Here is a 60,948-nt window from a genome sequence, read left to right as displayed (position 1 = left end):
CTTCCTTATAAAGTGGGGCTCACAGTACAGCCATAACCCCTAATGCATTGCAGTCCCCAGCAGCCCGTTGTGTATAATGTATGTATAGCAGCACTGCACTGATCACAGTACCCACCCAAGCAGCCCTGAAGGAATCAGTTGCACTGCTGCCATTGCTCTGTGCAATACGGAGCAGCTGCAACTCATTCTGTGCATGTTTCTGGCACATAGAACTCAGCCCCAACAGTCCCCCTGCTCTGGGATGAGCTGCCAGTAACTGGGCTGGCAGTTATAGCAAGCTAGACACTCCCCCTAGATGACATCACATTCTCCCTCCCAAATCTTGGTCACATGGCTGTGACATCACTACTTCCTTCTAGCCACTGAGAACTTGCAACTGGCAAAGTGTGACAGCAGCACGGTGTGTGTGTATAGGAACATGCTGGAACCATGGGAAACACCAAGCTGTGTGCCTTTGCCAATGTGAAGCGGCTCTTCAAACACCATTGTTTGCCTTCCCTCGTCTATGTGGTTAGTGTCCCCTTTGTATAAATGTATTATATATATTCACTTCCAGGGTCCCATCCAGAAATGACCTTTTGGCAAAGGAGTTGCTAATGCCAGAGCTATGCCAAGGGTAAATATGACTAGAATTCAGTGTATGTTGTGTACATGCTGTATCCTTTCCTTATATTTGCTAAACAGAGAAGGAATCAGTGATTGTTACCTATTATCCCAGCCCTGCTCCTTTACTACTACTTTACTGCACAGTATAGAAATCTTCCGAAAAGTTCTTTACTGCACATAAGCCAAATCCAAACTCGTGCAATAGATGCCTGGGATCCCGGTGCAACATGGCAGCGACTGTGCCCAGGGCTCCTCTGTGCATCCCTTTGTGCCTTAGTACTTGCACCCCAGGGATAAGCAAATAGCCTCTATTCTGTAGTGCACATATTTAGGAATATAATTGACTTATATTTTTTCTTTTTTGCTTTCAAACACAGAACTCTCTTGACGTGATCCTTAGAACAGGGCTCGGAGCTCAGAAGCAGAACCGCACCTGCAGAACTCTCTGTACAGATACACGGGTATGTGACTTGCTCACGCAACCAGAAACGTTGCTTCCATGCAGATTGTTGTTTGACATGATATAACTGTAAGTCCAGCTGTTTCTCTATAAACATCAGTCCGGGGTTGGGGGGTGGGATTCATATTCAATTTTTAATGTAACCCATAGCTACAAAACAGGTGGTAAAAGTGATGGAGAACTAAAGAAGTAGGGCAGAAATGCTAAACATTTTGGGGTTCTGTACCAGCCCAAGGCACCCACAGCCCTTTAGCAGGGAAGATCTGTGCCCCCAAAGATGCCCCAGTAGCCCCCCATCTTCTTTTCTGCTGATTCCCTGCTGGCACTTACCTGAGCTTAGGGGCCCACTCACTATATACTGTATATATAGAATATAAATGTCACATTATACTGTATATATACAATATAAATGTCACACTATACTGTATATATACAATATAAATGGCACATTATACTGTGTATATACAATATACATGTCACACTATACTGTATATATACAATATACATGTCACACTATACTGTATATATACAATATAAATGTCACACTATACTGTATATATACAATATAAATGCACACTATACTGTATATATACAATATAAATGGCACACTATACTGTATATATACAATATAAATGGCACATTATACTGTATATATACAATATACATGTCACACTATACTGTATATATACAATATAAATGGCACATTATACTGTGTATATACAATATAAATGTCACACTATACTGTGTATATACAATATAAATGTCACACTATACTGTATATATACAATATAAATGTCACACTATACTGTATATATACAATATAAATGTCACACTATACTGTATATATACAATATAAATGTCACACTATACTGTATATATACAATATACATGTCACACTATACTGTATATATACAATATAAATGTCACACTATACTGTATATATACAATATACATGTCACACTATACTGTATATATACAATATAAATGGCACATTATACTGTGTATATACAATATAAATGGCACACTATACTGTATATATACAATATAAATGGCACACTATACTGTATATATACAATATAAATGTCACACTATACTGTATATATACAATATAAATGGCACATTATACTGTATATACAATATACATGTCACACTATACTGTATATATACAATATACATGTCACACTATACTGTATATATACAATATAAATGTCACACTATACTGTATATATAGAATATAAATGGCACACTATACTGTATATATACAATATAAACGGCACACTATACTCTATATATAGAATATAAATGGCACACTATACTGTATATATACAATATAAAGGTCACACTATACTGTATATATAGAATATAAATGGCACACTATACTGTATATACAGAATATAAATGTCACACTATACTGTATATATAGAATATAAATGGCACACTATACTGTATATACAGAATATAAATGTCACACTATACTGTATATATAGAATATAAATGTCACACTATACTGTATATATAGAATATAAATGGCACACTATACTGTATATATACAATATAAATGTCACACTATACTGTATATATACAATATAAATGTCACACTATACTGTATATATACAATATAAATGGCACACTATACTGTATATATACAATATACATGTCACACTATACTGTATATATACAATATACATGGCACACTATACTGTATATATACAATATAAATGGCACACTATACTGTATATATACAATATAAATGGCACACTATACTGTATATATACAATATAAATGGCACACTATACTGTATATATAGAATATAAATGGCACACTATACTGTATATATAGAATATAAATGGCACACTATACTGTATATATACAATATAAATGTAACAATATAAGTCTGATTAATAATTAATACAGATTATTAGTACATGGGCAATCAGAAACCAGTGCAGTTAGCATAAAAATATAATCCGCTCTTTAGCGTCAGTTTATATGACAGGCAAACCTGTTAATTTGCAACAACTAAGCTTAGCTTCTCAACAGCTTTTTTATTATAAAGCAGAGCCACCATCATTGCCCTCAGTCTCCCAAGTATCCACTGTTCCTTAGGCTTTCAGACTTAAATATTGCCAGGCCCAGATTGGGATTCAGAATAGGCCCTGGCATTTAAATGACACACCCAAACAGCCCCCACCAACCCACTAATCAAAATATTGATTATCGAGTCAAAATTGTATATAAATTCTTGTTCTTCTGACAGCCGAAGGCTTTGCCTGAATTTGTCAGTGAGAGACTGCACCTTTTTGAAAAGCTGAGAATCAACTATGAAGCAAGACTTGCAGAAAGAGTCCTGAGAGACAGTCGGAACATAAATGTTTCCCTAAGTGATGGCAGGGAAATATCAGGGCAGTCTTGGAAAACCACCCCATATGATATTGCTCTGCAAACCAGGTAATGACCCTCCACCCCCAGAACAAAGCAGCCATGTTAAATTCACATTCCCAGTGCAGTCCCATACACACGTATGCAGTAATGTGTTTCTGTCTCCACCTCATGTAAAGCCCAAGCTTGGCACGTAGCACTGTTGCTGCCAGAGTGAATGGAGCTCTATACGATTTGAATCGACCCCTGGAGGAAGACTGTGCAGTTGAATTCTTGACCTTTGATTCCCGTGAAGGACAAGCTGTGAGTATCCAAAATTCTTCTTTACGCCATTAACCAATTAAAGGAGACTGCTACTCTACTTTTGGATGAAGTTATGATGGGATTGCTGTTCAGTTTGATACTGTGTATTTTTTGATTCTTATTACCCAACGCACAGCCAGTCTGTGTGCCACCACTTGCCTTTTGGACAGTCTGTGCATCTGCCCAACAATTGTCTGCGAGGGCTGACATGGCCTTGCCCATTCATGTAATATGGCAGCTTTCCTTTGTGCCATAGCATTTAATGTTACTTTTCCTTTTAACAGAATATAAAGATCTTATCAGAAATGTTAAACACAGTGGTGCCATCTTTCCTGGCAAAGCTTACAAATAGAGAACATACCTATAACTTGTTTATTGCTATTTTCCTTACAACATAGATGTCTTTTGATCTTAATGATGATTGTTCCTGCATTATCTCTCACAGATCTTTTGGCACTCTAGTGCCCATATCTTGGGACTGGCTTTGGAACAGCACTACGAGGGCTGCTTATGCCATGGGCCCAGCACTGAGAATGGATATTTCTATGATATCTACCTACCTAACAGGTACCTGTTTTCTAAGTTTTTCTATTGCAGGTTGTTTTATAAATACTAGGTGCATTTGCAACCTAGCTCTGTGCTAGCCAGACTTGCTGTATTACAGTGTGCGATGGAGGACTTCACTACAAACATCTCAGTAACTCATTATTGGGTGAAAGAACGAAACTAAATTACTCTCCAGCTGCTGGAACACTGAGATTCCAGGGAGAAAGAGAGAGGGGCTGTAGTAAAATATATTTCTCCCCATGGACTGTTCAAAGGAAACATTAGAAGATTTATCTACATACCTAGAAGCAAAATATATTCCAACACTCCCTAACTAGGGTTGTGGTTAAACATAATTGTGTATTGCTCCCAACACAATCTTCTAAAAGTGAAAACAAGTGTTGGTATCTTTGCAAACAATGACTGTTAGTGAATCGCTGGTGGAAAGGCAAAAGCATCACTTAATTTGCCAAAGTCATGCAAAGTTTCCTCCAGCAGGCAACTTCGAGCGACCTCGGAAAATGAAGCAAAATATTGCAGACAGGATGTTATGTCCTAATGAGGTTAATGTAAATCACTGGTGGAGCCTTGCAAGGCAACGTCAGGCTACTGCACAAAGCATATGCCAGGTTGCCATTACCCTAAAAAAGCTGTCGCATTCGTATTCTTCCCCACTCCTTTGTCACATATAAATCATAATAACATGTATTCTTGTCTGTTACCCATTTTAGCACTGTGCTAGGCAGTCACCTACCAGATCTGGAAACTCTGTGTAAAGACGTTATTAAACAAAAGCTTCCCTTCCAGAGAATTGAAGTGGCCCGGGAAGACCTGCTGGAACTTTTCAAGGTAAATGCCGGCTTCTTATGTCTGGATTTCACATTGGTTTCCTTATGAGACCCTGTTGCACTGAGCTAAGAAAACAACACTGGGCTTAGTATTGGGTCCTGTTCTTACCCATTAATCATCTTGATAAAGGCAAGAGGAGGGCAGTTAAGTGTATTAGGGGCAATTGGAGCAGTTTTTATTGTGAGCTGAAGGAGTCTATGGCAAGGCAAAGCAGCAATGGCCATCCCTTTTCAACATATGTATATACAGTACTTTTTGGATTAATTTTTAGCTATTGATGGTGTACAAAGTCTAGAAACTTCTACCACTGAACACGCTGTTTTCCTTTATGGGATGATATTTGCCTTAATTTTTATTTTTTTTTCCTTCCACAGTATAACAAATTTAAGGTTCGGACCATTGAAGATAAGGTGGATACATGCACAACTGTGTACAGGTAATGAAACCTCACATCTGGATGGACAGAGGAGAATTACATATAGACAGAAACAGGAGAAAACATGAATTATCACATATTACCACAAAGATCAATATATGATATTATTCTAAAAGTCTGGAAACCACAGACCTAGTGGGTGTAGAGGTGAGCTGTGGCATTTGTACACTCCAATTTCAGAGACAGTCTATATGGGGTTAATCTAGAGTTCCTAGAGGCACCAACATCTACTACATCCTCTATCTTGGGGCAGACACCTTACCTGCCATACAAGTGAATGGCATCTGATGTTGAATGCTTTGTACTGAATACATTGGCATTGAGATGTCTGAAATGAGCCTTGATGTTCCCTCCTATGTTCCCTTCCAGGTGTGGCTCACTGGTTGACTTGTGCCGAGGCCCCCATGTTAGACATACAGGACAGATCCGTGCACTGAAACTCTTAAAGGTAACTTTGCTGAATTGCACTAATGCGTTCCATATGAATGCAGCTTGTACGTCATTTTATACTCTCAAACCCATGTCTTGGTCACTACAGAACTCCTCTTCCTTCTGGAGAAGTGACCCTTCACAAGAAGCTTTGCAGAGAGTCTATGGGATTTCATTTCCTGAAGGTAAACAGCTAAAAGAGTGGGAAAAAGCTCAGGAAGAAGCCATCAACCGGGACCACCGCAAAATAGGAAGGGTAAGAACACAGGAAAACCCTAGCAGGAATTTGTCCTTTCTCTCTGAGCAGCGCACTGTTATTGACAATATATTTGTTCCATTGTGTTTTAGGATCAGGGGCTGTATTTCTTCCATGACCTGAGCCCCGGAAGTTGTTTCTTTCTTCCCAGGGGTGCTCACATCTATAATATCTTGATAGACTTCATAAAGGTATGTATTCTCCTCTAGCGCAGCCCCATTGACATAAGCCAGTCACAGATGAAATGATTAAAGGGGAACATCACCCAAATGTGATGAAGTATTTCAAGAAACTTTTCAATATACATCAAATAAAAAATATGCAGCCTTTTCATGATTTTTAATGTAATAATATTGTTTGGAACAGTTCCCTAAGCCCGGCCCGTGTTCCCCTGCTGATCTGGCTGACTACTTTGAGAATCAAATAAAATGTAACAGTAGTCGCCTGTCCTCAGCCTGCCTTCAGCCTGCCTTCAGCCTGCATCCTCCCAATCCCACAATTCCCTGCACAAGTGATGTCAGTGAGGAAAGGAACATCCCAGTGCAATGCATTGTGGGTTATGTAGTTCCTGCATGCTGTCTGTAAGCTGTGGAGAAGTTGTTACAATTTGTAAAATGGATGTTTTAATCCCTCCTCCCCTGCCAGGATTTCAAATGATGGAGAAAGAAAAGAACTGTTTTGCAGCTGGATTTCAGCATATAAAAATAGTATTTTTTCATACTTTTTGAAGGAACAGATGACAGTAATAGGTATATTGGGGGTTTCTGTGTTGTGTGGGCCCTTTAATAAAGTTTGGTTAGGAGACATGTTTATTCTTACGTATTTTCCAAGAGAGATGTCTGTTTAGTTTCAGCTTTTGCTGAATAAACGTTAATCATAATTATAGTGATTTTCTGGGATACTAAGCTATCCCACCAGGGGGAGTAAGAGTGTCTGCATTAGTGTTTTCCAACCAGTTGCAGTTTAGATTAGACTGTTAACATGCCGGGACAGTAACTCCGTAATTTAATTCATTTGCTTTCATTGTTTTTGTAGTTATAAATATTCCATAAAAATGTAAGAGCTGTACAACCTACAAGCACTTTACATGGCTGGCTCAATACTGTAGGCTGTCTTGTATGACACTATGGGGGTGTGAGCCCCCAGTCCATCTGAGTGTAGAATGTTGGTGAGGTTATGGCTGAGTCTGAGCTTTCAGAAGGAGCCAGCGCTACACATTAGAACTGCTTTCAGCTAACCTATTGTTTCTCCTACTCCCATGAAACTGGAGGAGTCCCAAGCCGGACTTAGATTTCTTACTATTGAGTGCTATTCTGATACCTACTGGGAGATGGAGGGTGGGAACGATCTTTCGTGCAACCAATGGTCACACGAAAGATCGAAATTGCTAATTGTTAAGGAAATAACCAACACTGAATGGGTTTCTTCTTCGACTTACTGGTTTCGGTATACTAGCTGATACATACATTGGCTAATTTCAGTGCTTCCAGTTTTGCAGAACTAGCGATCCCAGTAGCCCTTAAGTAGGATATGCCTGGATTTAAATGCACTGGAGGGGCTGAAGGTTGTGTATTGGTTTGACAAACAGAAGTAACTGTCTTAAGCTGGCCATACACGCACCAATGATATCGTACAAAACCTCGTTTCATATGATATTCGGTAAGTGTATAGCGGCTCGACAAGGCGACCGATATCACAAAAGGCTGCAGATATTGGTATATTGGTCGATTAGTCGATTGACCAGGTTAAAAGATTTTGATCGGGCGCCATTGATTCAGCCCTGAACGTAAGTGGAGGGTGGGACCGATCTTTCGTGCAACCAATGGTCACACGAAAGATCGAAATTGCTAATTGTTAAGGTGGCCATACACGGCCGATTTTAGCTGCTGATATCGGTCCTTTAGACCAATTCGGCAGCTTATCTGCGCGTGTATGGCCACCACCAATGGGCCTCCCCGACCAGCATCTGGCCTGAAATTTGCCAGATCTCGATCAGGCATGTTTGGTTTTTCCATTGGATCGGGAACCATGCTGCCTCATTAAGGTGGTCCCCGATCTGAAGGCACCTATGGCCGCCGTTTTAAGGGCCAGATGATCAAATTAGCCTGATACCACCCACCTGTAGGTGAGCATATTAGGAGAGGATCTACTCACTTGGAGACCTCGCCAAACGAGCATATCTTACAGTATATGGCCACCTTTACACTGTTTGTAACTACCTGCCTCTCTTTCTCCCCACGCAGAGTGAGTACAGGAAACGAGGCTTCACAGAAGTGATCACACCAAACATGTACAACAATAAGTTATGGGAGACATCGGGCCACTGGGAACACTACGGAAAGAACATGTTTTCCTTCACAGTGGAAGAAGAGACCTTTTCACTGAAGCCCATGAACTGTCCAGGCCACTGGTGAGTCTGGATTTACTTTAACAGTGAGAAAAAGAGGAGAAGGTCGGGGGAGTGGGTGGGAAAGGAATGAGCACAGAAAAGATGGTTATGGGTAATGTTGGAAGGCAGACAGAGTAACTCGAAGAGCTGTACTAGGTTTGGATAGATGGTTGTTGGGTGGGTAGTATAAAGCTGCCCACTCACAGGAATATCTGCTTCTTTAGCCAGGCCTCAAAGCAGAACCACTGTCTGCAAACTGCATTAATGGCTCAACCATTATCTGAGAAAGCCCAATTGTGTATAGAGGCTGGGTCAGCAGCCAGCATTTACTTACAGAGTTAAGGGCAAGTAGTCACAGAGAGCAGTGAAGAAAGGAAAGAGCAGGACAGAAAAGATGCCTGAATATGGAAAACATATAACGCTCTTGTGGCCTTGCAGATGCTGTTGTACTACAATTCCCAGCATCCTACTGATGATGATGATGTGAGTTTAGTTGAACAACATCTAGGGCCATCATCGGTTTTTATGTAATTTCTCTGACTCAGCTTGATGTTTGACCACCGGCCTCGGTCGTGGAGGGAGCTGCCCCTGAGACTGGCAGACTTTGGTGTGTTGCACAGGAATGAGCTGTCAGGGACACTTTCTGGCCTAACACGTGTGCGGCGCTTCCAGCAGGACGATGCCCATATATTTTGCTCAATGGAGCAGGTAAGTATGGTGGTACTTGAAGCTTCATATAAGTCAGCACCTATGTGAAATGCACTCAGCAACATTCTGTTCCTGATCTACAGCTGGAAGGAGAAATTAACGGGTGCTTGGACTTCCTTCGCACTGTCTATTCTGTTTTTGGATTCACTTTCAAGCTGTTCCTCTCCACTCGGCCAGAACAGTTCATGGGAGAGGAGGAGGTTTGGCAGCAAGCGGAAGCGGTAGGTGACTGGCACATTTCAGAATTATGTTTTTTACCCTCCGCCACCTTACCTGACAGTGTGAATAACACTTTCTCTGTTTGTTTAAGGAACTTGAAAAGAGCCTAAATGGATTTGGGCTGCCGTGGGAGCTGAATCCAGGAGATGGGGCATTTTATGGGCCAAAGGTAGGATGAGACCTTACAGTAGCATTGGATAATAAAAGAACTTTTATACAGGTCGTGAAACTCATCAGGGGTCATTTGCAAAGCCGATTGGCCATCTAGCACACTGCGTTCTCTGTACTCTGTTTTGAGAGTACAGAGACCTGTGGTTTCCCCACCAGAACATCTCTGACTGCATTTAGTCAGCTCTGTATTGGAGAGGGACGAGAAGCACATAGGCAATCCCCCCCTCCTGTTCCTTACCCATCCTGCCTGTAACTTGTGCATTATTCAGACCTGCAAGTTAGGGAGCAGCAGATGGTGGAAGCTGCAACAAGGCACTGTCCTTATCACTTGCCCTATGGAAGGGCTTGCCTGTGTCTCCTAACACTGTGCCCTATGCAAAATTCATCACAAGGAGCAGAGTGCAGCTTTCCCCCGAGACACAAGTGCTTGTTAGATGAGCGCTAAGGGGCATTTAGGTCTGCAAAGTGCTTCTCATTATTGTCATTGAGGATTGTGCCGCTTGTGTCACACATGTGGAGGTGTTTGCTCTGCTTCCAGGCAATAATAACACCCATAGCCACACTGTTCTCATTGTAACAGGAATCCAATCTCTGCACTTCCCGACCTTCTCTATCTGGAGCCACTGTTGCTGCTCATCTTTGTTGCTTTCTGTTGTGTTTGTTCATAACTGAAGAAATGAAAACACTTCAATTACAAACAGATTGCAAATATTGAGCTTTTAATTAAAGTTGTGAAATCGAGCCATTTCTCCCAAACCAAGGCTGCTGGTAATTGTTTATTATTTTCTGGCAACGAGAAAGGGAGTAAGTCATTTTGCTGGTTACCGGCCGATTTCCTTCCAAACTTCACATACTTTCTATGTATCTTGCATCAGTTCCATGAGCGTGAGGAAACCATGAGCAACATTTTACTGGCTCTAATGTGTCTCTGTCACTCATGTGAACTCCCTGGGGCAGCAGAATGAATAGTGTTCCACACCCTTTGTGTGCAAGCATTGCCTAACTGACATGGGAAACAAGTGTGAAACCCTGCCAGCTTTCTTATTGCGCCCGCACACCGCTATTTCAGTTGGCTGGGCCCTCATGGTTGAAAACTATGTGTATCGCAAAGGTCAGCCAAGCTAAACAGGCACCCTAGGCCTCTTCCCCCGCCGTAGGATTGTGCTGCAGTTTGACCACACTACATATAGACTGCATGCATATCCGTTTCCAAGCAGCCTGTCATTCTGTGTCCAATAATCCTGGATCTCTTCTTCCTATATTTGCCTAGAATGATATAGATCTGAAGCTGACCACCAAGAAGGTGGCATTTAGTTACATGCATATAGCTGTTATACACTGATACTCATACAGTACCCCTGTCCAGACAGATATTGTATTATAAACAGAGCCTGTCACTTTATTAAATCTGTTCTAGATTGACATTCAAATACAAGATGCCATGGGGCGCTATCACCAGTGTGCCACAATCCAGCTAGACTTTCAGCTACCATTGCGATTCAACCTCAGCTATACAGGGTATGTATTTTTTATAGAGTGTTTCATGAAGGGGACTTTTATTCATGTATTCTAGGGACTTATACGGGATCATATAAAGGCACAAGGCTGCAGGCTGAGTTATACAGGGAACTCTGAGTATCACTCATGTATTATAAGGGATAATGTACCCCCTACTGTAAATGATAAGGATATTAGAAGTCGCTGAGGGGTTCTGTTCCCATATAAACGCACAAGGCTGCAGGCTGAGTTATACAGGGAACTCTGAGTATCACTCATGTATTATAAGAGATAATGTACCCCCTACTGTAAATGTTAAGGATATTAGAAGTCACTGAGGGGTTCTGTGCCCATATAAAGGCACAAGGCTGCAGGCTGAGTTATACAGGGAACTCTGAGTATCACTCGTGTATTATAAGAGATAATGTACCCCCTACTGTAAATGATAAGGATATTAGAAGTCACTGAGGGGTTCTGTGCCCATATAAAGGCACAAGGCTGCAGGCTGAGTTATACAGGGAACTCTGAGTATCACTCATGTATTATAAGAGATAATGTACCCCCTACTGTAAATCATAAGGATATTAGCAGTCACTGAGGGGTTCTGTGCCCATATAAAGGCACAAGGCTGCAGGCTGAGTTATACAGGGAACTCTGAGTATCACTCATGTATTGTAAGGGATAATGTACCCCCTCCTGTAAATAATAAGGATATTAGAATTAAATAAGGGGTTCTGTGACCATATAAAGGCACAGGCTGAGTTAGATAGCCCATGAAATTCTGATATGCTGTTTAATAAACTCAGTAAATTAGGTTAAAGGGGTTTTCACCTTGGAGTAAACTTTTAGTGTGATGAGACCAATATTCTGAGACAATTTGCAATTGGTATTTATTTTCTTTAGGTTTTTTAATTCTTTCACTTTTTGTTTAGCAGCTCTCCAGTTTGGAATTTCAGCAGCTACCTGTATGTGGTTGCTAGGGTCCGAATTACCTTAAAAACCAGGGAGTAGTTATAATGAGAGACTGGAATATGAATAGGAAAGAACCTGAACACAAAAAATAAGTGATAAAAAGTAACAACAACATTGTAACCTCACGGAGCCACAGTTTTTGGATGCTGGGGTCAGTGACCCCCATTTGAAAGCTGGAAAAAGGCAGAAGAGGAACACAAATAAGTAATAGTGTATGGAGTGTGTTGGCATCTCCCCTTGCAAGAATAATAAGAATGCAGAGCCAAGAAATGTATTGCTGTTTTATAATAATATATTGAATTAAGTGCCCCCTTTTTTTTAAAACTAAGGGATATTATAAGTGACTTCTAATATCCTTATATTAACAGGGGGTACTTTATTATAATATACAAGTTTTAGTGAGTCATGTGACAGAAATTCCATCACTAAGCTCCGATTATACTGATGACATCGCTAAGCAAAGTGTATAAGGATGTAATTTCTAGTTTTGTCCCATAGGGAAATAACCAAACTGTATATTATAATGGAATAAAGCAGTTGGTTGTATACAAATTTGTACTCTTTCTAACCCTGTTATCTGCAGGAAAGCTGATGGGGCAGTGGAAAGGCCAGTGATGATCCATCGCGCTGTGCTGGGCTCGGTGGAGCGCATGTTGGCTATCCTCGCTGAGAACTATGGAGGGAAGTGGTGAGTTTCTGCTGATTAATGCGCCAACCTCTGTCACTTTGTGCCAAACCACCGAGTGAGCCGAGGATGATTACACATCCAGCTGTGCGTCAGCCCCAGTCATGTTCATAAACTGGAAAAGAGCTTATTTATGTAACCAGGGCTACTGTATGTGCCTGTCTGTGGTGCACTCTATGATCCAGAGTTATCTGTATAGTGACAAACTGGCAATGAGCTTATTTATGTAACCAGGGGTTCTGTGTGTGCCTGTCTGTGTTGCACTCTATGATCCAGTGTTATCTGTATAGTGACAAACTGGCAATGAGCAGATGAGTAGCTACTTGCTGTACTTGTGCCAAAGGCAGAATAATAGTATGGGCCATGTTTATCTGTGGGTGGTGCAGGTAAAGTCATCATGTCTGTCACCTGTTAAAGGACACTTGGAGCTCAATTGATTAAGTTTTGAATTGTGCAGAGCCCTTTGCATATGGGGCAGAGATCAAACAGGCACAAAAGCTCACACAGAAATGTAAATGTATAAATAATGAATACTTCAAATTGCCTTTACCCATAAAATACTTGAAGTCACTTTCTGGATGTTTTGCAGGCCACTCTGGCTTTCGCCTTTCCAGGTTATGGTGATTCCTGTAGGTCCAAGCGTAGAGAGTTATGCTTATAAGGTAAGAGCATATAAATGCCAAACTCTGACCTGTGTATTTAAAGGAATTATGTGGGTGAAGACCCAGGCCCTCCTTTCAGTATTCACCCACTTGCTGTTTTGTTTAAGCTTTTCACAACAATCCGATTGAATTTATGGTTCTGGCGGGATGTCCCCAACGATTAAATCGTGTGACTCAAAGGTTCCCAAACTGTGGCCCTGGCTCTCTTTGTGGGGTCCAGAAGCAGCAGAAAGTGGGACCAGCCTGAAGCACAAGTCAAAGTGTATTTTAATGTAATTTTTGACAATGTACTACTTTTTAATGCTGTTTCCTGCTGATATTTGCGTAAGGTACAAAGGATGATCCATGATGCAGGATTTATGGTGGATCTGGACACTGACCACGGGACCACTTTGAACAAAAAAATCCGCAAGGCCCAAGTGGCCCAGTACAACTTCATTCTCGGTACGTAGTCATTTGTGCTATACATTGAGTTGTTGTAGTGCATGTCTGTCCCTTCATTATTGTGTGTTTTATTCAATATATTGTAACCCTAAAGCACACAGTATTGGTTTAGCTTTGTAGACCGTGGGCCAGACAACTGATTGCATGATGTTTGGTACACATAGCAGGTAAAGGGTTAAGCAACCAAATACCAGTCAAATGGTTTGCTTTAGCAGCCCCAGAAAAGACAGACCACCCATACATTGTTTGTGAAGGTAGTGGTCTACCAAATGGTGGATCTGTCAATTCACAAGGGTTGGGTGACTTTGGATTTGTTTACTTTGAAATGCCATAAGGTTCACATACATAGCTGTATTAATAATTAATTAAGAAAGGCTGTCCTACCTTTAGCCAATGGGTAGGTGCAAGAAACATTTGAAATATAGATATAGGCAATCATTATGGTTGGATCATTAGCCTGAGGCCAAACAGTCACTTTATCACAGCCTTGTAATGTGCCCAGTGTGCACCCAACCATGAAAATCTAGTCTTTTGTGTTATCATTCAAGGTGTGTAGGTATATATGCAGTTATATATACTATATATATAGTAAATTCCCATGTGGACTGCCAGTTTCATGGTTTGTTATAGAAGTCCTTTTGTTCTGCCTCAACCTAAATGGCCAAATTGCACATCTTGCCTTTGGAATGGTTTGGGCATGCTGATGACCCCCACACCTTCAACAGGCCTGTGGATTGCCAAATATAAAGGACCGGTTCTGTTCTGTAATCATTTAATCAGCCTATTTGGTACCCCTCCGGTGAGTCCGGTGGGTGCCTGAAGCTTCAGTAACCTATTACTTTCCTGCTCCACCAATGCATGCTATAATATCTGCTGGACTTTCCTATGAAAGCTGAATATTTCTCCCTGCTCATAAAAAGGGAAGATGACTAAGCAAGGATATACCCCCTTTAAATTCTTCATTTGTCACATCGGCCTGACAAAGATAATTTCTGTCAGAGCACCAAGCTAAATGTGCAGCATGATAATGTGCCATAAATAGCTTGTGGTTTGTGCCCTGCAGCTGGGGTATTACTGGCCTCAGCTGATGTCTCGCTCAACTGTGGCCTAAATTGTATCAGGAACAAGCATAGTAATATGAGGGAGAGTATTCCAGCTGTGTTTTACAGATGACTTAGGTTTAGCCTCCATGGCAAAGCAGGTAAGTGGACTGGCTGTTCTAGCAGATTTGTTGTGACCAAAAGCACACTCCTTTCTTATTATTGGAATTGTCCATTTAAGCCACAGCCTTACTACATGATACAGTGGCATTCTTGGCAAATTCCATGCCTCGTACTTTGTGGCAACATTTTAGGGAAGACTCTTATCCCCACTTACAAAGCGAGAGACCTGACCTCAACCCAACTGAGCCCCGGTGGAATTCACTAGAACTCCAATGTGAGCCAAGCCTGATTCCCACCATCACTGCCCAACCTCTTATATATGACTGGAAGTAACTCTAGCCAACATTGTTCCAACATCTAGTGGAAAGCTTTCCCTCTACTCTTCTGGAAAGGCTTCACCATAGATATTGGAATGTTGTTTGTGGGAGTTACATCCATCCATACAGAAGAGGTTTGGTACTGATGTTGGGAGATTTTACCAGCAGAGGACTGACTTCATATCCTTGCTCTTGGAATGAGATGCCAGGTAGGCAGGCATCCACGTACTTTTGGCCATATAGAGTATTTAAAATCGAGGTAAGTGATACAGTCTGTGGTTTACAATTGCAATGAGCCAAGGAGAAGCCTCCATGTGAGATGTGGGAGATGATGGGAAAAATAAATAGAATACAGCTGAAATAGTAAAGCAAGTCAGGTTATGTGTAATAAAGCTGGAATTGTCTCTACCAGCATAACTGTGGTGGGTTTCTATTGCCATAGACCTGTGTGAGCGGGGTTTCCACTCATATAATACACAGGGCACGTAACCATTTCTCTTAACCACTAGTGGTCGGGGACAAAGAGAAGCAGAACAGCACAGTAAATGTTCGGACCAGAGACAGCAAACAGCACGGCGAGCGAGAGCTGAAGGCGCTCCTTGTGAGACTGACTGAGCTGCGAGATACCCGTGCCAGCAATGCCGAGGAGATATTCTGAATCTGTAAGTTTAGATCAGTTCCTCAAGGGAAGGATTTTCACCAAATAAACTCATATGCCCTGGCATCAATAGAGCCGAATTCTAACCTTCCCATCTTATATCCAGTTTCACTCTGTACAGCAAAAGCTGCTGTGGCATTGGTAGAAGCCACATAAGGCACCATACAAAGGATTCTGGGAGAAAAGCTGTAAAATAAATTCTTTATTATTATGTTTGTTTGTTTTTTTCTACAGTAGATTGGTGGTCCATCATGGAGGCTGCTGAAACCTCTGCGGCTCAGAAGTGGCCGAAAGGGAATCAGGTGACGGCATGAGGAGGAGCGGTGCTTGGCTGAACATTAAATCAAATGTCCTTTCTTGCTGCACTGCGGCTACATTATGGCTGCACTGGATTTATTTATTATGGGGATAAAGTTATTTTTCTTACCAGTCAACCTTGGTCTTGGACGTGTGACTTATTTCCATACAGTTGTTTTTGGCCGGGGCGCTTACACATAAGACGGAGGCCTGATGTATCTCCTCTTATTCCTAAGCAAGTACCCAGAGAACCAGATGTTCACATTAGGCCTTAGGCATTCAGTCTCTTGCAAAACAAATCTCATGTTCTCAATTTTTGTTTGCAGAGCTGTTCTCCTTTATCAGTAGTCCCGTTGGACGGTGACACATTGTATCTTGGTAGAACAGCTATCTTTAACATCTCCGTATGCTAAGTCAGCGTCTGGGATGTCTACTTCTTTTTTTTTTTTTTTTGAAAGATCATTATCAATATGAAATCTGGGAAAGACCAGTTTTATGAAGGGAGGCCCCCCATAGGCCCAATAAAAAGTGACTGTCTATGGCATCTTACAGCAGCCCCTCTGGCATTTGCCTGAACCCCCAGATTGCCAGTCTGGGCCTGATTTTCAGTACACAGAGGCCCAAACAGCCCTCCATAGGCCCAATAAATAGTGAGTGTCTATGGCATCTTACAGCAGCCCCTCTGGCATTTGCCTGAACCCCCAGATTGCCAGTCTGGGCCTGATTTTCAGTACACAGAGGCCCAAACAGCCCCCCCATAGGCCCAATAAATAGTGACTGGCTATGCCATCTTACAGCAGCCCCTCTGGCATTTGCCAGAACCCACAGATTGCCAGTCCATGCCTGATTTTCAGTACACAGAGGCCCAAACAGCCCCCCCCATAGGCCCAATAAATAGTGACTGGCTACGCCATCTTACAGCAGCCCCTCTGGCATTTGCCAGAACCCACAGATTGCCAGTCCGGGCCTGATTTTCAGTACACAGAGGCCCAAACAGCCCCCATAGGCCCAATAAATAGTGACTGTCTATGGCATCTTACAGCAGCCCCTCTGGCATTTGCCAGAACCCACAGATTGCCAGTCCGGGCCTGATTTTCAGTACACAGAGGCACAAACAGCCCCCCATAGGCTCAATAAATAGTGACTGTCTATAGCAGGGGTCCCCAACCTTTCTTACTCGTGAGCCACAGTCAGATGTAAAAAAACTTGGAGAGCAACACAAGCACCATAAAAGTTCATGGAGGAGCCAAATAAGGGCTGTGATTGGCTATTTGGGGCCTCTATGCACCCTATCAGCTTACAGGGGCTTTTTTTTGGTAGGAAATCTTGTTTTTATTCAACCAAAACTTGCCCCCAAGTCAGGAATTCAAAAATAACTCCCTGGTTTGGGGGCACTGAGAGCAACACCCAAGGGGTTGGGGAGCAACTTGTTGCCCCAGAGCCACTGGTTGGGGATCACTGATCTATAGCATCTTACAGCAGCCCCTCTGGCATTTGCCACAACCCACAGATTGCCAGTCTAGAACCTATGGAAATGTTTTTTTCTACCTATACTGCTGCTCTGATTTCTTGGCTGCCACAGCAACTTCTAAAAAAACACAAAACAAAAGAGGAAAAAACCATCAAACATGAATCACCCTGGGATAGTTAAGCAACATAGGTTGTAAAACAACAATTTTTTTTCCCAAGGGCAAAGATAAATACATCAACCAACAGCTGAAACAACAAGATAATCACTAATAAATACTGTCCATGTCCACAATGGGTCATGTTCTGCCCCCAATAAGGGGTAATTATATCTTAGTTGGGATCAAGTACAGGTACTGTTTTATTATTACAGAGAAAAGGGAATCATTTAACCATGAAATAAACCCAATAGGGCTGTTCTGCCCCAATAAGGGGTAATTATATCTTAGTTGGGATCAAGTACAGGTACTGTTTTATTATTACAGAGAAAAGGGAATCATTTAACCATGAAATAAACCCAATAGGGCTGTTCTGCCCCCAATAAGGGGTAATTATATCTTAGTTGGGATCAAGTACAGGTTTAATTATTACAGAGAAAATGGAATCATTTTTAAAAATTAAAATTATTTGCTAATAATGGAGTCTATGTGAGATGTTCCGTAATTCAGAACTTTCTGGATAACAGGTTTCTGGAGAACGGATCGTATACCTGTACTACATTATACATAGTTTTTTGGGTTGATTTTAGGATTTATCATGCATATAAACGTGAATACAGATGGAAATGTATCTTTATCTGATGCAGGCATGAACAGGTGCTTTCCTTTTAATTAGTTCATGTTTTCTTTTTTTCTAGAAGGTTTACAGGAATAAAGCTGTGACTAACATCTATACATGTTCAGAGTTGTACTGGATTATTCCAAGAAAGAAAATGGGGTGTTGCCTCCCTTTGCAAGGAAGCTACCGAGTGCCATGATTCAGATCTTGCCAATGATTGCAGCTCACTGCCAATCCAGAAAGCAACTCAGTGTCTGTGCTAGCAAATGCCAATAATAGGGTACAAGAAAATAGAAATATTATAATTACTGTGCATTTTGGAATTTAAAGGCAAACTAGACCCCCAGAATGAACCAACAGATGTATTTCATATTAAGTGACCTATTAAAGAATCTCGCAAACTGGAATATATATATCAGTAAATATTACCCTTTTACACCCTTTCCCTTGAGCCGCCATTTAGTGATGGGCTGTGTGCTCCCTCAGAGATCAGCTGACAGGAAATAATGCAGCTCTAACTGTAACAGGAAGTAGTGTGGGAGTAAAAGACAGAACTCTGCCCATTCATTGGCTGATGGGGCCTAGCATGTATGTGTGCCTTGGCTTGTTTGTGCGCGCTGTGAATCCTATGATCCCAGGGGGCGGCCCTTAATTCTTAAAATGGCAATTTTCTATTTAGGATTACCCAATGGCAAATGGTTTATTTAGATGAAGCTTAGGGAACTATTACAAATCATATTACTACATTAAACATGAAAAGGTTGAATATTTTTTAATTGATGTATATTGCAAAGTTGCTTGAAATTATGTTTGGGTGGAGTTCCCCTTTAAAGTTACCATGGGTGGTTTTTTTGACATCGCTCTCAAAGTAGCACGTGAGGCAAGTTTCTCAAGTTGTGTCGGGGCAAAAATCACACTGTCTACAACTGTGAAAGATATTATTTTGTTAGATTTGCCATTTATTATAGATCTAATCAAGTCCAAGGTTCTTCCATAGATGGAGTTAGTGGTGGAGCTTGTGAGAAAAGGATTTTTTTATCCAGCCACTTGTGATGTGTTGTTGTTGATTATTGTACTTCAAAAACTAGTAAGAGTATTACAGGAATTGTTCAAACCAGTGTTGGACTGGGCCTTCTATGTTCTGCTAGAGAACCTCATAGAACACACAGAACTGGAACATGGAATTTCTCTTCCACAGTGTGAGCCCCTATGTCTATTTTGTCAGACAGGCTGCACACAACATTCCGGGGCAAGTCCCTTCATTAGGTGCCCCATTCAGTACTGGGCACCCGAGTATAACTGTACGGAGAGGCTGTGCCTGTGGGCTTTCTAACTGCTAAAGAAGCAAACACTGGAACTTCTACAGCAATTAGATACATATCATACCAAATGATACTGGGTTTTTGTAAAGGCCCACAATGAGGAACTGGCCTGGGCCCCATGGGACAATGGGCTCACATGGGGATCCTCTAGTTGGCCAGTCTGATGCTGGATTGCATTATTCTCAGTCATGCAGTCAGAACATCTAGACCAGTGATCCCCAACCAGTGGCTCGGGGGTAACATGTTGCTCCCCAACCCCTTGGATGTTGCTCTCAGTGCCCCCAAACCAGGGAGTTATTTTTGAATTCCTGACTTGGGGGCAAGTTTTGGTTGAATAAAAACAAGATTTCCTACCAAATAAAGCCTCCTGTAAGCTGATAGGGTGCATAGAGGCCCCTAATAGCCAATCACAGCCCTTATTTGGCTCCTCCATGAACTTTTATGGTGCTTGTGTTGCTCCCCAAGTCTTTTTATATTTGCTGGTGGCTCACATTCAGAACATTTGACAGCCAGAGAACTAGAATGTTCATGTTCCTGATGTTACCTCAACCTTTTGCCATTTTTTATTGAACAAGGTCCATACATTTAAGTCATCCTCATCTACTTGCATAAGTAATGCCAGTATATCCCATTATGTCCTGTGTAACTAATTGAGCCTGGCTAGATTGATGTACCAGAGGGCAAGCTTGGGTTTTGTATGACCCTATAGCGCCTTGATATAGTTAGGTGCCATTTTAATCATTATGTTGCCACGCCATGGTGACTTTGAAGGAGAGAAGCCTCAGCTAGGATCTGAGTAAGCAGCTAACAGGATGGAGATAATGAATAATGATGCAAAGGGCCACAATAGAATTCATTGTGAGTTCTAACCACAACCAAGTCTCTTGCCACTCAGTGACGTATGAAGAAGTTTCTCCTTGTGTTATTGTGAGTCATCTATAATTAATGGGTAACTGAAAATAGTATGTTCATTTGTCAAGGGCTTTCCCTAACCAGTTGCTAGACGTGAGGTGCAACATTACAATAAACACTAACACAAAGGATGTTGTGAACCTTCCTTCATCTTGCAAACTGGGCTTTGGGGGTTGGAGGTGCAGAGACATAATGCCTTTTATAACTCTTCCATCTTGTTCCTTCATTGCCATAGATCACTTTATAGGGCAGAATGTCTAAGTCACTTTTGCTAGGAGCTAGTAGCTTACACCTTGCCACTGGTGAGGGCCATGCATGAACCCCGATCATACGGCTCCCCAGAATCTGCCCTCAGGGAAGTGACTGCAGACGTGGGCAGCTCTCCTGCATTCTGGGAACTCAGTGAAGGTTCAGACAGACAAACAAGAATCTGGGAGAGAATCTCCACCCCCTCAGGGCCATAACAATGAGCTACTTGGTGCTATGGATCCTGTCTGTGCAACTCTCCTTGGTGCAAAGCCAGATGCCGACAGGTAAGCATAGAGTTTAATTTCAATTCTGCTAGGAAATCTCATTATTTAAGGGAAAGCACAACAAGAATTCTCACAATGTGCCAACACTTTAATCAAGGTGGATGAGGGGAGCAATTTGCCGTCTTCATAGAAGAGTCTTCTTCCTAGAAATACCAATGAAATAGGCAAAAAGTGGGTCTGCAGATGTGTAGACTTATGTCGACTGCCTTTGATCCATGAGGAGGTTTTGCTTGCTAGGGCAAATCCATCCATAGTCTGTAGGGTCTGTACCATAAAGCATGGCTGGAATGCAATGTGGTTTTTTTTCTGGGAAGGAAACAATTACATGGGTACCAGTCAATACAATGCTTTTGTATTCAAGTGATTACAAGTTTTATACAATCCCAAATTCTTGCACAATTTCTATCAATAAGGTCCCATAGAATGGCCAGTCCTTATCTGGCTCAACCTCTTCCACAGGATTTTGGTAGAATCTACAGATTACCCATTCTGCCCTAGTAGATTTGACTTGTTTTCTTACTGTTTATTGATTTATTTTTGGTTGCAGTTCATAATCCAGGGCCTACTAGCATGTGTTGTGATGGTAAGACATGTTCGTTGGGTGACCTGAGAGTCCCACTGACCTGCCTGAAAGCTTTCTCTCCAGCCTACCCTGTTAGTAGCAATTTTGGTTATATTTGCAGTAGTAATAGTCTCAAACCTAACTGTGGGCAGCACAACTTTCCTTCAAATGGGTTTGGACATCTCCGCCACCAAGGAAGAAGCCATCAACAGCCTGGGAGAAGGTTACAGACAGTGCTGTACATAAAGAGAGTGTTGAGTTTAAGTGCACACTAGTACAGACCTAAAGTACGGTTTTGTTAGATTGTAATTCCCATTTATTGGTAGGCCTGTCCTTCCTCCTTAGGTTATGGTCTCACCATAGATTTTCAGATAATACACAATGATAGTTGTAGCACTGCCATTAACATTACACCATGGATCTAAATGAACTCCCAATGTATAAGGAATAGTAAAAGTTGATCCTTTTTACATGACTAAAGCAAGATCCCCTAGGCCAAGGCTTCACAATGTCATTTATCAAAAACAATTAGATTTTTTGTAGATCAATCCCTATTAGATATAGACTATGAAGGTTTTAATTCAACCTCTGTGAGATTTCAGATGTCACCTCTCTGAAGATGTGCCATTGTGAGTGGGTTAGTGGAGGAGGTTATATACAAAAGACTTCCCATACCAGTCAGTTGAACTGCTCAGATGAGTAGTGAAACATCTTCAGTGATTACTCATTAGCCCATGAACCCATACCAGGAGCATGTAGTTTGATACGCTATAAATGAATACTCAGTCCACTCAGTTGTCCTAAAGCCCAAATGACTGATCCAACTTGGGGCTCTGCTTGTGTGTGTAAAACCCAATACCATTTCTCAAAAAATGAAGACTGACCTCCATCTGAGCATGAAGCGGGTTCTCTGGCCAACCAAGAATAAATAAATATATAAGAAATAACTCTTGAGGTTTCCTCGTATCTGCAAAATTACAAATACATTTTTTTTACCATTTTATTTTTCCTTTTATAGAATCTGGGTTTATTATGAGATTTACAGAATAAGTCCTAAACCAGGAGAATAAAGAATAACATGGAAAGAGCTGAATCATTGGGCTACTTCCTACTGAGAACCACAGAACCAATTGATAGGCATGTATTTCTAGTATTCATTATGTCATATTTATTTGTAAAATTTATTGGGATTTAGGGGCTTAGATTAATCTGCTGTTTTGAGATCCTTATTCTTAAGGTGCTCCATGATTGGATGAGAGCCATGCATAATCTTTATTTGTTAGAAAGGGGGTATTGCATATAGTTATTGGTTTAGGACAGGGATCCCCAACTTTTTTTTACCTGTAAGCCACATTCAAATGTAAAAAGGTTGGGGAGCAACACAAGCATAAAAAAAAGTTTCTGGGGTTCCAAATAAAAGGATTTGATTGGCTATTAGGTAGCCTCTATATTGACTGGCAGCCTACAGGAGACTCAGTTTGGGAGTACACTGGGTTTTTATGCAACCAAAACTTGCCTCCAATTCAAACTCAAAAATTGAAGCCACTGGGAGCAACATCCAAGGGGTTGGGGAGCAACATGTCCCCCCCGAGCCGCTGGTTGGGGATCACTGGTTTAGGAGTTCCCATTGCTCTAGGGCATATCAAATATCGAGGAGCACGGATTTACCAATAAAGAAGACAGTCTGGATATTTCGTTCTATAACATCACTATAACGTATTGAACAATTTTGCTTATGTTTTCTATGGTATTCATAAGTACTTGTATTAGAACAGGCACGGAAATCCTACAGCTTGTAAACTATGACTCCCATATACAGCTGTTGGTAGGGTGCTGGGAGTTTTTGTATAACATTTAGAAGACTAGATCTCACCCGCCAATACCTTAGAGGTTAGCTACAGTATTTAGACTATTTTTTATAGGTTCTTTGGCTCCCATACAACTCATCAGTGCTGGCTACTAGCGCCCAGGGTGGTGCTATATTAGTGTAATACATTATGTGATATCATGGACACTGGTAGATTTAGTGCCCTGTAATGAATGGTCAGGGTGTTGCCAGCATATAACTGACTGAATCACGTTGCAAGTTCTAGATTAGTGGAACCCTTTAGCATTCAGCTGAACTGAAGCCCAAACACTGATTATCATGGAATATTATTGTGCTGAATAGTGACGTTTTTTTTAGGATTATCTCAGTCTTTGGACAACAGAGTTCACTTTAATGTGTCAATTAGAACATGAATTGATTCTGCATTCAGCCTCGTCACTTGCTAATTGTTTAAAAACCATTATATCCGGTGTTGTATAATTGTAGCATGTAAATGATAATAACTGCCATTCTGGAAACCTGTTTATGGTGAGAAATTGCAGTTGCCAGTCTCATCTGTCATTAAAGGATAAGAAAAGCCTAAAAAAAAAGTTTAATTAATGATTATTTTTTCAGTTTCAGAGCTATTTAAGTTTTCATTAACTGCCAATATAATGAATTGTGTAACCACAGCACCACCTGCTGGTCAGTTCCTGTAACTGTACAGACAGAGGGAGATACCTTCAGAAGGGAAACTGAGAAGGGTTCTGATGTTGCATATGTGCTGCGAAAAGCACCCTGAGTAAGACCACAATTTTTTAAGTGTTTACTTATCCTTTAATATGCAGAGGCTAGATCTGAATAAAGCATTACTGAATGATGAGGAATACATCCAATAACAACCAGTGCTGAAGATAAGCAGATTCCGCTGTGTGTGAAACCGCCAGTTAAACATTCTCTTCACTGGGGCCCAGGATGGGGACAACCTACCTTCTACTCATCATGGTATTAAGAGTGATTAAAGATGGAATATATAGTGAATAAAGTGCACCCAGTTGTAAAATATAAGGATATTATAAGTCACCGAGGTTTTCTATGAGCACATACAGGCCATTGGGGGTACTTTATTATAATATACAAGTCTGAGTCATGTGGCAGGAATTACATCACTGAGCACTTATTATAACTGATGACATCACTAAGCACCTTTTATAAGGATATAATTGACAAAATATTCAGGTCCCTTGTGTATTATATACTGTATATATAAATAAGCATCTCCTCTCACTAGCCCAGACTGGCAGCATATTTCATACATTAGTCACGTACCATTGCTCTGGCAGTAATGTTTATTGAATGTTGCCAACCACACGCGTAACACAAACAAACACTCCGCACAGCGGCGCTTTACTGTAAACGGAGTCACAACTGTAAAAGTCAGAACTTGTGCTGCAAGGCAATCACCGATTCTGTTGTGTTTTATACAGCGTAACAGCCCCTCCTGCTTAGAATAACAAGAAGTTATGGCTTCTGGGGAAATGCCCTGTGTTACAGCCTGTTAATAAGATAAGGCATTCTTCAAAAGCAACGGCAGGATCGTTCCTACGCAATGGCCTGGCATGAAAGGAACGGCACAGGCTGTAGTTTTATAAGGAGCAAAATCCAAAATGGTGCATTTAGCCTCTATTTCATCATTCCATGACCCCAACGCCCAGCCATACTAGGCCAGTGATGGAACAATACATGTATCGTGCTGCTTGTGAATTACCAGAGATGGCAGCTTTGGGACACTAGAACATCATCTAGTCTAGTACTGGAACTTAATGGCTAATGCCTAATGTTATTTAATATGTAACTTAATATGGCCATACGCGGTGCCTTTGGTGGATCATTTTTCATTATTGGCCACCTACGGTGGGGAAAATCGGGTAAAAGAAGATGGGGGGCTACTGGGGAATCTTTGGGGGCACAGATCTTCCCTGATAAAGGGCTGTGGGTGCCTTGGGCTGGTACAGAAGCCAAAACATAATGTACAACACTTCTAGCCTACTTCATTAGTTACAATGATTACAATGGGTTAGGCAGTCTGAGTTTTCTTGCAGATCTGTTGTAGCACTGACTCAGGGTCACGCTGGAGGGATCAGCAAGAAAAAGGAAGAAAAAAAGTTTGCTTTGTCCGGACTTCTCCCATATTCTCAGATGTGGTTAAAGGTGACTTAGAAGAACTGGGGCATACAGATTTCTGTGTATTACTGCTGGTAATTACTCCTCTATATAAATACTGCAGCAGTGCGTGAAGTCATGGAGGATAATGAAGCTGTTGATGTGGCAACTATGTTTGTTTTGCTCTTGTATATTCTTTACTGCAGCGCTTCCAAGGCAAATTTTGCCTACCCAGATATGTTTGAATATTACATAGAAATTTGGGGTGAGTGCTTATTTGTGCCCTGGGTACCCCTGGAACTATAGCAGGGTGATTGTTACCCCAATGTTTCTATATATCTGTAACCTTGTTATGAGCTAAGGGGGCCCAGCCTGAAGGCCAGTTAGGGGGGGATTTGGGGTGAGTGCTTATTTGTGCCCTGGGTACCCCTGGAACTATAGCAGGGTGACTGTTACCCCAATGTTTCTATATATCTGTAACCTTGTTATGAGCTAAGGGGGCCCAGCCTGAAGGCCAGTTAGGGGAGATTTGGGGTGACTGCTTATTTGTGCCCTGGGTACCCCTGGAACTATAGCAGGGTGACTGTTACCCCAATGTTTCTATATATCTGTAACCTTGTTATGAGCTAAGGGGGCCCAGCCTGAAGGCCAGTTAGGGGAGATTTGGGGTGACTGCTTATTTGTGCCCTGGGTACCCCTGGAACTATAGCAGGGTGACTGTTACCCCAATGTTTCTATATATCTGTAACCTTGTTATGAGCTAAGAGGGCCCAGCCTGAAGGCCAGTTAGGGGGGGATTTGGGGTGAGTGCTTATTTGTGCCCTGGGTACCCCTGGAACTATAGCAGGGTGACTGTTACCCCAATGTTTCTATATATCTGCAACCTTGTTATGGGCTAAGGGGGCCCAGCCTGAAGGCCAGTTAGGGGGGGACTTGGGGTGAGTGCTTATTTGTGCCCTGGGTACCCCTGGAACTATAGCAGGGTGACTGTTACCCCAATGTTTCTATATATCTGTAACCTTGTTATGAGCTAAGGGGGCCCAGCCTGAAGGCCAGTTAGGGGGGGATTTGGGGTGAGTGCTTATTTGTGCCCTGGGTACCCCTGGAACTATAGCAGGGTGACTGTTACCCCAATGTTTCTATATATCTGTAACCTTGTTATGGGCTAAGGGGGCCCAGCCTGAAGGCCAGTTATATATCTGTAACCTTGCTATGAGCTATGACAACTGATTTAAATTTGTCACAGTCTGTATTTGTATCTAGCAGATCAGGAAGCAGCCATGGATCCTGTGGATTTTCAAAGTTTGATTTTATAGGGCTGAGCTGACAACCGTCTGGATCTGTTTGTAAATATCCCAGCATGCTCTTTAGACCAGTAGGTGAGTGCTGCCAGCAGGGCGTGTGTATGACAGTGGGTCAGTATGGTGCTGGATCTGTAGGGCAGATGCCAGGGATACAATACTAAGGAAGCACGAGGGGGAGTGACTACAGACTAGTGAGTCACACACAGGGGAGTGGTGGGGCTGGGGCTGATATAGGCCGGGAATCCAGTAGGCAGAGCAAACTCACACTCACTTGCTGGGGAGAGGATCATAACAAACAGAGCCGTGACAATGAACTGCTGCTTGGCGTGGATCTTGCCCCTACTACTGCTGTCAGGGATATGCCAGGCACACAGGGGTAAGTATAGGGTGTAACCCACCCACTTTTGTCTGTTTTAGGTATGTTTAATAGATGCTAGAGTACTGACTCAAACTTATCCCCCATAACCCACAGCCACCAATCAGCTATTACATAGTAACATAGTAAGTTAGGTTGAAAAAAGACACACGTCCATTACGTTCAACCATAATACCTATATATAACCTGCCTAACTTCTAGCTATTAACTTTAATTGCTCTAAAATACTTGAAATACTGAAAGCTGCTTGCCAACTGGTTGCTATGGGCAAGGTGAGCCCTCCTTGTGTATATTTATTTTCCTTGGAAATTAGGGGGTGATGGGAGGAAGAGAGGAGCTGATTGGCTCAGCCTGACAAATGGGGCTGTTTAATAACAGAGACAGTCGCTCTCCTATACAGATGTATAAAAAGACTAAATATAAAATAATAGAAAAAAATGGACTCCCCCAAAGGGCATTGGAGAATCCCCATGTCTATGAGGTACTAGATGTTTATTTCTAACATGAATAGCTGTGTATATCAGCCTGCTAGTTCCTGCTGCCTGGGGCACCGCGGGGCATGTCCCAACATTCCCTTCATTAGTGGCAGCCAGGCGTCTCCTCACATGTAGTGTTCGTTCCACTGGGCACATTGTTTTCTCTCCATGACCATAATGGGATAGGATTCACCTTTACCCCTACAGGATTTTACCCCCAAGCAAATGCTGTTGATTTTGAGGCTTTAACACCCCCAAAAAGGAAACCTGCAATTGAATAATATATAATTCTATGTTCTCCAGCATCCGGCATTTTGTTGGCAGCCTCACCCATCTGTAATATTAATTCAGGCCCAGACTGGCAATTTGTGTCACTATTTATTGGGCTGGTGGGGACTGTTTGGGTCTCTGTGTACAGGTATGGGACTTGTTATCCAGAATGCTTAAAACCAGGGGTTTTCTGGATAAGGGATCTTTTCGTAATTTGGATCTCCATACCTTAAACCTGCTTAAAAATTCTTTAAACATGAAGTAAACCCAATAGGGCTGTTCTGCCCCCAATAAGGGGTAATTATATCTTAGTTGGGATCAAGTACAGGTACTGTTTTATTATTACAGAGAAAAGGGAATCATTTAACCATGAAATAAACCCAATAGGGCTGTTCTGACCCAATAAGGGGTAATTATATCTTAGTTGGGATCAAGTACAGGTACTGTTTTATTATTACAGAGAAAAGGGAACCATTTAACCATTAAATAAACCCAATAGGGCTGTTCTGCCCCCAATAAGGGGTAATTATGTCTTAGTTGGGATCAAGTACAGGTACTGTTTTATTATTACACAGAAAAGGGAACCATTTAAACATTAAATAAACCCAATAGGGCTGTTCTGCCCCCAATAAGGGGTAATTATATCTTAGTTGGGATATAATACAAGGTATTGTTTAATTAGTACAAAGAAAAAGGAAATATTTTTTAAAAATGTGAATTATTTCCTTCAAATGGAGTCTATGGGAGCTGGCCTTTCTGTAATTCGGAACATTCTGGATAACAGGTTTCCGGATAAGGGGTCCCATACCTGTACTTGCCATGCCAGGGCCTATTTTGAATCCCAGACCTGTACTGATTTCTCTTTTGTTTCCCCCCCGCAGGTCAGGAGCAGAGGGAAATGACCCTACAGCTTCCGCTCCTATTTCAAGAACAAATCCAAGGTAACCGGATTTATCTGAGAGAGTTATCAGTGTCTGTGTTTCCCCTGTGTGCGGGGCTCAGGCAAGGACACTGATTATATTAAATACAGTCAATAAGTTCTTTACTTAAACTGAAATATCAGCCTTTACTCTTCATTTAACTGAGATACATAGAAACAGAAGGTGAAGCCAATGTATAATGTGGGCATATTTCCCTGCTGCCACCCTGGCCGGCCCGTGCTGGCAGTTTTATGCCGCAGTACATGGCACTAAAGGGAAACAAGGCACGATCAGCGTTTCTGTTTACTCCACTCAGCATTAGCGCTGGCTGTTCCACATCACACATAGCTGGAGGGAACGAGCTTCTATTTACCAAGTGGGTGAGTTCCATTCCCAAAGATACTCCTCAAATATCAAATCTATTCATCTCCACCCACAGGCACCATCCTGGCGCCCAGACTTTCTACTGGCAGAGGCAAGTGTGCCCAGTGTCACACCTGGATCCATCCTACCTGCCCCTAGCACAGCTTGGCTATATTTGTACAATAAATGTATATAAATGAAGGTGGTAAAAACAGCCACATTAGTAAAAAGTGTCAGGTGCCCGTGAGAGAAAAGAGAGCATTGTACAGCTCGGAGCTACAGTGTGAATAAGTGTGTAACCTGCATAAGGTAATAAAGGCTGCCCCTCACAATACTAAGGGAAGTTTTCATAGCAACATATACTTACCCATTAACCTAATGCAAAATTGTGCTTGCAACTTAGTCATTATTTTTTTCTTCTAGTTGTTAAAATATTGTGCACTACTTTTCTCATGTAATTAGTACGCCCCCTGCTGTTCTATTGGGGAGGCAGTTAATAACTTGAGCTTTTGTTGCTTGGTCCATTCATGTATAAATGTATAACTTTATTTATAAAGTGTCACAAGGGTACGCAGCACTGTACAATCTTACAATATACACAATTACACACAGGGAGGGCAAGTGTTATAATAAATACAATAAGTATAAATACACAGGGAATAAGTGCCATGTGGTATGAGACACAGTAGGAAGGAGGTCCCTTCCCTGTAGAGCTTACAGTGGTTAGGACAGAGGAGCAGGGGGCGCTCTTGCACTGACGTTATGTTGGATAATGACACAGTTGCAGAGGCCTCCAATGGCCCCGGGAGTGCAAATCCCCAAGGACAATGTTTGCTGATGTATATTCTCTCCCATGTGTTTCAGTTGCAGCTCCCAGGCCAGGACCACGGGGTAGAAGGCCCACGTCCCCTTGCAGTGAGGGGGAACCATGCGCTGTGGCTGATCTCATCTCACCTTTGAACAGAGACTTAAATGATTTCCCTCCTGGCCACCCACGTAGCAGCAATATTGAAAATATCTGTAACAAGAATCGACCCAAAACCAACTATGGGCCCCACAACCTTCCTCAGACCGGGTTCTCCTATCTTTCCCGCCAAGGAAAGGCTATCAATGCTATAGAAGAAGGTTATGAGCAGTGCTGTGACCAGGAAGACAAACTGAGCTGCGCAGAGGAACTGGTGAGTTTTTGTCATATAAAGCAGTCATGCAGTTTGGTTGCTACGGGTTTCAAGACCAGATACGAACTTTGCAACATTAAAAAAAACTCTGCATATGCCTTCCCATAACTGGGGGCAGCATAGCTGAATGAAGATTAGTCCTCTAGCCTGTACAATGAGATACAGTACCATCAAACGGCAAGTAAGGGTGGCCATCAGAGGAGGAAGTGACCCATATGGACCAAGCCATGGGTACCAGACACAGGGGGAGAAGTATATGGCCAGACTGAGCAAGTGGGGGTGATGGGTGCTGTCCAACATCTGTGGCACCGAGGGCTGGAATTTTTCCAGCCTCAGTGGTGGAGGGCCGATAATGGAAGCTAGTTTTGACCACTCTCCCTTTTAAAACCACACCCACTTGAAACCACACCCATGTTATTGCATGACCATAGCCATATTAATGGTGGTAGTACAGCAAAAACCTGCCATACTCTGCCTTCCCTACCCTGCCTGTGTGTGTAATACTCTGCCTTCCCTACCCTGCCTGTGTGTGCCATACTCTGCCATCCCTACCCTGCCTGTGTGTACCATACTCTGCCTGCCCTATGCTGCCTGTGTGCCATACTCTGCCTTCCCTACCTTGCCTGTGTGTGTGATACTCTGCCTTCCCTACCCTGCCTGTGTGTGCCATACTCTGCCTTCCCTTACCTGCCTGTGTGTGCCATACTCTGCCTTCCCTACCCTGCCTGTGTGTGCCATACTCTGCCTTCCCTACCCTGCCTGTTTGTGCCATACTCTGCCTTCCCTACCCTGCCTGTGTGTGCCATACTCTGCCTTCCCTACCCTGCCTGTGTGTATGACACACACAGGCAGCATAGGGCAGGCAGAGTATGGCACACAGGCAGCATACAGTGACATACAGTGACGCAATGCTGGCACTGCTCCTACAGTCTGCACAATAACTATATATTAAAAAACTTTTTAATTGCAGTACCACCTCAGTATATGTTCTTTTTATAGTGTGCAGGGTTTATTTGTGGGTTTCTACTGCTCCTACAGTCTGAGGTGTGAACAGGGGAACAATGTGGGTGATTACAGTCCGAGTCTGAGGTGTGAACACTGCAGGGGATGAACAATATAGGGATTAAAAGGTGTGAACAACACAGGGGATTACATATTTAAACAATACAGGGGGTTTACAGCCTGAAGCTGAGGTGAGAACCATGCAGGGGGGGGCAGTTAATCTCAGTACTGATACCATTTAATGCTTACTCAAAGGTAAGTTATCAAAGCAGCCAGACAGGTGGGGGGCCACACAGAGGGGGGTCGCGGGCCGCCAGTTGGACAGCACTGGGTGTAAGTGATCAAATGGGGGGGGGTTGGGGAGGTCAGACAGGGCACGGGTAGTATTGCCTTGGGTGCCAAATAGGGATGCACCGAATCCACTATTTTAGGATTCTGGCCAAACCCTTAATCCTTTGTGAAAGATTTGGGCGCATACTGAACCGAATCCGAACCCTCATTTACATATGCAAATGATGATAAAGAAGGGTTAAAGAAAAATTTTCAGCTTCTGTGTTTATGTGACAAAAGGTTGGGCTGGAGGCATGGATTTAGCCAAATCCGAATCCTGCTGAAAAGGCTGCATTATGGCCGAATCCTGGATTTGGTGCATCCCTAATGGCTGGTTCTGTTACACTGTCCCACCTCACTAACACTATGCCGGCTTCCATGTTTCTCATTCACCTTCTCTGCTTTCCCATCAGTGGAAGAAATCCCTAGAGGACTTTTGCCAGGAGGAATTTTCAATCAAAACCACCCACTACCATTGCTGCAAGAAGAAGGGAAAAGCAAAGGAAGCTTGCTTCAGATCCGGGGCTCCCAATCCCAGCTACAGCTTTGCTATGGGGCAAGAATCCGGCAGTGCCGACGTTCCCAGGGTGGGCCGTGCCAGGAACCTCGGTGAGTGCCCCCCCTCTTCTCCTCACTGCCGCAGGGAGCCCAAGTATAAACTGCCCGATTTGTCCTTCCCGCCCGGGGAACCCAAGGCCAGCAACATCCAGAATATCTGCAAGCTGAGGAAGCTGCGACCTACCTACAGCAAGTCCGACCTGCCCACAAGCGGATTCGGCCATTATATACGTCAGGCCAAGACAATTAACCGACTGGAGAACGAGTACAAGAAGTGCTGCAGGGATGAAGATGTGGCCTGTGCGCACATTGCTGTAAGTGCTCTGTGTTCCCCAGTGGCCACTTACCTTCCCATGCCAGGCAATAAGCCACATTAATACACTATAATAAAGCACAGTGGCAGAGGGCAGGGCAGTTACCCCAGGGCAGTTACCCCAGGGTACCTCTCTTTATATAGAGCTTATTGGTCATCATGTTTAACCCTTACAAAGCCTACAGCATTTAACCATAGGCACTGAGTGCATCATGACCTTAGCTATGCCTTGGGTAGTCTGTTTGACAAAATTCGTTAAGACTTTTATTTAGCCCCCAACCTTCTCATAAGAGTCAAAGGATTTATGCCCCCCTTACTCTTGACTTTCTGTCTACTCAGGGATCATACTACAGATCTACAGCACCAGAGTGGTATTGGGCCTCCTAGGGCCTACCAGAGAGGCTGACGCAAAGGGCCACACTCACTACAAGCAGATGTAGTGCTAAATGTAATAGGTGTCATACAGACTTGTGGTGGAAATAAGAAAGTGCTGAAATGATCCTTGGCTGGGGCCCACTGGTAGCTCCTTGAATGCCCTGGCAGGCCAGTCTGGCCCTGTAGAGTTCAATGGCACCGTGGCTCAGAAGCGTGATGGCATTTTGTCAGGGGAAGGAGCCCCAAACATAGCTTTACACCAGGGCCCTCTGTGGTCTAGTTGTGCCACTGTATTATCCACTGTATGTTTGGTTTGTGGCCCTATACGTCTTGCATCCCTCAGTGAGGGTGGGGGGGAATACTGGAGTTCAAGAGGCATAGGGTGGGTATGCTTGTTCTATAGGTTAAATGCATTTTTTCTGATCTTGGATCATATTGATCACCCATGTTTGTGTTTGGCCGGCAGTGGGAGAAAGAACTGGGCGAGTTCTGCACCCAGGAGCACGAGGTCTTCACCAAGGCACACGAGTGCTGCGACAAAAGAGTCAATATGTACAGCTGCTTCGCCAGCAAAGCCCCCCACCCAGAGTACGACAAAGAAGTCGAACAGTTTAACCTCAGTGAATTCACACCAGTCACGCTGCAGAAGCTGTGCGGGGACATCAAGGTTCTGACCAAACAGTAAGTACTGGCCCATGGTGCATTGTTCCAATCTCTGGAAAAGCCTGAATGCTTTTATATTCTATGTTAAAATAACAAAAAAAAACATCATTACATATTTTACTGGAGCCAGCGTATAATGGCCTCTGAATAATAGGAAAATAGCGCCATCTGCTGGAAAGCCATGGTAGTGAATGGCAGTACAACATAATGATGGAGCTGCATTGTGTAGCCGGCAATCATACAGCAATATCACATCTCTCTCTAAATGAACTTCATTACACACTTTATAAACAAGCAAAGCAACTGTTACATGTTTGGATGAAGCTAGCACAGAGACTGACAGCCTGTTAGCCAATCATATTGTTTACTCAATTATCACAATATTGTTTTTCTCTAGCAAACAAATTCCCCTGCTTGTGTCTGAACTCCGGGAGTCCTGTTGTAGTACCCCTGTGGGGGATATGATGGTGTGCGCAGATAATCAGGTGAGTCATGTGACAGTGAATGTAAGCCTTATGGTACAGGGACTTCCTTCTCCTGGGGAAAATAATACCCAGTGTATCCTGCAAATTCACATATGGTTTGATCTTATGAAATACCCCCCAAGTACATTAGGGGAGAACCACTGGCCTTTTAGATGTTACCATTTTGGGACTGGACCACCAGAATAACAGGAGATCTTCCACAGGAACCAGGTTCTATAGTTTTAAAAGTCCAGGTAGAGTAGGACTGGCCCACAGGGCTACTGGCAGAAATTCTTGTACACCGGCATCAAATACAAAGCACCCCAACAGGGTGCTTTCCAATACTTTTCCCCAGTGAGGTTCTCTTTCTCAGGTGTGAGCCCTCATGTATATTGGAGGCAGGGTGTAGTGCAACTATACCTCACGGGTTGAGATAGCAATAATGGGCACCAGTGGTTCTTGAACTCAAACAACAAGGTTTTAATAACTTGATCCACTATGGAGTATGTGAATATTAATAAAGCAGGATATGTACATGGCATTGGTGTCAGGCATATACTCACAGTTATATCTTCACGCCCCTCAGGGTCAGTCAATGAACGATTATTTTAATAATGATGCTTTCAGGATCCCTAATCTGGTATCCGGGATCCTAATCCCACTAAATGTCCTTGGCAAAGCCTCAGGCTGTTCCTCTAGTTTAGCCCTGAACTATCTTTTACACCTAGTGGGATCTATGACACAGATGAGTATATCCTGACACTGACTAGGCCCAAATTTAACCTAAGCTCCACTTCTCCCTTACCTGCCTGCTCAGGGGGGCGGTTGCTCCAGCGTAATACTTTAATACTTACTTTACCATCACCTAGTGGGCAAATTAGAGAACTACAAAGGCCATAGTTTGATTCAGGAAAAGGAATTAATTTCGCTTCTAAAATACGACCCCCCATTGCGGTCTAAATCAGTAGAATCCTGCCTAAGCAAATGGGCACTCATTTTACCAGTCCCCTACATCTACAACCATAGTAATGACTTTATTTATCCTTTCTTACAGAAGCTGGCATTTATTGAGACTGTATGTGGTGCCAAGAAAGACTTGTGGAAAGACTCTCAAGGTTGCTGCAAACAGAAAGACCAGGAAAGGATCGACTGCTTTGGGCACTACCTGCAGAATGTACTGGTGGCTCTGTCCCACCGAAACGACCAAGCGTAGGACTTATTCAGCAATGCCTGAACTTTAATAGCCATTTGGCCTTTTTAAGAGCATATTCTGCCACTAGGGGGCTCCACTGCCTTGGAACAAGAGATAGGTGGATGGAGAAAACTTAGAGTCTTTTACTACTATGGATTAACCAGCTTTAGACCCTGTATTCTGAGGTTATTGCAGGGGACTTGTGCCATTATTCATAGCTTTGGCCACTAATAATCAGCTGTGGGGCATGAACTAAGGGGCCACGAAACGCTCACTGGTGGGAAAGTCACCCGAAATATTCTTGTAAAGGTATTAAATCAATATGGCATATCTGCGGACACCAAGTTGGGCTTTTTAACTATATCACATGGGATGTCAATGTGTCATACATCAGAGCAATTGATTTGTTTGTTAATATGAATTATAAACTGCAAAAACACCTTCATGGGTTGTGTTACATTTACATTTCCTTTAATCAGCCCCTTTCCAAAAGTGTTAGGACCCGAGAAAAAGCTAAGAAATGTCAATGTTTTCTGAAAAATATCCCTTAACAGAATTCTGCCGAAGATCGTGCCATCCAATATTGCACGTTAGTACAGGTATAGGACTCGTTATCCGGAATGCTCGGAACCAAGGGTATTCCGGATAAGGGGTCTTTTTGTAATTTGGATCTCCTACCTTAAGTCTGCTAAAAAATCAATAAAACATTAATTAACCCCAATAGGATTGTTTTGAATCCAATAAGGATTATTTATATCTTAGTTGGGATCAATTACAGGTACTGTTTTATTATTACAGAGAAAAAGGAAATCAATTTTAAAAATTCTGAATTATTTGATTAAAATGGAGTTTATGGAAGACAGGCTTTCCTTAATTCTGAGCTTTCTGGATAACGGGTTTCCGGATAAGGGGTCCGATACCCGTATTATGTACTGTAGATGAATTTCTTTGCAATTTTACGTTGAATTACAGTATTGTTAGATTGCAATACTTGCCCCCCCCCGCGCAGTGTTTCACAGGGTGGGGACCCCCCCATCAGACTCCGCCCCTCTGGGAATCTCTCTTTTTAGCATTACACAACTTTTATGGCCCTTTGTTACCTCTGCCCCAACCTTTTTGTTGCTGGTATCAAATTCAAAATGAGCTGATTTTTTTTTCAGAAAACAATAACATTTCTCAGTTTCAGCATCTGATCTGTTGTCTTTGTACTGTTTGCTATTAAATACAGGAGTTCAATGATTTGCAAAGTATCCCATTCTCTTTTTATTTGCGCTGTACACAGTGTCCTAACTTTTTGGGGTTGAAATGGGGGTTATATAAACATATGTTCAAGAAATAACAGCAGCTGAGATTGTATTTCCTGCTTCTTAGCAGAAACAAAATGGTAGCTCTTCCTGTTTAGCCGAACAGGAAGTTGCTCATTCTTGCAGCAGCTGCATGGTTTATTAGGATTGCAAGGAAATAAATCTAGTACTTTTTTGTATATAGTGTTGAAGTAAAACAACAGTTGTGTTAAAACATCAATAAAAATTATGTCCATCACAGACACGTTCTTTCTGTTTCTTTAAAGCCCCTGGTAACCGCCCCGTGTCATGGTGCTGCCGTGTGAATACTGTGTCATGAGTGGGTACTGGCTGCGTCACTTGTGCTTATTTGTTACCTTCACTACTGCTGGAGATATCAAACATAGTTAATGTTGTTAAAATGCATGTTTTACTGGAATTCATTGCAGTCTGCAGCTTGCTTGTACCAGACTTGGAAGCATACCTGCATATATCTGTAAATATCCCAGCATGCTGTTTGTACCCGTATGTGAGTGTTACCTGCAGGGCGTGTGTGTATAAGTTGCTTGATGCTGAAGCTGCGGGCAGATGCCAGGGGTGCAATGCTAAGGGGGAGTGGCTACAGACACAGGGGGTGGTACAGTGGGGCTGATATAGGCTGGATAACAGTGCCAACTCACACTCAGGAGCTGGGGAGAGGATCATAACAAACAGAGCCGTGACAATGAACTGCTGGTCGGCGTGGGTCTTGCCCCTACTACTGCTGTCAGGGATATGCCAGGCACACAGGGGTAAGTATAGGGTGTAACCCACCAGCCAACACCAAGGACATTTCCACTAATACAGGGAAAACCACATGAAGAAGCGTTAAAATGTTCTCCATATTTGAAGTTGGCGCTGCTGTTTGGGGAACACTTTTTTCTTTGTGTTCTGCAGTCTGATTTCCTACTCATAATGGGGACGGGCTGAACACTAAGGAACACCATGGGCAACACATTTTGTTATTTTGTCTTATAGCACTTGTTTGTGTATGTTTCATAGATGTGAGGATACTGGCTCAGACCTATCTCCCATAGCCACCAATCAGCTATTAACTTTAATTGCTCTAAAGCACATAGAATATTGTAACATTTTGCTAATTGGTTGCTATGGGTCTCAGGCTGGAGATATATTGCCATGGGGCAAGGTATACATATGTTCTTCTGTAGGGGTTTGTCATACTGCCCGTCTTTTGGGATGGTGTGTTTTTTAAATTATTAATAATATGGATTTTCTTTAAAGGTAATACATGCCATGGAGTGTTACTATTCTTTTGTTTCCCCTTAACCAGTATGAAGCCATGGATTCTTATATACACAGCAAGAGCTGCCATATGGTTTGCACAAATAAATAGGGAAATAAATAGTGTATATTCTTGTTTTAAGCCGACAGTAGCCTCTTTGCGTATATTATTTGTTTTCCTTGGAAACAACTGGGCAATGGGAGGAAGAGAGGAGCTGATTGATAAAGATATAAGATAAAGATATACATTGGCTCAGCCCGGCATTTCAAGTACACAGAGGCCCAAACAGCCTCCCAGCAGCACAATAAATAGTGACTGTCTTTGCTAGAACCCACGGGTTGCCAGTCCGGGCCTGGGGCTGTTTAATATTAGAGGCAGACATGAGCAGCTCCTTTTACAAACACAGAATGGGGCAGATTTGGTAAAACGCTCACATTTCTCATATTTTTATTTTTAAAAATTCAACTAAACTCATCTCCACAAATGTCCGAGATTTACTTAAAAATCCAAACTGAAAAAGTCTGCGTGGGGAAAAAGCTGCAGAAATGTTGACTATTTTTCAAATTCTATATTCTCCAGCATAGATCATTCTATTGGCAGCCTCACCCACCCTTTGTATCTATTTACTCTTCTAAGCATTAATGGTGGTTATAGATCCTTTATGCAGCAAGATATGTTATGTTACTTGTATACTAAAGCACTTGTATAGAAGTGTATGTTTAGAAGTTTAGGAACTTTTACCTGATGCACCAGTTTCCATGTGCAGGACTTCAGTGACTGTTCCTGTTGTCTTACAGCTCCCTGCAATAAAAGGAATTACTTCTCTTACCCTCCCCTCACACTCTCAATTCATTTTCATATGTGCAACAGTAACTATGTGCCCAGACTCTTTGCAAGTTTCAGTGCTTTGCCCAACAAAAATCCCTGTCTGCAATAAACTATGAGAAAAATGTACAGCTGCCTGCTCATTGCCTACTACAGATAGTAGCCACAACAGCCAGTGACCCCGGTGCCTTCCATCCCACCAGTGGCACAAGGTGAGATTCTTCTTATTCTATGCTCTTTCTTGCATGCTGTGGGCCAAGGGGCCGGTGTGAATAAAATGTGAACCAATTTTCTTTAAATATATATACTTTCGGCATATTTATTGCTATATTTCATTAATGCATGCTGCTGGATCACTGCGACTGTACTTAGGGCAGTATTTGTTCTTCTGTGTGTTATTCTCTGCTTAGTCGACAAGCCCCTATGACTATGTGCTTCTATTTAGCTAATGAGCCTGGGGACAGGCTGTATTAGAGAAACACCCCTTAGCAATCTAGTCCTTGTCCACTGGAGGGAATATTTTGTTAAGGTTTGCACCTTAGTCCCCTGGCAGGCAAGGAAACTAAAAGGTGATATAGTGATCCCTATAGTCACCGGAGTATCCTGCAAAATGTGAAACCACAATGGAGTCATATTTTTGTAAGTTGACATTAATTAGCAAGGAAGCTGTACAAACAGAAGGAAAGGTTAGGACTTACTGAAGCCAAATGTTCTATATATTATGCTCAGTACCTATGGGCTGGCAAGCTGCAAATATAGAGAGAAGGGCACGGCTGAGTCTTTAACCTGGGTGATGCTGCTGAACAAATAGTAATGCTATGATAGAAAAACAAAAGAGCCAACGCATTACATGTTTTACTGGAGCCAATGTGTCAGTGTATGTCTCCTAAATAATAAGGAAATAGCGCCATCTGCTGGAAAGCCATGGTAGTGAATGGCAGTGCAACAAAATGATGGAGCTGCATTGAGTAGCCGGCAATCATACAGCAATATAGGATCTCTCTCTGAATGTACATGATTATACAGTCTGTAGGGATCGTCAGAAGTCCCTAAAATGTTCAGTTTCAATACAAGGGACAGTCATTGTTAGGGTTTTACCCCTTCAGTCTTGCCACTTGCAGTGTAAATATGCAATGCAGAAAGCTCTCCATGCTGAGGCTGTGGCCTGTTTTACTAAATATTTCTAGAATAATCACTGCTGCTTCAGACTCTGGAGTAAGCATTAGCTGCTCTTGGCTCTGCTCACAGCCGGCATGGAGGGAATGGCAGCTTGGGATCATAGGAGCATCTGGAGTTTAACTCTGTGCCGGGAAGCTGGATACCTGGCCGGGCTGAGATCCCCGCTGCAATATTCTGCATTTATAGCCTTTGTATTAATGTCTGCCTGCTGGGATCCCTTTTCCATTCATAGGTCTCAGGTCTGGAACAGTCTCCCCTCCTTTGGCCGTATTGGAGTAATATTCTATTCCTTCACTAATTATTCAACCCAGGCCTGAGCGTTGGCTTAGTAGAGAGGGCCAATGTGGCATGGCTTCCAAGCTATTTTAGCAGAGAGGTAGGAGCAATGAGATATTTCTTTTATACACTCTGTGCTGCAGCAGATGGTTTGATTTTGTGAAATAACCCCCTGAGTGCAGTGATGTGGTTGCCTACTGGATATCAGCGCTACTTGATCATCTAATTGAAACCAGCGCAATGTTGGGTGAATGTGATGATTAGGAATTTATTATATTTTTTATAAGGAAATATCTTCACACTAAAAATGTCTTTAATATATATATCTGGTGTGTTGGCAGAACTTCCCATTCTCTCTGTGGAGTAACCAGCTGCCAGTCATCTATCTCAGTATATTGGTTATATATTGATGATCCTTGGGGGGGAGGCGGCAGAGGAGATTCTGTATCTTGTGGCTCTTGGTTGTACTTGAGGCCAGAACTAGGTAGAAGAGGCAAATGTAAAATGTTGGGAGGGGGCACTAGGCACATACCCCTTTTGTCTGCCTACCCCACATTCTGGCCCTTCTGTAAGGCCACACGGGGCCAATTATCAGCCTTTAGATAGATGCAGCCGCTATGCTCCAAACAGCTTCTGGTTGTGCCACTGTGTCAGCCCAGGTACAGGAACATCGAAAGCTGATAGAAGCTTAGGGGCTGATTCCCATCCTGTGTTTATATGCAATCCGAGAATCAGCCCCATGTGGCTTAGGCTTAACCGCGCCAGGTCTCTCTTCCCTTAGAGAGAGACCTCATTACTTTTTCGTTGAATCTGTAAATCTACATCTCAAACCTTCTTGGCTCCATAATCCTCTTCATCTCCTCCTAAAGTCATCTGGTCCTCCATGTGTGATAACCTACAGCAGTGATCCCCAACCAGTGGCTCGGGAGGAACATGTTGCTCCCCGACCCCTTGGATGTTGCTCCCAGGGGCCTCAAAGCAGGTGCTTATTTTTGAATTTCTGGAAAGGAGGCAAGTTTTGGTTGCATAAAAACCAGATGTACTGCCAAACAGAGCCTCTTGTAAGCTGCCAGTCCACACAGGGGCTATTAAGTTGCCAATTATAGCTCTTATTGCCACCCCTTGTTGCTCCCCAAAACTTTTTCCATTTAAAATGTGGCTCACGGGTATAAAAGATTGGGGATCCCTGACCTACAGGATGGGTAATAGTCAGAGACTGAAGGGAGAGTTTACCATCTTTGGGGGCCCAGCCAGTAGGGATGTAGCGAACTAATTCGCGCGAACATCGGGTGTTCGCAAGTCCGCAAATTCGCGAACTTTTGGCGATGTTCGCCATTTGGGTTCGCCTTAGCTGGCGCCAAATTTTGACCTCTCACCCCAGACCAGCAGATACATGTCAGCCAGTCAGGCAGCTCTCCCTCCTGGGCCACCCCCCCCCCCTTGGACCACTCCCTTCCATATATAAACCGAAGCCCAGCAGCCATTTTACATTCTGCCTGTGTGTGCTTGAAGAGATAGTGTAGGGAGAGAGCTGTGTATTGATTTGAGGGAGAGTTTAAGTAGGTTTTCTGGCTAGTAATCTACTACTGCTCTGTATTTGTGTGGGGATAGGAGCTGTGCATTCATTTCAGGGAGAGTTTAAGTAGGATTTCTGGCAAGTAATCTACTTTCTACTGCTCTGTATTTGTGTGGGGATAGGAGCTGTGCATTGATTTGAGGCAGAGTTTAAGTAGGATTTCTGGCTAGTAATCTACTTTCTACTGCTCTGTATTTTTTGTCTAAATAACAATTTGTCTAAATAACAATAATAATTCCGTGTCCAGAAACATCACCTGAGTGACGGTTTTCCACCAGCAATAATATATTCCGTATCCACTACTGTATACGTTGCCCTTGCAGGCCTTGTTGCCTGGTGTCTGCAACCAAGTGCCACCTAGCTGTGTGAGCTTTTTCACAATTTGTCTAAATAACAATAATAATTCCGTGTCCAGAAACATCACCCAAGTTGTTTTGTAAAAATAAAAAAAATGCCAGGCAAAGGCAGGCCGCCACGCAGAGGCACTAGGGGCCGTGCTGCTATGATATCCTGTGGCCCTAGGAAATTGCCCAGTTTTCCGAAGGCACTTACCCTGAACTCCCAAAATGCTGAAGAGGTAGTTGACTGGCTTACACAGCACACCCCATCCTCTACTGTTTCTAACTTTGCCACAACATCCTCATCCTCCTCTGCTATGGGCACCCCACCTACCACTTCCTCCACCACCGCCGCCCCTTCTTCACTGGAGTCAGAGGAGTTATTTACTCATGAGTTTGTTGAACTGAGTGATGCGCAACCATTATTGCCAGAAGAAGATGAAGGAGATGAGGACGTTACACCAGATATCATAATTCAGGCAGGCAACACAACAGAGATGGACATAAGGTGTGATGAGGTCCCCGCTGCTGCTGTCTTCTGTGAGCTGTCAGAAGAAATTGATGCATCTGAGGAGAATGATGATGAGGAGCTTGATGTTTTGTGGGTGCCCACAAGAAGAGAGCAAGAGGAGGATAGTTCAGATGGAGAGACGGAGAGTCAGAGAGGCAGGAGGAGAATAAGACTTAGAAGAAGCAGGGACAGCTCGCAGGGAACAGTAGGGCAACAACATGAATCGGCACCTGTGGTCAGCCAGCCAACGCACCCGCCAACTTCTACTGTTACTGCTAGAAAGCCCACATCAAAAGGCTCAGCAGTGTGGCATTTTTTTAATGTGTGTGCCTCTGACAAAAGCGCTGTAATTTGCAATGAGTGCAGTCAGAAACTGAGTCTTGGGAAGCCCAACACCCACTTAGGTACAACTGCTATGCGAAGGCACATGAACGCCAAACACAAAGCACTATGGGAGCAACACCTCAAAGGCAGCAGCCATTGCTTTTTTTCTTGAGCGTGCCGTGCGACGAGTGACAGATGACGCTGTAGACCAGCGTGACCAAGAGCATGATTTCTGGGCGGAATCACCAGAACGTTCCCAGGCACCTGCTGCAACGCAGGGAGAGGTGTCAGAAGTGGAGTCAGAGGAGGAAGGTGGCTTTGTGGAGGCAGAAGACCAACAGGAGCAGGCTTCCCGGGGGGCTTGTGGTCACCTTTTGTGGAGCCCTGGTCTTGTACGTGGCTGGGGGGAGGAGACGGTGGTGGATGAGGACGTAGTCCTTGATAACGAGGAAGGGGAGATGGATACCTCTGCATCCAACCTTGTGAGAATGGGGTCTTTCATGCTGTCATGCCTGTTGAAGGACCCCCGTATCAAGAGGCTTAAAGGAACAGTAACACTAAAAAATGAAAGCTTTAAAGTAATAAAAATATAATGCACTGTTGCCCTGCACTGGTAAAACTGGTGTGTTTGCTACAGTAACACTACTATAATTTATATAATAAGCTGCTGTGTATCCACGGGGGCAGCCATTCAAGCTGGAAAAAAGGAGAAAAGGCACAGGTTACATAGCAGATAAGTTCTGTAGAATACAATAGTGTTTTATCTGTTATCTGCTATGTGCCTGTGCCTTTTCTCCTTTGAATGGCTGCCCCCATGGCTACATAGCAGCTTATTTATATAAATTATAGTAGACTTTCTGAAGTAAACACACAACTTTTACCAGTGCAGGGCAGCAGCACATTATATTTTAGTTACTTTTATACACTTTCATTTTTTTGTGTTACTGTTCCTTTAAGGAGAAGGACCTGTACTGGGTGGCAACGCTACTAGACCCTCGTTACAAGCATAAAGTGGCAGAAATGTTACCAACGTACCACAAGTCCGAAAGGATGCTGCATTTCCAAACCAGCCTGCAAAACATGTTGTACAATGCTTTTAAGGGTGATGTCACTCCACATTCCAGGGGCAGAGGTGCCGGTAATCCTCCCACGAGCACACCTGCAAGGACAATGCACTTTGGCCACTCTGTAACGTCAGACATGCAAAGTTTTTTCAGTCCAAGGCAGCGCCAGGACCCTTCTGGATCCACCCTCAGAGAACGCCTCGACCGGCAGGTAGCGGACTACCTGGCATTAACTGCAGATATTGACACTCTGAAGAGCGATGAACCCCTGGACTACTGGGTGCGCAGGCTTGATCTGTGGCCAGAGCTGTCACAATTTGCCATAAATCTCTTGTCTTGCCCTGCCTCAAGTGTCCTCTCAGAAAGGACCTTTAGTGCAGCAGGAGGGATTGTAACTGAGAAGAGAACTCGCCTAGGTCACAAAAGTGTTGATTACCTGACCTTTATTAAAATGAATGAGGCATGGATCTCGGAGGGTTACTGCACGCCGGAAGACTTGTTCTGACTGCCCATGCAGCTGTCCTTCTCTGCACGCCGCTTGACACCACACACAGCTGTCCTTTAGCGTCCTCCTCCACCACCGTACAAACTAGGGTGCAAATCCTACTGGCTTAATTTTAAGCTAAACTTTTTGGACAGGTAAATCCTGAATTTTTCTGTCTTCTGTGCTTGGCACGCTATCTTCATTTTTTTAAAGGGTTTGCCTAGGGCATGGTTATGATACCATCTATCTAAGATGTTTTTTCTGTCTTCTGTGCTTGGCACCCTATCTTATTTCTTTGAAAGGGTTTGCCTGGGGCATGGTTATGATACCATCTAGCTTTGATGTTTTTTCTGTCTTCTGTGCTTGTCACCCTATCTTAGTTCTTTGAAAGGGTTTGCCTGGGGCATGGTTATGATACCATCTAGCTTTGATGTTTTTTCTGTCTTCTGTGCTTGGCACCCTATCTTAGTTCTTTGAAAGGGTTTGCCTGGGGCATGGTTATGATACCATCTATCTAAGATATTTTTTCTGTCTTCTGTGCTTGGTACGCTATCTTCGATTTTTTAAAGGTTCTGCCTCAGGATTGGTTATGATACCATCTATCTAACATATTTTTTCTGTCCTCTGTGCTTCAGTGGCTGCGACAACAAAAAAACAAACTTTTTCAACATTTATTTAACATATTTTTTCTGTCCTCTGTGCTTCAGTGGCTGCAACAAAAAAAACATAATTTTTCAGGAATGTACACATTCCTGATTTTTCAGGGTTCTGCAACAGCGGCAAAATCGTATCTTTTATGGTCACCACAGGTGATCAAAAAGGTAGGACAAAACTGGGCCCACACTGCAGAATCAGTGTTTTTTGGTTCACGTCACTGTACATTGAATTACCTCTGCCTGACCGTGCACGTGCGCACAAGCACGGTGACTGCTAAACACACCACTACAGAAATATTCCCACCGACAGGACGAACGTCCTGGAGGTGACAAGCAACTAGTAAAAACTATTATTCGCTCACTTGACAGTATCATTAAAGCTTTTTGCGTTTTTTTTCATTGCAGTAAACGCGGCGTTTTGTCTTTGCGTGTGAACCGGCCGTAACCTTTACACGACTTGATTGGCATGTAGACGCCAGACTTTTTAAAGCAGTTTATTACATAAGTTTAGGTATGTAGAGTGATTTCTGCCCTTTACAGCACAAAACGCAACGCTGTGTCAACAACGTATTTTTCAGAGAAGTTTTTGCCCTTGATCCCCCTCCTGCATGCCACTGTCCAGGTTGTGGCACCCTTTAAACAACTTTAAAATCAGTTTTCTGGCCAGAAATGGCTTTTCTAGGTTTTAAAGTTCGCCTTCCCATTGAAGTCTATGGGGTTCGCAAAGTTCGCGAACGTTCGCACTTTTCGGCGAAAGTTCGTGAACGGGTTCGCAAACATTTTTTTTAAGGTTCGCTACATCCCTACCAGTAAGAACTAAATATTGTAAAGTTAAGATGGGTCAGACACGGCAGCCCAAATTTGTCTAAATATGAGCTTCAATGTATATTTTTAGGCAATCTTTGACAAAGACATTTTGAGGTAAGTTCTTATCTATAATTTTTACCTGATTGTGTCACATTGGGGGGGGGGGGTATTTTTGAAAACGAGGGGATGAAAACTGAGACATTCCAACATAATCTGAAGGAAATCAAGAGCTAAAACTAGTAATTACCATTCCAGGGATAATGATAGTACAGCAGTGGGGCCATCACACTGATGCCTCTTGCTTAGTATATAAAGGAGAATAGCTGCATGTTAGTGGTGTAGGCAATTCTCCATTAAACTAAATGCCCCCATGGGAAGCTTTGGCCAAGTTAGATAAGGGATATACTCTATTTATACCCACATTCGCCCAAGCGCAGTAGGTAACAATATGTCAAAACAACACAAGAATAATAGGTTAAAAATTGCACTAGGGGAACAATAGTCTTTTGTCTTCTATTTTGGAAGCACAATTCACCTTGCTTGACTACCATGTTGTGGTCCTTAGAACCTGAACCATTACATCTGATTGGCTAGGCTTGCAGGTGCTTAAATTGGGAAACTGGTCTTTTCCTGTAGAAAATGTTTTAAAATAAATACAACTGGGTGGGTAGGGGGCAGGGCCGGATTTGTTTGTCAGGCGCCCCGAGGCCGCCCCCTCTCTGACGCGCCCCCCTGCGCATGCGCGAACGGCGAACCTCCCTGCGCATGCGCGAACTCGCGATTGCGCATGCACGGGCCTTTTCAATCACATACGGAGCAGTGGGGGAGAGGTCCCCATTGCTCCGTATGCGCGAAAAACTTTAATATTTTGGTGCGGCGGGGCGGCATGCCACCCCCCAATTTTTGCCGCCCTAGGCCTGGGCCTTTGTGGCCTTTCCACAAATCCGGGCCTGGTGGGGGGTACATAATATTGTGGAGATTATTAGAGGTAACAGAACAGAGAAGGGGCAGCAGGGGATAGAATTGCTAAGCTGCTAGAAGGTTTAGGCTCCATGCCACAGACCAAGAATGAAAGGCTTGTAGAGCTTCTTTCATAAGGATGATCTAAAACAGTGATCCCCAACCAGTGGCTCGGGATTAACATGTTGCTCACCAACCCCTTTGATGCTGCTCCCAGTGGCCTCAAAGTAGGTGCCATTATTAAATTTCTGGCTTGGAGACAAGTTTTGGAAGCACAGAGACACAGTTTTACTCCAAGCAGAGCCTCCTGCAGGCCAGCAGTCCTCCTGGGGCTACCAACTAGCCAATCACAGTGCTTATTTGGCACCCCCAAATAACTTTTTCCATGCTTGTGTGGCTCATCAACACTTGTTACATCAGAGTGTGACTCACAAGTGAATAAGGTTGGGGATCCTTGATCTAAAACAGTGATCCCCAACCAGTGGCTCAGGGGCAACATGTTGCTCCCCAACCCCTTGGGTGTTGCTCCCGGTGCCCCCAAACCAGGGAGTTATTTTTGAATTCCTGACTTGGGGGCAAGTTTTGGTTGAATAAAAACAAGATTTCCTACCAAGTAAAGCCCCCTGTAAGCTGATAGTATGCATAGAGGCCCCTAATAGCCAATCACAGCCCTTATTTGGCTCCTCCATGAACTTTTATGGTGCTTGTGTTGCTCTCCAAGTCTTTTCGCATTTGATTGTGGCTCACGAGTAAAAAAGGTTGGGGATTGCTGATGTAAAATAAACAGAGCCATTATGGTAGTGAATTTTATAATATATAAAATGAAGAGGATCTATAGAACCCTCACCAAGGGTGGTGAAAATAGAGATAGCAAGCCAAGGAGGTTGCAGGGGCAACTCCGGTTTGATATGTTCAAAACATATTAACTTCTTGAAGGCATGGTGGACAGAAAAGGCAACCAAAATAGGGTTTAACTTGGGCCCCAATAATCTCTATTTCTGATAGAGTTCTTTGCTTTAGAATATTGTCTTGATAACTCTGCTCACTGTAATACACCCAACCAATAGGGGAATAATGTTAAGTGGGGGTTATAAGAAGCATAACCAGTGACAATCTAGGTACTCTGGTGGGGCAGACCTACAGTGGGTGGTCTGGGGTTAATAATGTGGGGGAGCAAATCATGTATACAGACTGGATGGTAATGCCATTATCAACTTCTTGCTCTGGAAGTGGTACAGTTTTCATTAAAATGCTAAGCCCCATAGAGATACAAATACCCCACTTTACCCTATCTGAAGGAAACAACAGCTTGCTATTCATATATCTGCAACACTGGAATGTTTAGTGGAAGCAATAACTTTCCGCTCCATAACTCATGGGCTTTACAAAGGGCCTGGAGGCATCAAGGTTCTTTTTTAATTTAAACTGAGTTATAAATTCAGCCCAGCTTGGGGGGGGGGGTATCCTTATATTCCGCTTTGATTTCAGCTGTCTGTCCCACTTGAGTAACTTATTTCTGAAAATCAAAGATATTGAATTCATTTATCAGGACAAGATGACAAGCATTTAGATAGGAGGCTTGTCTCTGCGGCGAGGAGCTGCCATAGTGATCTGTTTAACCCCCAGGCTTTTCTCCACTAGGATAGTTTGTTTCTGCTCATATTTGTGTAACAGAGAAGGGGGGAGGTCTCAGGGGCTGAACAATAGAGACTGTTGCATTGTAACCCTCTCTCTCTGTCAGTTGAGATGTGGCTGGAGGAAAGGTGTTGTTAATGAGAGCCATTGGTTTGTGACCATAAATTTATGGTTTATTGAACAACAATACTACTGCCTTGCTAGGCTTGATGATTGGGGCAATTGACCAGCATGACAATATCAGGCAGTGTAACGTACCCAACCAAGCTGCAGACAGGATGGATACTAGGATGCCCTCCAATAGAACGCTCAGACATGGGTCTCCTGGGGAATACTAACCCCACCACATCTCCTTGGTGGAGCACAGGACTGCTCTTACTCAGTAGCCCGGACCTGGGGTGTATTGGGACAGGACGCTAGTCTGCTACTTGTAAACCTCATTCAGGGGGTCCCTGTTACCCCAGCTGTACAAAGCAAACCTTAGTGTCTCACCTCTTTCCCTTGGATACTGAGACTCTCTGGTAGATCCACCTCCTGCATTGATGGAGCCAAGAGACTGAGCATGTCCCCTCCCCTTTCTTACACTAGAGAACCAGGAAATGATGCAATACCCCTGAGCCAATGGGAAATACTTGCCCTTCTACAGGGCACTGAGTACTGATTGGGCACTTTCTGAGCAGCAGGGGAAGTTAATAGCGGGTACATTATATACATTTTGTGAGGCCCCTGAGCCGGGGTAGAAATTAGCAGACACAAAGGCTTAATTAGAAAATACTGGGAACACAGCACAATCATTTAAGCCCACCATGGTAATAAGGCAATTTACGTTAAGTTCCCCTTTAAATGAGAATGTATAGAGGCTGCAGCTGTTACAAATTGGGCTATGCAAATGACATGCTGGTTTTTTGTAAAGTCCTATTAAAAATATGTTCCCCATGTTTCATTTCATTAATGTCACCACCCAGATGTAGGCTGAGCCCCCCAGTTCTGTACCCCCAGCCTCCATTTGCTCAGGATTACATAACGGTACAGAGAATAAGCAGATGGTCCCTGTCTGTGGGCCGTTATGGCTGCCACTCTGGCTGCTATTTATATGTGTATTTGTGCGGCTGGCAGGAAGGAAAGAGATGATTGTGAGTGGAAACAATTCCCGAGTGCGTAGGCCGTGCCCGTCTCATGCTGTCACTTTGCGCTCGGCCCGGCTGCTATTTCGGTGCCTGCAGCTATTCTGGGCCCCATAAATGAACTGTTCAACTCCAAACGGAACAATGGCCTCTGTCTGGGCCTTTCCAAGCTGCTTGGGCTTTCCGTGGGTTAGAGAGTGAGGGTCACATACTGCCTGGGAAACTGCCCTGTGGGAATCACTTGGCCCCGCCCACAATTGGTCTCAACCTTTCATCTCACATGATCCTAAGTCACATGGGGAAGGGTTGGACTCCTGAACATCAGCTCAATAATATAGGGTAAATAAGACCCTAGCAACCAGATAGCTGCTGAAATACCAAATGGAGAGCTGCTGAACAAAAAGCTAAATAACTGAAAAACCATTAAAAATAAAAGTGCCCTTGAAGCTAACTGATCACAAACAAAAATGTATAGAGAACCCCTCACAGAAGTGCACGTATGAATGCTTTTACATACTAAACATTTTAGGGTAAAAAAAAGCACCCCCCGCACTTTTGCACAGTATCCCTGGGAGTCAGTGGGAACGGCAAGTGGTAGTTGGGAGGTTAACTTTTTACACCAGCAGCGAATCCACTAAGTGTCACATTAGCTGTAGGTCAGTCTGTGTATGGGCCATCTTTAGCCTCCCCAAACAAAAAAGTCACCCTCCGCCTATGCCAAAGAACCTGATACTATAGAATATACTAAGCTATCAGTGCATGTGGCGCCCCCTATCACTTAGCTGAGAAATGACTCCTAGAGCAGCAGTCCCTATAATATTCATGTAACTGACAGTCTGGCCAAACCATCACTCCTCTTTATTTTCCCTTTTTATAAGGGGCACAGAGAAGCCTCTGGGTCATTAGGCTGCATAGGTTTAAAAAATACATTGAACACGGGTGGGGACTCTACTGTTTGAGGGTCACTTTGATTTTTTTGTAATTAATGTTTATTAGAAAGCTACTTAGCACTAGATTGTAAGCTCTTTTGGGCAGGGCTTTCTTCACCTCTTGTATCGGTTATTGGTTGCTTTATATGTTACTCTGTATGCCCAATGTATGTAACCCACTTATTGTACAGCGCTGCGGGATATGTTGGCGCTTTATAAATAAATGTTAATAATAATAATAATAATAATGTAGATTGTAAGCTCTTTTGGGCAGGGCTCTCTTCACCTCTTGTATCGGTTATTGATTGCTTTATATGTTACTCTGTATGTCCAATGTATGTAACCCACTTATTGTACAGCGCTGCGGGATATGTTGGCGCTTTATAAATAAATGTTAATAATAATAATAGCTTCTTTCATTGTCCAGTTTTGGGTGGAGTTGCCCTTTAAATGTGTATAAATAGGATAGCCCCTGCTTTCTGATCATACTCAGGAAGTTTCTCTTTTGTACAAAACATATTATTTTTGTTAATATAATCTCATTTCCATACCCAGTAGTCTATAGAGGCCCTGTGTGTTCTGCCAGGTTTCTAGATGCCCTTTTGCTCAGTTTGTCCTTGAAATGGGATTGACCCAGAGTCGGGCTATTTAAGTGATTCGCTTATCTGCAACTTATTCCTGAGATCTCTGTTCTAATATTTGGGTTTCCTGTTGACAATCTTCACCTTTAATAAACTCTGGCACAATCTCACCAGTAAACTGGCCCGTTAATGTGACCTGTGCTCATTGCAGCTCGTTCCCTCGGCCGTACAGAACCCCCACTTGTCCAACATGAAACAGGACTTGTGCTCAACATGCTTTTTGCCAAATGTTTGATCACAAAAAAAAATGTTTTTTGTTATTTCTGGACTTAAACAGAGAGATGGAAAGTCAAATTCCACTGCTTATTTTCAGCAGCAGTTACTTGGGTTAATCTGGGTTAAACAAAGACCATCAAGTTCAGCCCCTGCAAATGAACCCCAGTGCCCATATACACACTCCTATCTATACACTCACATACATAAACCATATATACCTATATCTATACTAATTGTTCAAGAACTCACCCAGGCCCCTCTTATAGGCATTAACAGAATCTGCCATTACCCCATCACTAGGAAGGGCATTCCCCAACCTCACTGCCCTCACCGTGAGGAACCCCCTACCCAACATCCCCCGGCAGGGCATTCCCCAACCTCACTGCCCTCACCGTGAGAAACCCCCTACCCAATATCCCCCGGCAGGGCATTCCCCAACCCCCTCACTGCCCTCACCGTGAGGAACCCCCTACCCAACATCCCCCGGCAGGGCATTCCCCAACCTCACTGCCCTCACCGTGAGGAACCCCCTACGCTGCTTCTAATGGAACCTCCGTTCCTCTAATCTAAAGGGGGGGCCTCTGGTGCGCTGATTGTTTTTTCTAAAAAGATCCCCCCCTATCTGTCTATAATGTCTTCTAAAGTACTTGTAAAAAAAACAACCCCAACCCTGACAGTCTAACCTCATAGTTTAACCCTTCCATCCCCTTAACCAGTTTAGTTGCAGTCTCTGCACTCTCTCCAGCTCATTAATATCCTTCTTAAGGACTGGAGCCCAAAACTGCCCCCCATACTCAGGGTGAGGCCTTACCAGGGACCTATAAAGGGGCAAAATTATGTTTCATCCCTTGAGTCAATGCCCTTTTTTATACAAGACAGCACTTTATTTGCTTTAGTAGCCACAGAATGACACTGCCTGGAATTAGACAACAAAAAATCCCCAGATCCTTCTCAATTAAGTTTCCCCCAAACACACTACCATTTAGTGTATAACTTGCATTTATATTATTCCTACCAAAGTGCATAACTATCAAAGTTGCACTTATCAACATTGAACCTCATTTTCCAGTTTGCTGCCCAGTTTTCCAATTTAAATCGCTCTGCAAAGCGGCAGCATCCTGCATCCTGAATTTAGTATCATCAGCAAAAATTAGCTGCTTCTTATCACAAAACCTAACAGGCTGCAGCTGGAGGAAAAGAAGAGGTTTGTTTATACAGAGGAATTTAAACTGCTGCTTAGAATTAATTACCCCAGACACCAGGGGGTGGTTTTGAAATCAAAAGATGAATTGTAGAGACATGGAAAAAATAAGCTTATACTTATATACTTATAAGAATAACAGAATTAATGTTTTGCAGTCACTCTATTATTGTTTACTAGGGTCAGTGACCTCAGCAACCACATTTTTAAGTACAGGCTAGAAGTGATATTTATTGATTAAAGAAAGCACTTACCCTATAATTCTCCCCCAGTGCAACTCCCCTGTCATATTCCCAGCCAATAAGCCACTTTTAGTTTGATTTATGGGTTTAATTCTCATTTGGGGTCCCTGGGATTCCATGCACATATAATAGCCAGAAGGAAACATCCTTGATTTTTAAATCATCCCATTAACCCAGTGTTAAGTATTATAATGTCATTCTCCCTAGCAGAGCGGCCCAAGCAGCCTGACGGGGGGAGTCCCAGGTGATTTGCCTTTGTTTAGTCTCTTGCTTTGCTCATCAATCACATCAGGGGGGGCTCTGTCAGAAAAATATAGGGGTTTCATTTGTGCTTTAAATGCTTAAGTAGTGTAAATATGACATTAATATGGCATTAGGGGATTTTTTTTACTGCTGCTTCCATTAAAACTGTTTTCTTCCAGTCAGCGTTTAAGTATATTTAAACGGACACTGACATTTATTTGCAAAAAGCCACCAATCTGTAGTGACTGGTCAGTATAATCTGTGAGCTGAGCCTAATGCTTTCTCTTCCTTTACCTTCTAGCGGCAGTGACATCACCTTGCCTGGCAACTGACCTGGACTCATGCTGATTGGTCGGAAAGTGACAGCAAACTATGCGAGCTGCAGGGTCATATGGGTTCCCCAGAGTAACGTTTAGAAGTGGGGTTGGCCAATGAGGTTCCTAAATAATAGAGGGGCGCCCAGATGCCAATAAAAATTTGCCATTGCCTATCTTGCATAGTAAATTCAGAGAGAAGCGGCTGCAGTTTGGACATCTCTGTATGTAATGTACATACCCCCCTCAGATGGGGCCCCAGCCTTCTGCTTTGCCACGGGCTCCCCCTTCCCAGCCTCTAGCTCTGCTCCCCAAAATGGTTCCCAGGTTTGCGCAATACTATGAAGTTAGAGGATGCACCCCAAAGGCCTAAATTATCAGCCCACTAGTCACCTGGGCCCCCTGGCAGGCCCCAATGAAAAGAAGGGTCCCTACGTTTGCATGGTCATGCCCCTGATATGCTCAGCCGTGCCCCATTATGCCAAAACCCAGCCTACAATCCACCCAATCGCCACCCTCAGCCTTGGGTCTAAACAGGGGGGCTAGAGGTTAATATCAGGGTGTGTAAGATATAGCAGAGCCGGCTGATTGGTGCTCACCCTTAGTTGTATGCAGGGCCGGAACTAGGGATAGGTAGAAGAGTTACCTGCCCAGGGCACAATGGTGGGGGGGGGGGGGGGCACCAGGTAGGTACCTCCTCTGTCACTTACCACCAGTCCCGGACCCTTTCCCCCAACTGTGCAGTGGCCCCTGTAACCCCCCGCTGCCCTGTCTGTGTATGCGTCAGTGCGCACAGGGATGAGGGGGTGTTGGCAGTGGGTGGGCCAAGCCAACAAGGTTGCATAAGGTGCCCGGCCAGCTTGGCACGGCACTGGTTGTATGAGCGCAAATACCTTTCCAATTAGGAAATTGACCTTTTTGCCCAAATTCAAAAATGATGGATTCAGTACAGAACAGTGAAGGCTACAATATCATTCCATTAAACTGCGGCTATTAGCCAATGGTCAGTCTAGCAGTATAGATGCTATAATCTATACATGTGACAGCAGCCTCAGAATGGTCCCCTTTAAATACAAGCTACGTACAATAAACGTCAACATTCTAAATAAATCCGTATCCCCATCCGTATCCCCTGGCAGTGGGATATAGACTCCAGCCTCCTGCTGTGCAACATGCCAGACAAACCACACGGGTAATAATGGTAACAATGCAGACTGGGCTGAGGCTGTGCCCCTACTATCTGCCTGAGCTGTATGATTGGTGCGGTTACTGAGGTTGCTCTGTGGCCGAACACAGCAGGAGCCTAACATTCTATGGCCAACTCTGAACTGATACTTTATACAGCGCAGAACCCCCACTCACAGGCAGAAAATCACTTGCAGATGCAGATTTTTGGGGTGCCCTCCCCATGCTTAACTTTCCATTGAAAGGGTGCCAGGAGGGGCCATTGGGAAACAGTAATATCCCTAAGAAATCAAATGCAGGAAGGTATATATTTATCTAAGGGTCTGGTTTCATGCAAGGGCAACTGTATCTATAGCGAGACTTCAGGGAAGGGGCAGAGATGGCAGGGAGGTGTATAATAAAGCCAGGAACAGTCTGACTTGGGGGCACGTAAGAACAGGAGAATTGGGAGGGAAATGTTTGCATTTGCACCAGGGGAAGGAAACCAGACTGTCGGCAGATTAGCAAAGCAAATATTTCTCTGCTTCGAGTACTGAATGTACATAAAACATTATTAGAGCTGTACTGGGGTACTTCAGGCACCGTGGCAAAGTGTGCATAGTAAGGAAAATGGCATTAGGGAAGAGCTATAGTGCGTATGGTAGGGCAAAAGCATGTCAAGGGGCTGCAGCTCTGGCATGGAGTGTATTACACAAGGGTGTTAGAAGGGCTGTAAAGCAGAATAGTGTGTATAATAAGGTAAGATAACGTCAGGGCAAGGGGCAGTACTTGGGAGACTGAACATATAGGGGCTGATTTACTAAGGCATGAATTCGAATCCGAATTGGCAAAATTCCGATTGGAAAACGAACATTTTGCGACTTTTTCGTATTTTTTGCGATTTTTTCGGCGTCTTTACGACTTTTCGGAAATTATCGCAACTTTTTCGTTACCAATACGATTTGCGCGAAAAAACGCAAGTTTTTCGTAGCCATTACAACTTGCGCGAAAAAACGCGAGTTTTTCGTAGCCATTCCGAAAGTTGCGCAAAATCTGGCGATTTTTTGTAGCGTTAAAACTTGCGCGAAAAGTCGCGCCTTTTTCATAGCGTTAAAACTTAAAAGGCGCGACGTTTCGCGCAAGTTTTAACTCTACGAAAAAATCGCGACTTTTCGCGCAAGTTTTAACGCTACGAAAAATCGCCAGATTTTGCGCAACTTTCGGAATGGCTACGAAAAACTCGCTATTTTCGCAAAAATCGTATTGGTAACGAAAAAGTCGCGTTAATTTCCGAAAAAATTGCAAAATACTGATCATTACGAAAAAAACGCAATTGGACGCATTCGGCCCGTTCGTGGGTTAGTAAATGTGCCCCATAGAATAAAAGGATGGTGAAAGGGGATGGGCCAATATTAGTTCAATTATAATTATTTTATTGTGAATAGTAAGGAATAGCTGTATCATTTACAGGTTGTAAGGCCTATTTTACCATTGTTGGGCACTAGAACTGGTGCTAAACCAAACCCAATCGACATCAGTTAACTAGTTGGTCCTCCTAAGGTGGAGCATTAATGTTTGAACAATACAGGGCTCATTTACAACTGCAAGTGCGGCAAAGGAGGCAAAATTGTGCACATATACAAGGCTATACAGAAAAGGTACTTGTGCCCACACATGCCCCATGCCAAGTACTCACGGAAAGCACCAATGCATTCACCAGGCTACACTAATACTAGGGAACTGTGGTACAACTACTAGCCTGAAGGTGGCAGTATTTCCAGAATTCATTTGTGTTCCCATTAATTATATGTTTCCCACCCCTGTGGCACACAACCAAGCACAGACGTTTTGGTGGTGCAACACTAATGATACTGCTGTACTTACATGGCTTAGAAAAACTCTATAGGACTGGTAGAACGCAGGCTGGAAACATTATGATGTGTATCGGCGGCACAGCGAGTGTTTATTTGCCGGTGCGAGTGCGTGCAACACCTTTCTCAGGAAGTTATTCCTGGCCCTACGCTTAACTGGAAAATTCCTTTAGCAAATGAGCAATAAACAGGATAGGTGAGAGGGGCCCCGTGTGACTATTCACCTGACTCAGTTGGACAATGTCACCCTGACCTGATAGCAACAGTTCATCCCTGGGGGATTTTTAGAAGTGTATTTATCAATGGGTGAGAGTTAGAGTTCGCTATTTCATAAATGCACAAAAAATCCCACAGGAATGAATAGAAAGTGGGTACATTTTTTTGTGATGAGCTCCTACCTCACATTTTAATAAATATGCCCCTTAGATTTGGGCAGATATAGGAGGGGGTTCACTAAAACTCATTTTTTTGGGGGTTTTATATTTAAAAACCACGAAAAAACTTTCCATGAATGTCGTTTATCAAAAGATCCAAACTTAAAAGGCATACACAAAAGAAAGTCGCAGAAAAGTCACAAAAACCAAAGCTTTTTTAACTTGTCACATGATAACTGTGACTTTTTGTTTTTTTCGTATGATAAATGTGACTTTTTCATATTGCTGCATAAAAGCCAGTGTAAAAAAAAAACAATTGTTAAGGGACATCTGCCATTTACTGCTACAGGATCTGGACAGGTTTAAATGGCGTATTTTAGTGATGTGGAACGGTTGTGTTTTTGTCACGTAAAAAATCATGGAAAAGTCACGTTTTCTGTTCTGAAACAAATTTGGGTTTTTGGCATCAATAAGAACCCGGACCGAAAAAATTACTTTTTATTAAATGCCCTCAATATGGCAGGAGCCTTGGGGATTATTTATCAGTCAGTGGTCAGAGTTTTGGCCAACACTACTCACACTGGGCAAGGGCGAGTACTTGTCATGATACCATAGAGCAGTGCTGTCCAACTGGCGGCCCGCGACCCCCCTCTGTGTGGCCCCCCACCTGTCTGGCTGCTTTGATGGCTTACTCTTGTGCAAGCTCTAAGTGGTATCAGTACTGAGATTAACTGCCCCCCCCTGTATGGTTCTCACCTCAGATTCAGGCTGTAATCCCCCTGTATTGTTTAAATATGTAATCCCCTGTGTTGTTCACACCTTTTAATCTCTGCATTGTTCACCCCCTGCAGTGTTCACACCTCAGGCTCAGTCTGTAATCACCCATATTGTTCCCCTGTTCACACCTCAGGAGCAGTAGAAACCCACAAATAATCCCTGCACACTACAAAAAGAACATATACTGAGGTGGTACTTCAATTAAAATGTTTTTTTAATATTTAGTTATTGTGCAGACTGTAGGAGCAGTGCCAGCATTGTGTCACTGTAGGCTGCCTGTGTGTGCCATACACATCATAGGGCAAGCAGAGTATGGCACACACAGGCAGGGTAGGGCAGGCAGAGTATGGCACACACAGGCAGAGTATGGCACACACAGGCAGAGTATGGCACACACAGGCAGAGTATGGCACACACAGGCAGAGTATGGCACACACAGGCAGAGTGTATGGCACACACAGGCAGAGTGTATGGCACACACAGGCAGAGAGTATGGCACACACAGGCAGAGAGTATGGCACACACAGGCAGAGAGTATGGCACACACAGGCAGAGAGTATGGCACACACAGGCAGAGAGTATGGCACACACAGGCAGAGAGTATGGCACACACAGGCAGTGAGTATGGCACACACAGGCAGAGAGTATGGCACACACAGGCAGAGAGTATGGCACACACCAGTGAAAGTATGGCACAGGCAGGGTAGGGCAGGCAGAGTATGGCACGCAGAGTATGGCACACACAGGCAGGGTAGGGCACAAACCAGCCAAGAATGGCACACACAGTGAAAGTATGGCACACACAGGCAGGGTAGGGAAGGCAGAGTATGGCACACACAGGCAGGGTAGGGCAGGCAGAGTATGGCACACACAGGCAGGGTAGGGCAGGCAGAGAATCGCACACACAGGCAGGGTAGGGCAGGCAGAGTATGGCAGGTTTTTGCTGTACTACAACCATTAATATGGGTATGGTCATGTGATAACATGGGTGTGGTTTCAAGTGGGTGCGGTTTCAAAAAGGGGAGTGGTCAAAACTGGCTTCCATTATCGGCCCTCCACCACGTATGTCGGAAAAATTCCGGCCCTCGGTACAACAGAAGTTGGACAGCACTGCCATAGAGTTACTGTTCCCAAGGCGACACTCACCTTAATATATGGATCTCTGCTGGAAGGGGATTCAGGCTATACTTATCCCTGGGAGGCTTCCATTGGAAAGGGTCTATTTCACTGTGCCCATCCTGTTGGCGAGACCCCATCCATCCCCAACCCATCAGATCTATTGCCTCAGGGAAATGGTTTTTTTGCTCTCACTTCATGGAAAAACCACTTACTCCCATTTCTTTCTTCCAGATCTTTCCAGCAAGGACTCGGCCAAGAGGTGGGTTGCAAAGTAACAGTGCTCTGCTGTGCAGCTCGGGTAAAGAAAGGACTTCCCGACTCCCTCAAAACAACATATTATCACTGTATAACATGCCAGGAGCACCCAACATACAGCCCAACGGTAGGGTTTTTTTTTATAATTGTATTAGCATTAGCCTGGACTGGCACTATTTACTGATATATATATTCCAGTTTGGCAAGATTCTGTTGGTTAAGTATTCATTCCGGGGCTATAGTTACATATATATATATGCCACACTATAACTGCTATCCCACAGCCCCAGTCCCTTCCCAGAGGCTATTATCCCCCCACTGCTACTATAGGCACCATCTCTCCCTACTATACCTGCTATCCCACAGCCCCAGTCCCTTCCCAGAGGCTATTATCCCCCACTGCTACTATAGGCACCATCTCTCCCTACTATACCTGCTATCCCACAGCCCCAGTCCCTTCCCAGAGGCTATTATCCCCCCACTGCTACTATAGGCACCATCTCTCCCTACTATACCTGCTATCCCACAGCCCCAGTCCCTTCCCAGAGGCTATTATCCCCCCACTGCTACTATAGGCACCATCTCTCCCTACTATACCTGCTATCCCACAGCCCCAGTCCTTCCCAGAGGCTATTATCCCCCCACTGTTACTATAGGCACCATCTCTCCCTACTATACCTGCTATCCCACAGCCCCAGTCCCTTCCCAGAGGCTATTATCCCACTGCTACTATAGGCACCATCTCTCCCTACTATACCTGCTATCCCACAGCCACAGTCCCTTCCCAGAGGCTATTATCCCCCCACTGCTACTATAGGCACCATCTCTCCCTACTATACCTGCTATCCCACAGCCCCAGTCCCTTCCCAGAGGCTATTATCCCCCCCACTGCTACTATAGGCACCATCTCTCCCTACTATACCTGCTATCCCACAGCCCCAGTCCCTTCCCAGAGGCTATTATCCCCCCACTGCTACTATAGGCACCATCTCTCCCTACTATACCTGCTATCCCACAGCCCCAGTCCCTTCCCAGAGGCTATTATCCCCCCACTGCTACTATAGGCACCATCTCTCCCTACTATACCTGCTATCCCACAGCCCCAGTCCCTTCCCAGAGGCTATTATCCCCCACTGCTACTATAGGCACCATCTCTCCCTACTATACCTGCTATCCCACAGCCCCAGTCCCCTCCCAGAGGCTATTATCCCCCCACTGCTACTATAGGCACCATCTCTCCCTACTATACCTGCTATCCCACAGCCCCAGTCCCCTCCCAGAGGCTATTATCCACCCACTGCTACTATAGGCACCATCTCTCCCTACTATACCTGCTATCCCACAGCCCCAGTCCCTTCCCAGAGGCTATTATCCCACTGCTACTATAGGCACCATCTCTCCCTACTATACCTGCTATCCCACAGCCCCAGTCCCTTCCCAGAGGCTATTATCCCCCACTGCTACTATAGGCACCATCTCTCCCTACTATACCTGCTATCCCACAG

General features: G+C 43.6%; 2 protein-coding genes across 2 annotated transcripts; both read left to right on the top strand.

Moving 5' to 3' along the window:
* The first annotated feature begins 307 nt into the window (after positions 1–307).
* Positions 308–16,583, top strand: tars2 (threonyl-tRNA synthetase 2, mitochondrial). Its single transcript, XM_002942573.5, has 20 exons — positions 308–510; positions 984–1,067; positions 3,324–3,514; positions 3,625–3,748; positions 4,194–4,315; positions 5,026–5,143; positions 5,518–5,579; positions 5,949–6,027; positions 6,118–6,264; positions 6,357–6,455; positions 8,508–8,674; positions 9,199–9,361; positions 9,445–9,582; positions 9,672–9,749; positions 11,169–11,269; positions 12,804–12,908; positions 13,495–13,567; positions 13,897–14,011; positions 16,001–16,153; positions 16,384–16,583. Exons 1-19 carry the CDS (start codon positions 430–432, stop codon positions 16,147–16,149), a joined length of 2,196 nt encoding a protein of 731 aa, XP_002942619.3. The 5' UTR covers positions 308–429; the 3' UTR covers positions 16,150–16,153; positions 16,384–16,583.
* Positions 16,584–27,536: 10,953 nt separating this feature from the next.
* Positions 27,537–37,319, top strand: ecm1 (extracellular matrix protein 1). The gene is made up of 7 exons (XM_002942571.5): positions 27,537–27,669; positions 29,297–29,356; positions 30,563–30,876; positions 32,622–33,080; positions 33,921–34,135; positions 34,515–34,602; positions 35,636–37,319. Exons 1-7 carry the CDS (start codon positions 27,603–27,605, stop codon positions 35,792–35,794), a joined length of 1,362 nt encoding a protein of 453 aa, XP_002942617.3. The 5' UTR covers positions 27,537–27,602; the 3' UTR covers positions 35,795–37,319.
* Positions 37,320–60,948: the final 23,629 nt, after the last annotated feature.

This window comes from Xenopus tropicalis, chromosome 8, assembly GCF_000004195.4.
Source record: "Xenopus tropicalis strain Nigerian chromosome 8, UCB_Xtro_10.0, whole genome shotgun sequence".
Lineage (NCBI taxonomy): Eukaryota > Metazoa > Chordata > Amphibia > Anura > Pipidae > Xenopus > Xenopus tropicalis.
Note: the sequence above shows the minus strand (reverse complement) of the source record. Positions and strands in the feature narration are given on the sequence as shown.

What these genes read in the sequence shown, in the direction of transcription:
- tars2 (XM_002942573.5), top strand. Translation starts at nt 430, where the DNA reads ATGGGAAACACCAAGCTGTGTGCCTTTGCCAATGTGAAGCGGCTCTTC. An exon ending in GAGAACTATGGAGGGAAGTG is followed by an intron (nt 12,909 to 13,494) that starts GTGAGTTTCTGC and finishes GATGTTTTGCAG; the next exon opens with GCCACTCTGGCTTTCGCCTT. An exon ending in TAGAGAGTTATGCTTATAAG is followed by an intron (nt 13,568 to 13,896) that starts GTAAGAGCATAT and finishes TATTTGCGTAAG; the next exon opens with GTACAAAGGATGATCCATGA.
- ecm1 (XM_002942571.5), top strand. Translation starts at nt 27,603, where the DNA reads ATGAACTGCTGCTTGGCGTGGATCTTGCCCCTACTACTGCTGTCAGGG. An exon ending in TGAGCTGCGCAGAGGAACTG is followed by an intron (nt 30,877 to 32,621) that starts GTGAGTTTTTGT and finishes CTTTCCCATCAG; the next exon opens with TGGAAGAAATCCCTAGAGGA. An exon ending in TGGCCTGTGCGCACATTGCT is followed by an intron (nt 33,081 to 33,920) that starts GTAAGTGCTCTG and finishes TTTGGCCGGCAG; the next exon opens with TGGGAGAAAGAACTGGGCGA.